We start from the raw sequence: 72,089 nt of genomic DNA, 5'->3' as shown, positions 1-72,089 counted from the left end.
TCAGAAAGATGCAGATGTCTAATTCACAAGGCGAATGGATAGATTAGGAAGTCCTAATATATGAAATTTCTCAATGACTTTTAGGGATGTATGTTAGTGATTTATGGGATTTCCCAATAGATAAGGCACTAATAAACTATAAGATCAGAATGTTGTGTTGTTCATGCTTGGGTTATGCTGAAATCGATCTTTATAGTCAAAATCTTTTTCCCTTTTTTGTTGAAGAGCTGAAAAGTTTTACCCTCACTTAGCTTATCTAGCTCATATGTCATGATTTTAGCTATTTCATGTCTATGTTGTCTACATAAATATTAGAAGATTAAGAGTATTATCTTCTTTGTTAGATTCAAGTGTATACTTTAACACTGGTAGCATATAAGAGAATTTGAGGTGCACCCACCTAGGTTTTACAAAGCTTGAGGTAGAAGTGTATAGCCTTATAGTTGGTCCTGGTGTCTGAATGAATATGTTGTAGATAGGAAGTAGCTACCCCTAGATGTATTATGTTCCCATTGGGGATTTTTAAACATGACATTTAAAACATAAACAAGCCCAAAAATGGTTTACATAGGATTTTGTGCCTTTACAAATAACTATGCCAAAAACTATTTACTCGGCACTTGAAAGCTCTAATTCTCGATATTCACTATATCCTTAATGTTGTAAATCGGCTCATGAATGACTTGACATCCACTATTTTACTCAGCATATGAATCACTTGACATATATGACTTGCTCGACACTTGAGTGACTCAACACATATCACCTACTCAACACATATTATTGCTTGGCACTAACTATGTATATTTCCCGACATGCACTACCTACTTGACACATACTAAGTTCTATTAAGTAATGACTTAAGTATTTTGCCACTGCCATGTAAAAATGAAAATGAAATCAACAATCTGCCCCTTTGACATGAGTGGAAAAAACACTTTGTCATGTATATACAACCTAACTTATGTGCATAACTCAGATAATATGTATATATTACTTGGTTCTCATACAAAATTACAAAATTTGCAAAACTGATGACATAACTATCATACCTTATTGCACAAAAATTTTATAACTCCCCTTGAGTTGATATATCCTTTCTATAACTAAATTTTGTACTCCTGTTGAGTAAGTGTGTGATTTTAGTACTCCCCCTGAGTCAAAATTGTACTCCGCTTTATTGCAAAAACCTAATAATCCCCCTTTTTTGACACTTATGTCATTTGGGTGGTACACTAATAGTGTGTTTATCCAAAAATGTTTTGTGGACCTCCATGAATATTTTCCATGCTACATCCTAGTTATTTCATGCTACCTCTAGAGAGTGGCATTGAACATCTAGCTGGGCAACAAGGTCAATTGGGCCATAATGTGTTGAAAATTGATTCTTTTTCTTCATAAATGTTTCAATGAAGGCTAGTTCCTTATGCAATACTTCCATGTGTGGGGTCAACATGGATTGAATATTAATCAAGGTAGCCCTAATGTTTGCATCTTGTGTTTGTAAAGTGGCTAGCTTACCTTGAGTAGATAGTAGTCTCTAAAAATGAGTCTAGCTTTGACCAAGAGATAGTTTTAGTGTTGTACTTGTGCATTGTAGATATCCTTATAGCCAGTCAATAGCCCTTTGTATGTCTTGTGTGAATAAATTCACATCATAAAGCTTTGTGTATAGAGAAAAGATATTCTCCAACTTCTTTTTCACATCCTCCATTTTGGTTTCTAATTCAACCTGTCTTAGTGCAGTAACACAAGAAATATTTTCAAGAACATTAGAGTGAAATTTTTTTAGATCATTCTAGAAGTTTAACATTGTAATCTAGGTCTTCATCCATGATCTTGTCAACTATGTTGACTAGTTACTCAATGATTGGTTTTTCCTCACTTAGCTCTAGTATACTAAATGCATCAAGAAATATCTCTTTGATGTCATAAAGTGCTTTCTTCTACTCATGCTCTCATCTAAGCAACTCTTGATGTTTCTTCCTTTCAAAAAATTCCTATAAAATGCTCATTTGATCTATGGTTATTGTTGCAAGATCAAAATTTGGTAGTTCAATCACCTCATCTAAGTTTACATCTCAATAAGATATACCTTCAACATACTTAGATGTGCTAGGACTAGGACATGATATTTATAGGAGTGTAGCATTTGTACTCATTCATTGAAGAGTTTGACTAGTAGGAGGTGATACAAAAACTAGTAGGGTAACCAAGGTTTGTATAGAAACTTGTTCCTCTGTCTTAGTAGTCAAAACTAACTCTTCAATCCTATCCTTCTCCTTGAATTTTTTTTCATCTCCACCTTATAATTGTGAGATAGGTGTAGGGATGGTTTCCTAACCTATGTGGACTTGTATCCCATTCTTATCAATAGTTAATAAAGCTTGTATTAAAGGATTTGGAACTAAGGTATTGATATCTAGTGTCACTGCATCATTCACCTAATATACCACAATGGGTAATAAAATTTGTGTATTAGGTATGACACTTGCTTGTGCTTTAACTTCTATAGATTAAGGGGGCACTTTGGAAGTTTCTTGTGATTTCTCCCCTAGAGATGCCAATTCTTCCTTCTCAATTTCATCTATTCTCACCAATATAGGATGGATATAGTGGTGGAGTCAATCAAAAGTTTCTTCATCTTTATCTATCAAGGGATTGATGTTCTAAATAGATTTGTTAGGAACATCCTTAATTTTTATTGAGCCTTGGTGACTCACTTGGTCTACATGTGGGGGACTGGCACTCGATAGTTGTACCTTTGGTACATTCCAATCATCCTACTACTCATCATCAACTGTGGCCTCTATTGTTGTTGTTATTTTAGTACCTCCCACATGACCATCCTTGACTTGGGATTCTTGTTCTTGTTCATCTTTCTTATCTCCAACTTCCTCAAGAACTTGATCACTTGGCTTTTCTATTGTCAACCCATTAATGACCTTCCATATCTACGTGTTCTATTTGACAACCTCTTCAATGTTATTTTACAAAATGTTAAGAGCTCTATATTTGGGGGCAAATCTCCCCCTAAATTTGTTCATTTCTTTTTTCATCAATGACTTATCCAAAGCATGCATAACTCTAGAAAGTGTAGTTCCAATCTATCTTTCTATTGTTACACTATACTCCCACTTCTACTCAACTCAGTCATAAATACTCTTTGGTAGTGAGTTGGAAATCTCTACAGGTGTGGTCTCAAATGTAGCCATCATCACATATATAGCTTCTTCCACCTTGTTCTGATCAATCTTTCCTAACTTATCAAATACAACATGTGCAAAACTAGAAAAATTTGTATTATTCTTGACATTTTCACACAAGTTGTCTATATCTGATGAGGGATTTTGGTTTACTACATAAAATTGACTAATGTCATCTAATTTTCCCTTCTCCTTATTTGACTCAGTTGCTAGAGTGTATTTTCTCTATGCATATGTCTTCTTTGTAGGATGATTCAATAGTCCTCCTTCCTTTTATTTTATCTACCTCCTTTACTTTCTTGGTGGCTACCCATGTGCTAGACCTAGTAGTAGGTGTTGTTGGCTTTTGTTGTGAAAGTTTCACAAGCTTCTTCATGAGTTTCTCCACGTTAGGCTCCTTTTCTTTCCTCTTCTTCTTTTTAGTTTCCTTAGGTGGTTCTTGTTGTGTTTCCACAATGCACGCCCCATTCCCTACTAGGAATGGAGATCCCCTATTTCTATTTTTTGGATCTTGGCCTCCTAATCTGGAATATGGGGAAATTTTTTAGGTCTTACCTAGTATCCTAATTCTTATCTAGGTCTTGACTCAAAAGGGCTTAGCTAAAAAAAGTCAAAGGTTTCGAACAAGTAAGGAAAAATTGCAAATTTAAAGGGTAAATCTATGCACCTAATTAGGGAAGTAGATTCCTATGTTGATGCGTAGCTGTGCAAGTGCACATCTGCCCACCAACATAGCACACAGCCAAGCCAGGGTCTATAAAAACCCCTTCCCCCTCTTCATTTTCTACCTTGGTTTTCTTTTAAGTGCTTCCTTTTGTTGACTTTTCTTTCACACAACTCCCAAACTCTATAGCTCCCAAACTCCACAGCTCCCGAACTTCACAGCTCCTACTAAACTTTGTGCTTCTACACCAGTTGAGGTGCACTAAAAGAAAAACTCTCTAGCTCTAATCTCTTCATGAACAAGAATTGGGTGCGCACTTGTGCACCCTGATTTGGGAACTCAAAAATAAAATAAAATAAAAACTCTTAAAGGGTGTGTAGTAGCACACCTGATTTGGTGTGCTACTGTGCCCCCACAAAAGAACATGCAAAAGTCAAACAATGAGGTGTGCATTGGTGCACCCTCAACACAAAAAGAGTTTAAAAAATTAAAAAGTGAACCCAAACCTGATGTTTGGTGTGCCAGTGCACACCTTACATTAAAAATTTTTTATTTGAGGGAAAAGAGGATAATTGGATGTTTTTGTGCATTTAATTTTTTTAGGATAATACTAAGCATTATTGTAACATTATCATAATTATGATTTTGAACTAATGAACATATTCCTTTTTTCATGCAGATATAATGGCATCTTCATCCAATGAGAAAATGACACCAAAGACTCTTGCATTCAAGTTCTAAGGCATGCAATTGAAGTCAAGGTTCCATGATGACTATGCTGAGATTAAGGATGTAGACTTGAGACACATTGATTTGGGAGAGTTCTTAAGGATTTGCAACAAGCACAAGGAGAGATTGGCTATGGTATCTGCATTAATCTGATTGGGGTTGGTGAACGTAGCTTTGCACCCAACATCAGTACAATTGTCAAAGCTAATCATGACACCTGAACAAAACTTTTTTCCTGAGGAAAGGGTGGTAAAGAGCATGAATAGAAAATTTTTCCTTGATCTTTGATCTAACAAAATTGAGAGGGTATTTCATCTCCCTAGGGATGATCAATTCATTACACTCACCTATGAGGCAACAGAAAGGTGGTATAGAGAACACTAAAGTGAGGCAACTGAGATCATCCAATCCTCTTATCTTATTGAGAAGACTCCTCTAAGGAAGGTAATAGGAAAGGTGGATATGCAAAAGGGGTACATGAAAGAAGATATTGGATACTCTATCATTCTCTTAAGTAGAGTAATGGGTCTACTAGTGGCTGGACACTTGAATGTTTTCATGATAATTTTTTTGAGACTATCAAGATGACAAGGATACCACTTGACTACGCCACCATATTGAGCAAAAACTTATGTGAACAATTGAAGGTAGTTAAGGACAAGAGAAAGTTCTATATGAAATCATATTCAGTGTATCTTCTAGCTTCAAGGACAATGAACTATTCTGGGTTATATAGGAAGGGTAGCATGTAAGATCCCAATTCTTGGCCATATATCTTCTACCCTCAATAAGTGAAGAAGAAGCTCTCAAGACAAAGCAAGGAATATAGAATTGTGAATGATGCATTCATATTTGTTGTCATCTGATTTATAGAGGGAGACTATGCAAAAAGATTATCTGATGATGCAGTGGCTTAGATAACAACACTTGGGGCCTATTTCATTCAGTTTAAAACATTCACATATCTAAGGGTAGCTGGTGTCACTGTCTATCCAAAGAAGCTCCCTAGATATCCTAGTAATAGACTTGTTCTGTTGGAGATTGCATGACAGATTGAATCTGCATATGACAAGGTTAGGAGATAATGAAGACCATGTTGGACATGGCCCCTAGTCATAGAACCATATCAAGATATGCAGAAATAAGATATTCTATCTTTTGAATGGGAGTGGGATTAATATCCCCTTGAGGAGTATAATTCTCCCAGGCTGTGTTTTGACAATATTGGGAAATTCTAGAGTCTAGTAGGAAAGGAATTTTAGCATGAAGAATCTATTGAAGATCATTAGATGAATGCAACAAATGACTATGATATCCATATCAGGGACTATTGTAGGATGACTTTATATTTGGCTAAGAAGGCTCTAAATATAAGCATTCCTAGGAGATATTGCAGCAAGATTTTGAGGAGTTTCTCGAACCTCTATTCAACACAGATAAAATTGGGGAAAGGCCCATAATGAATGCTGACATTGATAGAGAGGAGAATGATGACATTAATCATTGGGCAAGGCATGTCATCAAGATGATACATGATTGGATCAAGAAACCATTTGAATTTGATCCAATACTTGAGACTGTAATTCTTCATATGCAAGCTTGCTTAGTCAAAGGAAGAGGGAAGAAGATCACCATCCCTACCTTTGCAGCTCAGTCACCAATAAGGCCAAAAATAGTATACCTACTTGATCAACCCATTGGATACTATTGACCTCCAGAGAAGAAAGGAAAGGGCAAGAGAAAAAGGTGTTCTCCTCAAAGAACCAAAACTAAAGAGGTTGAAGTCCAGGCACGTCCTTAGCAGTAGGAAGTAAATGTGCAAGGGCAAGAAGATACTAGAGCTTCTCAAGACCAGCTAGACCCTCAATTGCCACCAACTACAACTAGTCAAGTAGTAACATAGGGTGAAACCCAACAAATCTCTCCTTTGCAAGTAGAACCAACATCCCCTTCTACTATCTAAGAAACAGAAAAAGGTTAAGATCCCCATGAAGAAGAGGAAAGGGTGATTAGAAGGATGGTTCCTTTCCCATATGTCCTAGAACCTATTCCTAAGGGAGAAGAAGAAGAGGAAGATGAGGAGGAAGACGTGCCTTTACCAATAAGAACACGACTAGCTAGAGCCATAGAACAAGAAAGGAGGAGAATTTCCATGGTGACACCACCATCGATCCCAAAAGAACCTTCAAAAATAAGTACTTCAGAGGATGAATTACAACAATGGTTGGATGAGCATAATGAAGAGGGTGATGACATATTCAAGATGTAAAATTTTGATTTTATGCCCATAGGGATAGAGCTGATTGGGGATAAGATTAGGGATACCCTGACAGGTGAGCCCCAACAAGAGGACTGGATGCAGATGCCTCTAGAATCATAGGGTCCTAATCTTAATCCTTCATCCCCAGTATAGGTTGCAGTGGTGGATAAAGGTTTTGTTACTCCTCTACCTAGAGGTTCAAAAGAAGAATAGGTTCAAAGGGAGCCTTTACAAGAGGAAGAGCCACAAAAAATGGCCACTAATGAAGTGTCTAAAGAGAGAAAAATGGTCAGAGTATTCTCAGCAAGCCTCCCAAGAAACTAAGGTTCAAACTACAAGATCCACAAAAATTGAGACTACTAAGGGGGAGCCATCACAGAGAGAAAGAACTCTTGAGAGGAGTGATAAGGGGAAAGTAGTGGCTAAGTATACTCCTTCATCCTCGAGAGGCAGGCCTTTAGTTGAATGAGTTCCAAGGTGGATAAGGAAGAAAATGATGAGAAATAAGAAGCCACAATTTCATAAAGAGGAAGAGGATATGATCGAGTTGGCTAAAGTTCTGAGCAAACCTGAGTCCCCATCAGAGGAGGCAAGACCATTCACATTCATCAACAGTACTTGGGATCAAGATTTATTTGTAGAATTGGTTGTCCCTCATTAAGATGTAAATGTAGAAGACTTAAGCCCATATGATTATAGGATTATAGAGGTCATGCTCAGAAAGCCCACATTGGATATCGCCAGATTAATGGTGACAATGGTAATAAAGGAAGTTTTTAGAAACCTAGAGGAAGAAGGGGGCAAACTCAAGACACTTTGTAGGTAAAATGAAATCCTACGAGGATATTTACCCAAAGTTGTTGGTCCTCTAGATCCTGATCACCCCAAGGAGACTCTTCGTGCTGTACTCAGAGAAGGGCAAGGTGTACATCTAGACCCATTTTTGAAAGACTATCAACAATGGTGGGAAAGTTTTGAAGAAAAAGGTGTTTTAATCATCCAAGGAAATATGAAGCTACTGCATGCTATGCAAGAAAATGTAGATAATATGGTAGCAATTTTGAAATAGGATTTTAGTATAATGGATGAAGTACAGGCATGGAGTAAGGATTTATAGGTTTTGCAAGCCATAAAAGGGTAGAGATATAGCATTTTGATAGATGTGTATACAGTAGAAGAGTTAAATTTTATTGATGATTGGATTGAGAAGATATTGGATAGTAATAAGGTAATGGAAACATTACTTGTGGAGATAAACTGGCTCAAGGACCAAGCCTGAGAGTGAATTTTGGAAGCAAAGAAGCACTATAATGACGTAGGTCTTGATATTTTTGAAGATGATGAATAGGAAAAACTAACACTTGTAGAGGTAGTAGTAGAAAATTTTTGAAAGTTTTTTGAGGAAGCTTCTAATGAGGATGAAATTAGGTAGGCATTCAGGATAGAGAAAGCCTTGCTAGAGTTGGATATAAAACTTGGGGATTTTGCTGAGACCTAAACTGAAGTAGACAACTATAGATAGAAGATCAAAGACAAGTATGATTCTATAGATCTTCTAAATGTGGCCAAAATTACTGAGATTATTAAGAGATTCAAGAGCAAACATCATGACATAGCTTTGGGATGAAGGAGAACAAAACCCAAAAGCTCAAATTTCAATTTTTACACTCAATGAAATTTTGCAATTTTGGACCTTTGAGGTACGTATGTGTGCAGGTGCTTAGGTGAGCTGGTGTGCATTTCTAGAGGTGCATTGATAGTTAACTGCTAGTTCCAAAAATAGAGCTTTCCATGCATTGGAAACACATTTAACGACAGTTTAACTCTGATAGACACCTAGTGAAGGATCAACTTCTATTTTTGGCACTTCCAGACACTTCTACTTCAACTGGAGGCTTTCTTATTTTATTTTTTCTCATAAATTCTTTGTCCTATAACATGTAAAGGCTCATGTATCCAATTAATGAATAAAAATGGATGGAGCCCTACTAAGCATTAGTTAGATTGTTAGTTTGTATATAATTAGTTTGTTTTATTAAATTAAAAGCATTTTTATTGCATGAAGATATCTCACTCTCAAAACAAATTGAGGAGATGATTTCTTATAAATAATCCACTGTAATATGTAATTGGGCCCCCCATTATTTTGTAATAAAATTATGTTTTTGGTGTTCACATTTGGAGTGTAGTGACTCTTGCCTAAATGTGTCATTGTTTTGTGAATTTATGTTCATGGAATTGTGATCGAGCCAAAAGTTTATTGCTTTATTTCTAGTTGTGTGATCTCTCTTAGTTTCGGTGTTTGCTATGATTTTAAGGATTTTTTCTAATGTATCTAGCTTGAGAAGAAATCATTGAATTGTGTTTGCATAAATCCTTATCTTGCATGAGTGCACATTTTGTGGCCTTGCAATTTGATGAGGGGAAAAACATCATACAATTATTAAAGTTTCCCATGACGATTGCATCAGTGGATTCTAGGAAGCACTACTATTTTCATTGGTTACCTACCAATTTCTTTGAAAGCTTAACTTGCAGATGTGTTGTTTTCGTAGCTTATGTCCATTAGGATTTTTTACTTTCATGTTATTTTCTTTAAAGTTCTTGTTATTTTCTTTACTAACCACTTGTTAGATTATGAATTCATATTAGTTGCATTGTTAGATTGCATTCTTTGAAAACATAAAAATACAAAAACATAGTTCTTTTTTGCATGTTTTGTTTTGGAGTAGTGTGCAAATCCTATGTCTCATCCAAAATCAAACGAACCAGAAAATTCCTCCTCATGAACAATCACATTTATCTTCAACTGAATGGATTCTAGTAGCTCGCAAGATCACCCAAAACCTTGGAGTTGATTCACAAGACCATCTTTTCAAGAGAGGAGTTCGTAAAAATTCCTATTGTTTAGCATCATGCATAATGATAGCTCAATAGAAGTAGCACTAGAAGGAGGGCTATTATTTTGATTTTTAGAATAGGAGAAAAATTTGCCCAAGTTTCAAAATTCTACATTTTTTGCGAGTTTAGAAACTTTTCTAAGTTTTTCTAAAATTCAGGTCTATAGGTCCGTAGTTGCACAAAATTTTGTGGTTCATTTCATTTTGTGAGGAAGTGTACTTCTGTAGAGGGCACTTTTTTCAAATTTGGTGCAAACTGGAGGGTTTTGATCCATAATCCCCATTTTAGTGAGTGTTAAGATCTTCACCAAGTGCCCACAAGTTTCTTGAGCTTACCCACTTTTGCAAACCACACAGTGATAAAGGAATACCCCAAATTCAACCACTTTCATTCAAACTTTCATCATCTTCTTCAACTCCACATCCACTCCAACCACCTGGTGGACTACCACATTTTCCAATAGTTCCACCTCAACAACCACCTTTAGGTCCACCAAATCCTGTGATAGCCTTCTTTGCAAATGTTGTGAGGTGCACTCCATGACCTCCCAAAAAATCTTGAGAATTTTTTCCTAAGGTTCATTTACGAAGAAACACGAATTCTCAAAGAACACATTAAAGTATTCAAAGAAATTTGCAACCGAAAATAGATTGCAAATGAGGATGTGGTCCTTCATTTATTCCCCTACTCTTTGGGGGAAGTTTCCTACAATTGGTACATCAATTTTCCACCAGGATGTATTGGAGATTGGGACACCTTCGAGAAATTGTTACTAGAACAATTTAAAACTTTTTTCAACCCAACAATGATACATCAACAATTCATATCGATCAAAAGGGATCTAGTTGAGATAATTTCATGCTTCAATCATCGCTTCCATATGGCATATCACGGGTTGAAAAAATAATATACAATATACTAGTTGACGTAGTGATTTAATTTTATTTGAATGTTATGGACCCTCTTATTGCTATCTTTCTAAGAAGGCTTCCTAAAAAAATATCGATACATTGGAAAAGGTCTTCACAGAAGTAATAACCTTTACTTAGCAAGCCAATCCTAATGAAGGAGGATTGATGCTTCCAACCCAAGCTATCATGACAGCGCCAACATACCCTGTTGGAGTACCCACCATTCCTAGTCAATTCATACCTATAAATATAGCTCCATTAAAATAGGCACCTACTCTGTAAAACCCTACTCTAACATATCCAAGGTATGAACCTCTGAAAGCTACCTTCTTTGAGCAAAAGGAAGTAGTCCCGTTGAAGCATACAATAGCTTTCTTTCCAAATTTGGTTAGATGAAAAAGACTATGTCACAAATGAACAACAAATTGACTCATCTTAGGTTGTCACAAGGATAGAATAACAACTTCCAAAGAAACAATGCTGGTCCTTACAACATCAATTATGGCCAAAATTACAATAGGAACTTCAATGGAAACAAAAATAGCACAAGAAACAATAATGGAGGGAACAACTTCAATCCCCTTGATTGAAATAATGGCTTCTAGAGATAGAATTGATAGTGGAACACCCATCCGAATAATGGAAGTATTCCTATAGATAATAATGTTGGTAAACATATTGTTCTTTCCAATATGTTCGTGTAAATACATTCTTTACTATTTACACTTACTTAAGTTTACTTAGGTTAATGCATTATTTAATTATATTGCATTATTTTTATTATTTTTATTTATGAGACACTTAGGAGTTTGTGCAACCTTGTGAGTTGTCATGTTGACAACACAAGAGTATGCAAGTCTATTTGACCACATGGTGTCTACAACACTATTTTGTGTGTCCCACCCTTGTAGGCTTATCCTCTCATCACTGCACTTACTTCTATGCTTAATGGAGGATAATCCATATCTGGTGGACATGTGCTTGGTTGTGTGACACATCATGATGCTAACTTCTATGCTTTCTAGAAGCTCTACTGAGGCCTTTATATTTGGGCACTCCTAGTGTACTCTTAGTATCAAGTTATTGAATACATTGTTATTCTGATCATACTCTCTCTATTTTTGGTCTACAGTTGTGCTTGTGTGTGAGTTCTTAGTTCTTGGGTGAATTTTTGCCTTAGGCAAATTCTTACATAGTATCAAAGCTTGGAGACTTTCTCATCGCAAGCCATTCGAGACCTCTTGCTTCATCACCTCAGCTCAAATTCAGAGTGCTATAGAAATTGGGAGCATCCAGCATCAGATCTAACCTCTCCATTACGTCCGAAATGCTGAACCGATGAAAATTGGCTATACACACACCTACTTTGGGCCATAGTCGATCGTGAAGCAAATTTTTTTGCAAACCAAAACTTGAAAGCCTCTATTTGTGGTATGGGTATGATTATTTTTAGATCTGTATTATATTTTTGGTGGCATTTTAATATTTCACAAGTTTTTGGCTTTGTATTAAATCTGTGGGTTAATATTATACCCCGATCGGCCAAATCCGCACCTACCATCTGTTATTCGGGCACCATAGCCCATAGCCGATGATAGTGCCATTTTTTGATGAATTACCAACTGGCGCAAAGTACTAGCATCCACAAATCGGCATAGGAACCCTAACTCCCAGCAGCTACCTTCCACTAGTGGGCTTTGTTTAACTTATCACTATGGATGGTATGCTTTAAACACCATAGAATCTGCTATTCCCACCGATGTGGGATAATTCCCATGCTATTTCAGCAACAAAAAATGACATTTTGATGACGCATTTACTTTCCTGACAATGCCGATAGCAGAATAATGACTACGCCACATGGCGCTTAGACATTTGCCCACCTCATCTCTGCCAGTCACCTGACACGCAGATTGCCCCTGCCCAGTCATCTGCCGACTAGATCAACACATCTGTAATTTGTACTCTGTCATGACAGCATCCACGTCAATTTGTCTATATGATTCCATATGGTACAGACCCACAGTCAGCTGCCACATCATCTAAGGGAACAAATTTTTTGTTGATGTCATCTTTTGCCTATGTTAAATTTGATGCCCGTTTGGACGTCATTTTAGGCATTTTTGAATTGCTTTGACGATTTTTTGACTATTAAATTTAGACTCACAATTTTTCCTCCAGACCCCTCTCCAATTTGCTTTTCAATTTGGCAGCCTGACTTTGCGAGCTCATAACTTGGATATTTGGACTCCAATTCAGGTGCAATTTTTTTTGAAATTAGGTAAATTTTTTTGAATTTTCTAGTTGTGGTGTTGTTTTCTTGTTTTGGTGCATAGATTTTGTAGAAATTGCATTTTTTGGCAATTGTACCTGCATAATCCTACCTTTTGCAACTTTAGAAGCTCTGTACGGGCACATCTAGTCACTTTTACAGGTTTCGTTTTGTTTGAAAGTGTGTGTTTTTTTTTCTACTTTCCAGATTTGAAGTTAGATTCTAGGGTTGTTTGGACCAACTTCTCACTTTCTGAATTAGGCCTTCTTTGGCATTGTAAAGCTTTGATTCTTTTTAAAATTGTTGTAAAACTAAGCTACAGTGCTTAAGTGATAGATTTAAGCCTTATAAGGCAGCTGTAAAAGCAAAATCAAAAATTCCAATTTGTTCATTTTGACAAGTGGCCCATTGTAAACGCACTACTTATAAAGTGCCAAAGCATCTTTTTTCGGGGGGTCTTTTGATTGAGTGAAAAGGGGGGGTGTGTACTATGTTTTTTGTGTCTCTCTTTTGTGCTCTTTTCATTTCTGCATCATGGGTTTTAAATGTCCTCCTCTAAATTCACGCAACTATTGTACATGGAAAGATATTGCATGGAGTAGAGTAATGGAATTAGGATATAGTTTGTATGTTGATGACACAATCACTAAACCTACTGATGCTAAAGAACTCATTGATTGGACAAATCAAGACCGAAAAGCTTTAGGTGTTATCAGGAGCTGTGTACATGGGGATCTTCTCTTTCACATTAAAAATTGTTCAGAATCTAAGGAAGCTTGGGATAAACTTGAATAGTTGTATGGTAAAGTGGATGAAGAAAAGGGATTTCAAATTGAGGATGATCTTCTTCTCTTAGTTCCTAAAAATTATGACACAATTTAGGATTATATCATCAAAGTCAATGAGTATAGGGCACTTCTAAAAGATTGTGGAAATCCCATGAAGGATGATAGGTTAATACATCACATTCTGAAGCGGCTACCTTCTGAGTAAGCCAACTTTGTTTCAAGTTTTAATACTCACAAGTTGACCATGGGATCTACTTACCAGAAACCTTCCTTTGATGGATTTGCAGACATGTTGATTGTTGAACAATCTCACTTGGTGGATTTTGGTCTTCTCAAGTCATCTAAGACCAAAGCCTTAGTAGCTCATGATGATCACACATCTAGTCAAGGGGGAAAAAGAAACAACAAGAAAAAGCAGTGGAAGCAAAAAACACAATCTGAGACACAACATGACTCCTCTCAACAAGGCAGTTCTTCTTCAAATAAGAAAGGAACTAATGAAAAGAAGGACAAACTCTTTTGTACATATTGCAAAAAACCAAATCATGACGAGCATCATTGCAAAACAAAAAGAATCGATGAGTTAGAAAATCTACTCAAGAAGAACAAGATTCAAGTGCCAGGTACTTCCAAGGATTCTACTCCTAACTCTTCAAAGGGTAAAGTTCAAGCACTTATGGAAAACTCAACTTCTTCCTTGGAATGGATACTTGACTTAAGTGCCTCTTACCACATGGGTTCTTCAAAGCATGATTTTTCTTCATTGAAGCAGTCACAGGTACCACACATCTTCATGGGAGATGATGCTAAGATGGAAGTTGAAGGGAAAGGAAATGTAGAAATGGAAGATGGGGAATTCAAAGGCATTCTCTATGTTCCAAATCTAAGCTCCAATCTCTTATCAGTTTACCAAATCACTCACCTTGGAGATGGTCATAAGGTTGAGTTCCTTTTGAATTTAGTAATGGTGTGAAGTCTCAAAGATGATTCATTGGTAGTAGTTGGGAAAGTCAATGATAATAGGAGGCTTTATTCCTTTTCCCATTTTGTGCCTAAGAGTTCTACTCAAGCCTTTTTAACTCACTCTACTTCAAACAACTTATGGCATGAGTGGTTTGGTCACCTTGACTTCTGCTCTCTTTAGCAACTTTGCTCAAAACACATGGTCAAAGGTCTACCCAACATCAAATTTTCTAAGGGAGATTGTTCATCTTGTTCAATGGATATGCATCTCAAGGAGAAGTATGATAAAGGGAAGTCTTCTCGAGCTCCAGTTGTTCTTCAGCTAGTTTACATGGTATTAGAAAGACCGTTTGCAATGATTTTGGTTAGCCAAGGCTGCTACATACTCGCATTTGTTGATGAATTTTCAAGATTCACTTGGGTCTTTTTCCTTCATCATAAGAATGAAGTAGTTCACAAGCTTCAAGACTTCAAGACTCATGTTGAACACAAGTCAAGGAAATCCATCAAAGTATTAAGAGTGGACAATGAGAATAGATATGTTGATAGAAGACTTAAGAACTTTTGCAAAATTGAGGGGATTGATCTTCAGAATTCACCAGCATTCAGTTCGGACAAGACAGATGTTGCAGCTATGAGGATTAGGACTCTCAAGACCATGGCAAGTTGCATGATAAAGGCCAATTCTCTTGATCCTACACTTGAAGATGAAGCCATTAGCAGTGCTACTCACATAATTAACAGATCTCCTCATCTAGCCTTAGATGGAAAGACTCCTTTTGAGGCATGGTGAGGTAGAAAACTAGTTGTGAGTCACCTTAGAGTCTTTAGTTGTCCTGCATGGGCAAATAGATCTTCCAGGAGTTGCAAGGCACATACATCTCAGCCTTGTACTTTCATTGGTTATGAAGACAATGTGAAGGCTTACAGACTTCTTGATCCAGAGACTGATGAGATTTTTGTGGAGAAGAATTTTCACTTTGAGGAAAGTTCTCCCAGCTTGCCATCTACTCCTTTCCACACATCATACACAGTGGAAACTGATAGTGACACCAACAATAGTGCTTCAATAGGTTCAAACATGTGGGGTTCTATCAACAGTTGCAGTGAGAGGTCACATCAGTCCAGTCCATGTGCTTATATTTCCATAGTGAAAGGTCTATCTCAACATAGTACATCTTGTCTTCCAGCTCCAACTTCACTTGATTTGGGAGACAGACTTGAGGACTTACATCTTCTCATTGATGATGATTCTTCTACAGTTGTTGCGAGGGCTCACTCTAACCCTCATGTCCATTCTCTACATGATCAATCTTCATAGGTTGGCATGATTGTGGATCCTTATGAACAAAAATTAGTAGAGGTCTCTTTGTCATCTAAGGAGATAGATGGTTCAGTGGAACAGATTCAGTAGACATCCTTGCCAGATCTACATTCATTCTTTTCAGCATAGTTGGAAGGGCTGAACTTTAGCATCAGTACTGGGATACTTGAGCAGGTTTCAGGGCCACCATACATCTTCAAGACAGTACCTTGGGCATTGTTTCTTCCTAAGGGGAGGAACACCATTTTGCATTCTTGGACCAGCTTCTTCATTAGAGCAGCTTTCACTTGTTGGCATTCTTCTTTTGGGGGGGGGAGCCTCTTCTATCTCTCTTCCTTCTCTTATTCTCTTTTGTATATAGTAGATGTATGTCATAATGAGGGGGTCTTAATTACTCCATCCATCGATGCATCCTCTTCTATCTCTCTTTTTGGGGGAAGGCTTTTCCCATTAGGTTTTCCCTCTTTCCCCACTTTATGAGATTACATTTCATTATGTACATGGGTACCTTACATGGCCTAGTAGCTAGGACCCATTATGCATCTTCATCCTGGTTTGTAAGCTTAAGGGAATTCCCCTAACTTGCACTTAAGGGGGGGTGTTGATGTAAATACGTACTTTACTATTTACACTTACTTAAGTTTACTTAGGTTAATGCATTATTTAATTATATTGCATTATTTTTATTATTTTTATTTATGAGACACTTAGGAGTTTGTGCAACCTTGTGAGTTTTCATGTTGACAACACAGGAGTATGAAACTCTATTTGAGCACATGGTGTCTACAACACTGTTTTGCATGTCCCACCCTTGTAGGCTTATCCTCTCATCACCGCACTTACTTCAGTGCTTAATAGAGGATAATCCATATCTGGTGGACATGTGCTTGGTTGTGTGACACATCATGATGCTAACTTCTATGCCTTCTAGAAGCTCTATTGAGGCCTTTATATTCAGGCACTCCTAGTGTACTCTTAGTATCAAGTTATTGAATACATTGTTATTCTGATTATACTCTCTCTATTCTTGGTCTACAGTTGTGCTTGTGTATGAGTTCTTAGTTCTTGGGTGAATTTTGCCCTTGGGCAAATTCTTACACAATGTAACTCTTATATGTCTAAACCTGTGAGAAATAATTTGATACCAATACTTGGATAATCTATCATGAGGTTGATAGATTTTCTCTGAATTGAAAGGTACAGCTCCCTTATCAATGATATTCAATGAATTTTTTTGTTCCTAAACTAATTGGGTACATTCTTAACCTGAGAACGGAAGAGGAAAATCAATCCAGCCCTAGAAAGAATAACTCAAGTAGATTTTAGTTCCTAAACGTATCCAATGCCAAGAACCCACAATTCTGATGACTTCTTGATACCGGTAATGCAATATGGATGCAAATTATTTGAATGCAATGAAGAAATGAAGATTTAATATTCAAATTTCTGCAATAGGAAAATATGAAAATACTTTGATCTACAACACATTCATTATTTGACATAAGATGGAAGATGATGTCCAAAACTGAATACATCAATGCTTTGATTGAATATATTCAAAAAAAAAAATCCAAATCCTTTGATTTGAGGAAAAACTCTTCTTTGTTTTGAACACAACAAATACAATGCTCTGATTTTTATTTGCCTGCAACTCTAGTCAAATCTTCTGCAGAAGTCAAAACATAAAACCCCTAAATGCATGAAATAAAATCCATAACATAAACTAATGTCTCCCCTCTACTCCAACAATACCTACTCTTGCAGAAAAGAAGAACCCTTTTCAAATGAAAAGGTTTTGCAATAAATACATTCTACAACAATCGTTTGGTTTCTTTTGGTGACTTCTTAGTTCTATAACTGACACTTGTCTATTTGACTTCTCATCTTTTTCCTTTTGAAAAATGATATTTTTATTAACTTTAAAAGTTAATAATGATATATATTAACATATTTAAATTATATTTTAACAATTTACATTTAAATATGTTAAATCAATATCAAAATCTTTCCTTTGTTGGGCGGACAGGAAAATAAATATTACTACCAGGTAAAAATGGTTCATGTTTCATGGGGCATATATTTTTATTCCACCATTGGATTGAACTCATTCTTGGATATGTTTTTCCAAACTTAGTTTTCTACATTCTGACCAAAGCGATTAGAAAAATAATCACCAAGTCAAAAGATATGAGCTACTGAATTCTGGTCTATATGACTATTGCAAAATCAGAATTGATAAAATAAAGTTTCCAGCCACTCTTCCTTCAATGCTTTGTAACCTAGAGGTCTTCAATTTTCTAGTATGTTCTTCCATGCTTACCATGTTGATTCTCTAATAAATTTTGAAAGTAATCCTCAGGAATGCTTGTGGTGGAAAATCCCAAATGAAGGTCGAAAAGCATACCAAGTTCTTAGTTTTCCACTTCTTTGTTGTAGGTGAAATTTGCACATTCTAGTAATAGCTACACTTTGTAAATAATTAACAAGTAATACTTCTTCTTTTCTATCGTGTCATTGGTTATATAACACTCAATTTCATTCTTGGTAGAAATTTGATTTTTGTCTTCTCCCTTTTGTGGAAAACTCCAAAGGGACTGCAAAAGGCGTAGCAGAAAATGAATTTTCCACTTCATATTTAATATCACATTGATGTCCAAATCTTCAAGCAATAAATCATTGTGAGATTATCATTGTTTTAAAAAAAATCAATTAAGAGCTCTTTTCCATCTCTCTATTGTGGATTTGATGCTTGGTGGAAATTCCATTTTTGAGTGCGGAAAGCGCACCCAATTTTCAATTTTCCACCTCCATGTAGTGGGAACAATTTTGATGAAGATTGATTCATAAATTACTTTTTTGAAGTGATCTTGATACTATACCCCATATATCTTCATTTTGGATTGATATTTTCCTTTTCTCTCCTCATGTGGAAAACTAAACTTTGACTGTGAAAGATGTAGCGGAAAATGAGTTTTTCACTACGCTTTTCCCTTTGGTGGAAAATGAAACATTTGCTTCTCCAATGGAAAATCTGAAAATGACTATGAAAGGCACAACGGAAAATGAGTTTTCCACTATGCTTTTCCCTTTGGTGGAAAATAAAACATTTGCTTCTCCAATGGAAAATTTGAAAATGACTACAGAAGGCATAGTGGAAAATGAGTTTTCCACTATGCTTTTCCCTTTGGTAGAAAATTCTAAGTTGACTACTCCATTGCAAAAAATTCAAGAAGTGCTTCTCCATGGTAGAAAAATAAACTTTGACTTCCATTTTCTTTCACATTTGCATATTTGGACTCAGTAAAAATTCAATCCTTCATAGAGACTTTCTTAGAATCAAGGAATGCATTAGTGGAAATTTATCATGGGTGGCAACTTAAAAGTTTTAAAAATTGGGATACTTTTAGTGCGCTTACAAATAACAATAACAACATTTAGTACATAGATATCAATCAATATGCCAATGGTTAGAATGCACCTAACAATGATGGTTCATACTATAATAGAAATCAAGAGATGGCTCAAAGCTCACAAGTAAATGACAATACTCCTCTTATGCAATTTAATGCTATGCTATTAGAATCCTATGATTCCACATAGAATGCATAGGTAGAATAATTAGTTAATGAAGAGTTCTCATTTCCATTCAGCCAAGAACCTAACCTTCAGCATGAAGAGATGTTCACTTTTTGCAATGATATTCAAAATATGTACAATTTGAGAAGTAGAAAGGAACCTCTGATAGATGGAATTCCCCTAGCACTACAACCAACTCCTCCCAATCCAAGGTCAAGTAACATTCAAATGCTAGTTAAACCACCATTTGGAGGACACCAAAATCATAACCAAGTGAGTGTACCAACAATATTGAAAAATTCTGCTTGGTCTACCAAAAAATACAGTGCAGTGGAGGAAATGAAATGAATAAAGGCCAATATGTTCATTTTTTACATATTGCAAAACTATCCACAACAATACGAGGTGCTCATGAAGACCCTAGATCATACAAAGACTTCCCACAATGTGAATACTACCCCTCAAAAGACAGTGTCACAACAAGTTAATGCTACAGAGGCATTGCCCACTATGTTTAAAGATAAGGTAGAGGTGCCCCTATTTTTGCTCAGCATCCAAATTTACAAGAAGAATCTTCACAATTGCCTTTTTGATTTAGGAGCTTCATGCTGTTAGGATAAACCATGGATAGAAATAAAAACTACATGCAAATATAACAAATAATAGAAAATAATAGATCACACAAAAATGAACACAAGGCACCAAGATTTAACGTGGTTCACCCAATCCCTAGGCTACATCCACAAAATTGCAAGTCTAATATTATTACAATCCAATGATTACAACCTGATTACAATCTGTAATCCCTTACAGCTCAATACTGCTACAAGAAGCAATTTTGCATCACAACATAATGAAAATACCCAACCCTAAACCCTTTTATACAAGTATTAAACTGCTTTAGGGTTATAACATGTCGGCCATAAATTAGCCATAACTTTAGTGGTGAATCTATGAATGGTGAATCTATGAATAGTACCAAATTTTTTTTTTTTGGGGCAATGCCTTGAACCCCACTAATTATGAAGTATGTACAATACTTTCTTGATCAGTCACCACAATCTAACAATCTCCCACTTGGGGACTGATCAGGCTCCACACTAAACAACAATCTCCCAATTGGAGACTAATCTTGTAGCAATACTACTACCACATGGGGCTTCCACTGGATCAAACCAACCTAGACTCTATTATTCTTTTATTCATGTTCAATCTAAAAGACCAACCAAAGCTGAAGAGGAGTTCAGCTTCTCCCTTGTTACAACCTTTGTCAACATATTTGCTAGATTCTCATTGGTATGTATCATCTCTAGCTTTAACTGTCCATCCTCCAATACTAACCAAATGAAATGGTACTGCAACTGTATGTGTTTGGTCTTAGAATGCAGAGCTGAATCCTTTGCGAGATGAATAGCACTCTAACTATTTATGAACAAATAATTATCCTTCTGAGGATGTCCCAATTCTTCCAAGAAGAACTAAAGCCATATCATCTCCTTGGCTACCTCTATAGCAGCAACATACTCTTCCTCTATAGTGGATAGAGCATTAATCTTTTGTAACCTAAAAACCCAGCACACAGCTACCCCACCAACAGTAAAGACATAACCTGTAGTACTCTGTCTAGTATCAATATCCCCTGCCAAATCTGAGTCAACATAGCCCTATAAATTAGTAGTAGATCCCCCAAAGTGTAAACACTTATTAGATGTTCCTCTCAAATATCCGAAAATCCACTTGACAACATTACAATGCTCAAATCCTGGATGACTCATATACTTGCTAATGACTCCCACTACATGTGCAATATTTGGCCTAGTGCATACCATAGCATACATCAAGCTTCCTACAGCTGAAGCATAGGGTACCTTAGACATCTTATCCTCCTCTTCTTGTGTCTTAGGACACATCTCCTTAGTCAATTTCAAATGACTAGGTAAAGGTGTGCTGATAGCTTTAGCATTCTCCATAGAGAAACATTGCAACACCTTCTCAACATAATCAGCTTGAGATAGCATCAATGATCTATTCTTTCTATCTCTGCAAATCTTCATACCAAGGATTTATTTTGCTTCCCCCAAATCCTTCATAGCAAATGCATGTGCTAATTGGCATTTCAACCCCTTAATATGATCCATGTTAGACCCAACTACAAGCATATCATCAACATATAAACATAAAATAATGTAGCTATCATCATCCAACCTCTTAAAATAAACACAATAATCTGAATGACACCTGTTATAGCCATGCTCATGCATAAACCTATGAAATTTCAGATACCATTCTCGAGGTGCTTGCTTCAAGCCATATAAACTTTTCTTCAATTTGCACACTAAGTTCTCCTTACCTTTGACCTCAAATCCCAGTGGCTAAGCCATATATATTTCTTCATCCAAATCACCATGAAGAAAGGTTGTTTTACCATCCAACTGCTCTAAATGCAAATATTCAATAGCCACAAAACTTAAAACAGTATGAATAGAAGTCATTTTAACAACAGGAGAAAATATCTCATCAAAAGAAATTCCATTTTTCTGTGCAAATCCTTTTACAACTAACCTAGCTTTAAATCTTTTCATACCTCCTTCCTCTTCTTTCAACTTGTAAACCCACTTATTCTATAAAGCCTTTTTACTTGTAGGCAACTTGCATAGATCCCATGTCTTATTCTTCAACAACGAGTCCATTTCATCTTTCATTGCAGACTCCCACTGAATCTTAGTATCCACCTGCACAGCTTCATCATAACTTTTAGGTTTACTAGCATTGGTAAGTAAAATAGAATACAAAGAGGGAGAAAATCTTTGTGGAGGTCTAATTTTCCTCGTTCATCGTCTAACATTCACTAGTGTGTGTGGTATTTTGTAATGAACCCGTATTAATATGTTTTTCTCTATTAGAAATATTATATATTAAATTCAAATAATTAAAAATTTAGATAATCCATTTATTTCTATAATGGCATTACTTTGAATTTTTTCCATCAAATAGCATACAAGTTGTAAAAAAATATTAAATCCATAATCTCCAAGTCCCATACAAACATTCACATTATAAATATATTATTATATATTAACTTTCAATATATTAATCTTGTTATTACAAATATAATCTATGTTCAATAAATATAATTTGATTATTATAAACATTCCTTGAAAGAAGACTCTAATCAATTATTTATTATTATTTTGATACTTATGTATGATTACAAAATGCTTACTACATAAATATAATAACGCTATTTGAATAAACATAATTCAAGCATTGAATTATACAAATAAGAAAGTTCAACTATAAATCATATATATAAGTCACGACTTTACATACGTGACTACTAAAAGATATATAAATACCCATAATTAGGGTTAGGTCAGAAAAGGAAAGGACAGGAAACAACGGATACAGTATATATATAAGTCAAGCAATAAAGTAAGGGAAAATGCATTGAACTTAGCATCGCATTTCTAGTGAAGAAGGAAGATTATTAATATTAAAAATTGTGCTCAGTCTGAAGACCTCCTTTCCGGTGACAGATCGCATAACACATGAGAGATAATTGATCTTTGTACTTAAACTAATCAAACAAACTGCATTCACATTCCATAAGGTATGATATCTGAACCACTCACAATAATGTATTTACAAGTTTCACAAAGCATTAATACCATCATTGATGGATTTCATTATTTGTAAAGCTCTAACGGGCCATACATACTGATAGTGGATAACATACTTATTATAATAGCTTTTTCATCTATAAACTTTAGTGTGATAGAAATAATGCATAAGATGAAATCAGTTCTACAAACATATATATATATATATATATATATATATATATATATATATATATATATATATATATATATATATATATATATATATATATATATATATATATATATATATATATATATATATATATGCACACAATGTTAAATATTTCAAATTGTAATAATGTATACAACAATATTGAGATATCGTTACAATTACAACCATCTTAAGAATTACCATTAAAATGTAGTTTCAACTATAGACCAGGAAGCTTTGCTCTCATCTAAGCTATGACATCTTCAGATAGGGAGTGGGTGGAGGGAGAGGTAGAGTAAATTCGAGCACTTGATGATATCCTCGAGGGAGCTGCTTGTAGCTTGTTTCACGCACCAATTTGCACCGTCAATCTACCGTCTCCAGATAGTCATAACCAGAATAGAGAAGATTGCTTGGTGCTATAGGGTGAAACTTCCTAAGTAAATTAAATTAATTAAATTATAATGCTCAATTTCTCAACTTTGAATAATAATATGGATCCAAGGCATGTTTAAATTGAATGACTTCCTAAACCTATACTAAATTTTGATTACCAGGTCAAGAATTAAAAAAGGGGTCATTACAAATGGTATTAGAGCCTGATTCTGCCATCCTAAAAAAATAGTAAATGAAAAGAGGAACAAAAATGAGTGAGCAATTATCTAATGAAATTAGGAATGTTATGGAATAGACAAACCGAACTCTAGTAGAGCATCTTTCTTGCCAACCTATGGAAGTAGTTAATGCAAAAAAACCAAGGAAATGATAGATGGCAAAAGATAATATATAAGAAGAATATATAAAATGCTTCAGTAACCATGTATACATTGAAGCAACAATAATAATAAATAGATAATGTATAGATCTATATTTATCCAGAAGCAAATTTAAATGTTGTTAATATACATTCACATCCATATACTTATCTAGAAACAAGCACATCTTCAACAAAGAGCGAACTAAATTATATACCATAAATCTAACTCACATATATCTTTAGCAACAATATTTTATTTGCATTTATGTCAAATCGGATGTGAAGAATGCATTTCTTAGTGACTTAGGAGGATTTTACAAATTGTAGAAAGGCCTTTATGGTTGAAAATGGGCCCCTCATGTTAATTGTAGATGCAAGTTTATGGATTTTTGAATTAGTAGTAAAACTAGGAGAAAGTAGCATTTTCATAACTATTAAGCATAAAGTAATCATCAAACATGCATGGATTAAACACACTGAAAGAACATTGGACACGAAGCAAACACTAAAATATAGGAAAGAAATGAAAGATTCTGGTAAGATATAAAAAAATTCATGAGAAAGCAATGTTGCTAACCCTGTGATAATCATTATATTATGAGTAGTTAACTTGTAGCTATCGTAACTCTTAAATAAGCTACATAATTATCACTATAATCATAGATATGTAATTAGCTTGTCCTGGAACTCAAATTTGAGTACTTAAGTCAGCCAAGCTAGTATCCAAGGCACAATATAGTATGTATGCAAGGAACATGTCTGTGATTACCAACAAAATCATTCTTCATTATGCGGAAAACTTGCCCTCTCTGCAAGGCTAAGACTGTCAGTAGCTTGGCCTCTTTCATTATAGGGTTCATTTAAGGCATACTTTTATTTGAGGTACATATGTATGATTTACAAGGAATAGAAGTATAGAAAATAGGGGTTGTAGATGGATTACATAAATTAGAGACTATTCCAGATGAATTGTTTCAACATTGCATCGAGCCAGATGTTGAGTGCTAGCTGAGCATGATGTCTAGCCAGTTAGTCTTATTCATAGCTGAGCATGAGTTGCTAGAGACTATGGAGATTGGATCATCAGACATGACTAATAAATCCCTTTTGGTAAAGATAATCTTAATGTGAGTGAGTAGTTGATCATTGACCTAAAAGTAGAGCTTATTCATAAAATTGATAATGAAGAGGAAATCAATTTACCCAAGAAAATGCTTATGAAACATGCACTTAATGAGTAGGAAAAATTGAGGGATTTTGCATTAGAAGCAACAATGAGGAAAATGTCTTTCAGTAAATATGTGTTTGTTGTCCTCCAATTTAAGGATGACACAAGTTTAAGATAGAAGTGATAATAAAACATGCTATCAAAAATGTTGATTGGATACACAATATCGATAACCTAATCTTATTTTCATAGAAGAAAAATGAGGTGCCACCTATCCATCACTCATGAAAAGCAGTCTCTTGATCTCTCAATGGCAATTGGAAATTGGCCCATGAAGAATTATGTACAACCCTTGCTTCCAGATTATATGATGAATGTTCACCAAGCCATCCAATCTCATGGATACTTTGATTTCACCGCATCAAGCTCTAGCATAAAAATCAACATTATCTTGCCAAGATCGTTGTTTCAAATTCATGAAAATTGAGAAGCTGTGAAACACTAAACACTTTATTAATTTTAGGGTTTATGATTTGAAATATAATCACCTAGGGTAGGATAAATGCAAGATTATTGTTCATAGTAGATTAACTAGGTGAGACCTTCCTATTGCCCTCGTAGCTATCACAAGCTTGTTAAAATCACATACCTCTCTATGCAAAAGCCATTATTGTTGTTCCATGTCAAAATTATTTAAAAATAATAATAAGACCTATATTTGAAGCATGCTACATCCTGTAAAGCCAAGGCATAAGAAGTTGTATATATACAAAGGCATATCCACTCACGCAGCCAAGAAGTAATATACAAAATATATATATATACACACACTCATGCACAGGCCAAGAGTATGTACAATCACAAGAAGATGTATCTCATATGAAACCCTAAATTGTAAGTAATGAAATAAAATAGTATCATGATAATATTCTCTCAAAGATTAAGAAACCGGATGGATAATATAATAATAAGACACTATGAAACAAATAATACTCTATCATATTAATTAATTGCAAAACCCTAATGTGATAAGAATGCATAATTATTAAATGAGTAGATTAATATCATTGGTTATAGATTTTGAATATGAAAGGATAAACCTAAATATATATTAAATATATCAAGTTACAACTATTTTTATAAAAGAAGGACTATTTTTCAGAAATTAGATAAACTAAAAGGATGACGAAAATGAGCCATTATGATTGGTCTCAGGGGAGTATTCCTACCAACATAATAAAAATAATCAAATTAATTTCCCTGAATAACAAATAAAAATAATACATTAATACCTAATCTTTTTCATGAATTATCGAAGTAGTTCCAACATCAAAGGTATTTTATCTATATACATAATTAATCAAGGCATGAAGTATCAAAATGGTCAAATGAAAAGAATATACCGTCAAAACAAATTATCCCAGTGGATGTAAGCTTACAGCAATTGAATAACCAATGATCACTCACACATAGCAATTAGAAGGCATAAAATGAAGGCAAATACATAAAATTTCTATTTCAATGCAATTGCCTCTAAGGTCTTCCTTGTAATTTTTATTTGAACTATGTAAGCTTAGCCTTCATGTTATGATTTTTGGGTGTGATTGATAAGAACAAACATAGATTAATTTTAAAAGATGGTACCCAAGGAAACCATGAATGATTGAGAGTTTTGCAGTACAACAAATTGGCCAATTATCATCTATTTAAGTTTTGAGCTTTAGCAAAGAAAGTATCTACAACACTGTGAAGGGATAATCAATTGGGAAATATAAATGAATTTATATTTTCAAATATGACTATGATATTAAGAGGTTTTTAGCCAATGACAAACTCAGCATGATATTCATACGATCCCTGACCAATATATAACTTTTCCATACACCACTTTATTACTCGCCAATGGCTATTATTGTCTTGGTAATTTGTGGATCATTTCAAACAATGGTAACCATTGTTTTTGTAAAGAGATATGCATGATGGTGTTATTAAGCAATCCAGTCATAGGAGAAGAGATACAAACACTTTGTTGCAAAAGCATTCAACTTAATTTATACATCTATACAAGCAGAAAATGAGCATTTCAATTTCAAATTTAAGAGCTGGTTCCATATGTGGATAGCACCATGATTACAAACTCTTTCAGATTTAATGCATAACATCATTTCAAATCAATATAAAGTATTAGTTTGAAGCATTCCAGATCAAAAGTGGGAAGATGCTACATGAGTTGAAGGAGTCCTTTCTCACTTAGCATTGCTTGGGGACAAGCAAATTCAGGAAGGGGGGACTATAATGAACCTGTATTAATATGTTTTTCTCTATTAGAAATATTATGTATTAAGTTCAAATATTTAAAAATTGAGATAATCCATTTATTTCTATAATGGCATTACTTTGAATTGTTTCCATCAAATAGCATACAAGTTGTAAAAAAATATTAAATCCATAATCTCCAAGTCCCATACAAACATTCACATTATAAATATATTATTATATATTAACTTTCAATATATTAATCTTGTTATTACAAATATAATCTATGTTCAATAAATATAATTTGATTATTATAAACATTCCTTGAAAGAAGACTCTAATCAATTAATTATTATTATTTTGATACTTACATATCATTACAAAATGCTTACTACATAAATATAATAATGCTATTCAAATAAACATAATCCAAGCATTGAATTATACAAATAAGAAAGTTCAACTATAAATCATATATATAAGTCACGACTTTACATACGTGACTACTAAAAGATATATAAATACCCATAATTAGGGTTAGGTCAGAAAAGGAAAGGATAGAAAGTGACGGATACAGTATACATATAAGTCAAGCAATAAAGTTAGGGAAAATGCATTGAACTTAGCATCACATTTTTGGTGAAGAAGGAAGATTATTAATATTAAAAACTATGCTCAGTCTGAAGACCTCCTTTCCAATGACAAATCGCATAACACATGAGAGATAATTGATCTCTGTACTTAAACTAATCAAACTACATTCGTATTCCATAAGGTATGATATCTGAACCACTCACAATAATGTATTTACAAGTTTCACAAAGCATTAATACCATCGTTGATGGATTTCATTATTTGTAAAGCTCTAATGGGCCATACATACTGATAGTGGATAACATACTTATTATAATAGCTTTTTCATCTATCAACTTTAGTGTGATAGAAATAATGCATAAGATGAAATCAGTTCAATACATACATACATACATACATACATACATACATACATACATACATACATACATATATATATATATATATATATATATATATATATATATATATATATATATGCACACAATGTTAAATATTTCAAATTGTAATAATGTATACAACAATATTGAGATATCATTACAATTACAACAATCTTAAGAATTACCATTAAAATGTATTTTCAACTATAGACCAAGAAGCTTTGCTCTCATCTAAGCTATGACATCTTCAGATAGGGAGTGGGTGGAGTAAATTTGAGCACCTGACGGTATCCTCTAGGGAGCTGCTTGTAGCTTGTTTCGCGCACCCTTTGCACCATCAATCTACTATCTCCAGATAGTCATAACTAGAAGAGAGAAGATTGCTTGGCACTATAGGGTGAAACTTCCTAAGTAAATTAAATTAATTAAATTATAATGCTCAATTCCTCAACTTTGAATAATAAAAAGGATCCAAGGCATGTTTAATTTGAATGACTTCCTAAACCTATACTAAATTTTGATTACCAAGTCAAGAATTAAAAAAGGGGTCATTACATATTTGTTGTTGCAGTTGTTGCGCATCATGAGAAATGGCTGGAACATCTACTTTTGGAGTATCATCCAGCACTACATAATCATCTTCTTTATTCTCATGTTGCTGCAACAGATCTTTGTACAACACTTTCTCATTGAATATGACATCCCAACTTCTAAAATTTTTATGATTTTCAAAATCCCAAAGCCTATAACCAAATTCATTAATGTCATATCCAACAAAGACACATTTCTTTGATTTAGCTTCTAGCTTGGTTCTATTTTCAGAGTCTATATGAGCAAAAGCTTCACAACCGAAGGTCTTGAGAAAAGAATAACTCACCTTCTTACCAGTCTATGCCTCCTCTAGAATACCATAGCCCAAAGGAGTAGAGGGACCTCTATTAATCAAATGTACTCCAGTATTGATAGCCTCCACCCACATGTGTAAGGGCAACCCAACATGCAACCTCATGCTCCTTGCGTGCTCCATTATAGTCCTGTTCATGCGTTTAGCCACTCCATTTTCTTGTGGAGTCCTTGGAATAGTTTTCTATCTACGAATACCATTAGTGGAGCAATAATCTTCAAATTCATGACTGCAATACTCACCACAATTATTAGATTAGAGACATTTTAATTTCTTACCAATCTCATTTTCAACCAAGCATTTCCATTTCTTAAAAGTTTGAAATACATCAAATTTCTATCTAAGGAAATAAACCCATACTTTTCTAGTTGTGTCATCAATAAATGTAACATAATAATGAGAGCCACCAAGGGAAGATACCTAAGCTAGTCCCCATACATATGTATGCACAAGCTCTAATTTCTCCTTTTTGTTTTCCTTCCCAGTCTTTACAAAACTCACTCTTTTTTTTTCCATACAAAAAACTTTCATAGAAATCCATATTAACACATTTTAGACTTGTTAAAAATTTCTTTGAATGAAGTACTTTCATACCTTTCTCACTCATGTTCCCAAGTCTTTTGTGCCACAGTGTTGTATCAGAATCTACAACAGCTATTTGTTCTCCTTGCTCAACTACAACAATTGTTCCTGAACATTCATTTTTCTCTGAAACAATCAAAGTAGAAGGAAAAATATGACCTGTACAAAGATATAAGGTGCCTACTTTCACACCTTTTGCTGCTACAAGGGAACCTTTTGAAACCTTTCAATTTTTATCATTAAAAGTAACTACACAACCCTCATCACCGAGTTGCCCCACTGAAATTAAATTCCTACTTAGTCTTGGAACATGTCTTACCTCATGTAGTAGCCAATGATTCCCATTTTGCAACTTCATCTTAATTTTCCCTTTCCAAAAATTTGACAGGGTTCATTATCCCCAAAATAAACAAACCCAAAATCCCCTTGGACATAATCAATGAAATAACCTCTATGAGGTGTAGCATGAAATGAAGCACCAGAATCTAAAACCCATGAATCATCAACACTTTCTAAAGATAGAAGCAAAGCATCCTCTTTGGATTTGTTACTTACCACATTTGCCTCCTTGTCTCCATTTGATTTATCTCCTTTATTTTTCTTTCGATTCCAACAATCTTTCTTTTTATGCCCTGGTTTCCCACAGTACCAATAATCATTTGGTCCTCTTGATTGAGACCTCTTCCCCTTTGACTTTCCTCTTGATTTCCCACAATTTCCAGAGTTACTTCCTCTCTCAGTCGTTCTGCCCCTGCTTTGTGCATTCAAAGCACTTCCTGATGTAGATCCACCTGAGGATTTCCTACAAGTTTCCTCACTCAAAATAACACCGATCACATCATCATATTTTAGGGGACTAGATCCAAGAACAGAATTACTCACCACCATTACCAAGCCATTCCATCTTTCAGGAAAAGAACAAAAAATCAAGAGAGCCCTAATTTCTTCATCAACATTGATACCCACAGAAGATAACTAACTAGCAATAGTATTAAACTCATTTAAATGATCTGCAACAAATCCACCTTCTACCATTTTCATATTAAATAAATGCTTCATGAGAAATACCTTGTTTGAAGTGGAGGGCTTTTCATATAGTGTCGCTAGGGTTTTCATCAAATCTTCTATCATCTTTTCTTTTGTAATATTAAATGCCACTAATGGTGCCAAGCATAACCGAATGCTTCTAAGTGCCTTTCTATCCAAAAGATCCCATTCAGCATCTGGCATAGTTCCCTGATTCTTGGCTTTGCCTTCCAACGGCTTCCATAAATCCTTTTGGTATAGATATTCTTCCATTTGCATCTTCCATAACTAGAAGTTCTACCCATTAAACCTGTCAACTCTCATCTTAACCTCATCTACCATCACTCCCACTCAATCGTGAGACTCCCACTTAATCGTGAGACTTTCCTGCAGAGGATAACTAAAAGAAAACTAGGCTCTGATACCACTTGTTAGGATAAACCACGGACAAAAATAAAAACTATATGCAAATATAACTAATAACAAAAAATAATAGATCACACAAAAATGAACACAAGGTACCAGGATTTAACGTGGTTCACCCAATCCCTGGGCTACGTCCACCAAACTACAAGTCCAATATTATTACAATCTAGTGATTACAACCTGATTACAATCCGTAATCCCTTACAGCTCAATACTTCCCCAAGAAGCAATTTTGCATCAAAAAATAATGAAAATACCCAACCCTAAACCCTTTTATACAAGTATTAAACCTCTTTAGGGTTATAACATGTCAGCCATAAACTAGCCATAACTTTAGTGGTGAATCTATGAATGGCGAATCTACGAATAGTACAATTTTTTTTTTTTTGGGTGATGCCCCAAACCCCACTAATTATGAAGTATGTACAGTACTTTCCTGATTAGTCACAACAATCTAACACATGCAATGTCATGCTATAATCCATAGCACAAAAGTTAGGTGTTAGCCCTCAACCTACCAACCAAATAGTGATACAGTTCAAAAAAACAAAGGTGTATTGAAGGATGTGCGGATACAGTTAATAGTTGACCCACGAATTCAAGACATCATTGATATACATGTGGTTGATATCCCAAAGACATATGGATTACTCCTTAGTAGAGAATGGATGAAGTGTCTAAGGGGATGGTTTCACTCAGCTTTGCTTACCATGGAAAGGTTTGAACAATCAAATCAAAATAGATGTGGAGCCAAAGTTAAAGAAGATGATCACAGATTACAATGCTCCTAATGAGGTAGCTTTGTTACAAACAAATTTAGGCTCCTACAAAGTGATGGTTTTTGATACAACTTTGACCAAAACACTAGACAAACAAGATATGAACTCCATGATTTCAATCCCAAAAGATGAGGTTGTAACATAATTCATAGACCATATGATGGCTAATTTACAATGTCTAGGAGAAGAAGCTAACCCCAATATCCTCCTCCTTCTAGGATTTTTTTGATTACACAAAGTTAGCCATTCAGAGTTCAAATGTTCATCATGTCAAGAAGAAATTGCTAAGGTATTAACAAAAATGGTGGGAGTAAAGAAAGTCGATGACCCACAAAATGAACCTATAGAAAACCAAAGTCTTACAAACACATCTAATGTTGTTGAAGAGATTGAAGGGAAAACTAAATATCTAAATGCATCATATAGAAATAGCTCTTAAAATGGTGGAGGTTTGTCTTCTCTTCCACCCAAAATGATCAAAGTATAAAGAAGAAGATGATACATAAAAGGCTAGGGATGGACTTTAGTGGTTATTCATCCTCTACCTAAAGTTGAAGAAATTAAAGAACTGATAGAGGAAATTCAAGAAAAATAAGAAAATCACACACCTCCTCTATCAAGAATTGACAATAGAGAATCATCAAGTCTACCTCGTGGAAAATTACAATGTGTTCCTAAGAAACAATCCTTTAAAGCTCAAGTAAAAGAAAAATTGAGGACAGATAAGCATAAGGTTAGAAAACCCAAGGAAAGCCCAATTTGGATGCTTCGCTTCGATGGTTCCAAATGAAAATTAGGAGTCGATGCAAGTATTGAGTTAATTGGTCCAAAAGGTAAGTATTTCTATGCAGCATATTGATTGCAATTTAGATGTACTAACAATGTTGCAGAATACAAAGCATTGATTTGAGGACTTCTCTTTGCACTGGAGAAAGGAGTTACAACCCTCATCGTCGAAGGAGATTCTCAGTTGGTTATTCGACAAGTGAAATCACTATATTTCTATAATGATAAGATGTTGCTTGCCTATAGGAAAAGGGTATGGGATCTACTAGAATTTCGAAGCTCTGAACATAAAGTCTATTCCAAGAAGGAAAAACATGGTAGCAGATGCCCTTGCTATTTCAACAAGCACATTACAGCCAGTTGAAGGAACAAAGTTGAAATGATTTTTAGTTGAATTAGCTACTACTTCTTCTATTCCTGACAATATCAAAAACTTCAAAGTTTTTCAAGATGATCAACATATTCTAGAATTTATTATGTGAAATGACCACTTTAAGGGACAAGAAATAGATGACACCCTGGATGACACACCTAAAGATATCGCAACTCAAGGTGAAGATGGAATCTTGAACTTGAAAACTAATACTATTCCCAAGGGGATGATTGAGTTGGAGCACATTTTTGATCATGATGAATCTACATTTAATAAAAGAACCATTAAAGAAAAGGGTACCAAGGAATGCAATTCATACAATTTAGGAATAGAGGATGATCCCAAGATGGTAACGATTGGGACAACATGTAGTTTATAGGAAAGGGAAAACATGCTCAAATTTCTCATGGAATATAAGCACGTCATCACCTAGAGTTATGAAGAACTAAAGACATATGATCCTTGAATTGTTATGCATGATATTCGACTCAAACTTGATGCCAAACCTTTCTAACAAAGGTAAAGACCTATCAACCCCATCCTCGAGCCTCTGATAATGAAGTAAGTCAAGAAATTGCTAGATGCAAAAATTATTTTCCCTTTGCATCACTCTACATGGGTGGCTAATTTAGTTCCTATATGAAACAAGACCAGAGAGATTCAACTTTGCATAGATTTTTACAATTTGAACTTGGCATCTCAGAAGGACAATTACCCATTGCCCTTGCTAGATTAAGTCTTACAAATTGTGAATGGTTCAAAAATGATGTCTTTCTTAGATAGATATATAGGCTATAATTAGGTGATGGTAGAAGAAGAAGATAGACTAAAGACTACCTTTATGACCAAATGGGGAACCTTCAACTATAGGAGAATTCCATTTGGATTGATTAATGCAGGGGCTACATTTCAGTGGGCCATGGATGAAGCTTTTAAGGGATTGATTAATATATGTATAGTTATCTATATGGATGACTTGGTTGTCTTTTCAAAAGATTAAACTACTCACATTGCCGATCTAAGATAGGTGTTCAATAGGTGTTGTAAATATGGCATATCTATCAAGCCCAAGAAGTGTTCATTTGGGGTCACTAAGGGAAAACTCCTTGGTCATGTCATTTCTGAAGCTAACATCTCCATTGATCTTGATAAAATTGAAGCCATTTTGAACTTATCACATCCCAAAAGTCAAAAGGAACTCAAATCTTTCTTTGGGAAGATAAGTTTTGTGCAAAAATTCATAAGTGGATTTTCGGAGATTGTGCATCCTATTAATGATTTACTAAAAAAGGGAGCTAAAATAGAATGGGTTCCTAAGGTAAAGAAATTGTTCGAGGATATTAAAGTAGCCATTTACATGGCTCCAATATTGGTAAGCCCTGATTACAACCTTCCCTTTAAGATATTTTCCTTTGCTTCAGAGCATTTGTGAACAGGGATCTTAACCTAGAAGAAGGAGAAGGAAGATGAAAGACCTATTGCTTTTATGAGCTACCCGCTGAGAAATGCTGAGTTGAATTATTCTAACCATGATGAATAGTCTTTTGCCTTGGTTAAGGTGGTAAAGAAGTTCTACCATTACATACTAAGGAGTAAGTTGTATGCTATTATACTTGACCTAGTAGTAAAGACATTGTTGATGCAAAATGAACTTAGCAAAAGGCGAGGAAAGTGGATGGTGATACTTCAAGAGTTTGACCTAGAAATCAAACCTATGAAATTAGCCAAAGGTCAAGGATTGTCAAGAATGATAGATGATAACCAAATTAGTAATGAAAAGAAATTTAAACTTGAGAAAGAAATAGATACAAAGGATCAGAAGAAAATGATAGTATCCCAAGTTGACATTGGCCAAGGTGTAGTACTGGATGTCTGGTACTAGAATATTGTTTACTATCTCCTATAGAATTGGTGCCCTAGTTGGATGAATAGTTCACAACATTGAGGACTCAAAATGAAGTGCAAGTCCTATATGTTACAAGACAACAAGTTGTACAAAAGGAACTATGAAGGGATCTACTTAAAATGATTTGGACATGTAGAAGCAAAGGAAGTCCTAGAACAATTTCATGACAAGTATGGTACAAGGCATGGTTCGACAATAGTGATAGCTCATATAATTTTAAGATCGGGTTATTTTTGTCCCATAATGTTCAAGGACACTTTTGAGCATGTTTTCTCTTGTCACATTTTCCAAACTAGTGCTAACAAAGAAACACACCCAATAATGTTACTATAGCCCATATATGAGGTATTCCCTTTTGCAAAGTGGGGGTTGGATTTCATTGGTCTAGTCAATCCACCATCATCTACTGGACACACCTACATTCTTACAACCATTGATCATTGTATGAGATGGATAGAAGTAGAAACTTTCAGAAGTTACACTACCAAGGTGGTGACAAATTTCTTGGAGGAACACATTATTACTAGATTTGGGATGCCATTCGCTCTAATGTGTGATAATGGATTAGCTTTTGCATTGGTATTCTTGACTCAATGGGCATTTGAGAATTAGGTTATTATCAAGTTCTTTTTGAATTATTACCCACAAGGAAATGGGGTATCAAAATCTACAAACAAGAACTTGATCACATTAATAAGATGGTTATTGAGGGAGAATCCTAAAGATTGGCATAGGCAACTCAAATATGCCTTATGGAAAGATCGAGTAAGGGTCAAGAACACTTTGGGGACTTCTCCATATTTGCTTGTCTATGGACAAGAACCTGTATTATTGCTCAACCTCAAGATTCCTATTTTGAAATTCATGAGTGGATATGCTGAAGATGCTGACAAAGTACAAATCAGATTGATGAATCTTTTAGAGATGGATGAGAAATGGATAGTTGCATTTGAGTACATGGCTAAACATCAAGTTGTTGTCAAGAGATGGTACGACAAGAGGGCCACAATAAAATCATTCAAAATTTCTAACCTTGTTCTACTATGGGATAAGACAAAAGAAAAGCTATGTAGCGACACCAAGTTTCAACATTTGTGGATTGGTCCTTCTCAGATTGTAGAAATTCTCGGAGAAAACACTTTTAGGCTTAGTTCCTTACAGGGGAAATTTCTTCCATTTCCAGTCAATGGGCAATTTGTAAAACATAATTTTGAAGCCTAAAAGAACCCAAAACTAAATAAATAAATAAATAAAATAACATTAGTTAGATTTTATTTCTGCAAGTGTGTTTTCTTTTAAATGTGTGTTTTCTTTTAGTAGCATGTGTGTTTCTAAAGTTGTGTCAGTCCTGGGGGATAAGGTGTGTATATGAGCAATGTTAGTATGCTAATAGAAACCAAATTTAAATAAAGCTTCTACAAACTAATAAAAATTCATAAACTTCAAGATAGACTAAGATGAACTCTCAATTGAGAATATGAGCCATTAATGGACTCTCTCAATGAGAAGCTCTCTTGTTGACTGGCTTTGTCTAAATAGATAGGATGTATGCTCAAGCTTATGCTTCAAATAGAGTTGGAATTTGGGTGTGAGTGTATGGTTTTGATGTAAAATGGCTTCTTAAAATGGCATTATGACTTTACTTCATGGATTGTATTATTTTGCAAAGGGGAAGGATCCAATTTATAGGCAAGAGGCTTGAGGGATTGAGGGCTAAGATGCAAGGATGGGAAAAAGATCATGGAGGGCTCAGATTGCATGAGAAGAGAGCACATGGATTGTGCTTCCTTACAGCTAATCAGGGAGTGACACATGTCATAGGGTGAGAGGATGGAGGAAAGGGGAATGATGAGTCAACAAAGGAGGCTCAAGGGATAAAATCTTCATAAAGACCCTCATAATGGCTTGTAAGAGCAATAAAAGGGCTTGGAAGAGTCATTTATGACCTTGTGGGCTTCATAAAGTTTTATGGTTGAGATATTTTGAGGGAGATGAGAGCAATTTCAACTTGGGCTTGATCAGGAGGGTTTTAAGCTTGCTTAGGATTGTGCAAATTATTAGAGGATGGATTAGGATGGTTTAGGATTAGCTTAGGGATAGGCAAGTGGATGGCATTTAATGAGGGTGGGTGAAGGAGGAGATATTTGTTAACTTTGGCTTGGGTTAGTAAGTCTTAACCCATGTTTAGAGAATGTGACAAGGTTAGGAGGGGATTAGGATTAGGTTTAAAGACATCTTCTAGAAGAGTCTAGACTTTGGATGAGGATAAAGACTTTCTGGAATAGTCTAGAACTTCTTAGGATGAGGATGAAGACTTTCTAGAAGAGTCTAGAACTTCTTAGGATGAGGATAAATTAGATTTTTAGGAAATAAATAAAGTTTTATTTATTTCAAGGGTTTGGGTTGAGGAGATATTTATTAAAACTTTTTTAATAAACATGAGGATTAATATTTAATCTTAATTAAATATTTTGAGTTGGGATTAGGGGTAGGAAATGATGGGATTAGCCTTTAATCAAAATTAAAGAAGGATTAGAAGATTTTGGAAGAGGTTAGTGGTCTTAAGGAAATTGGCCAAGTTTTGGGCAAAAAATAAATTTTTAATTTATTTTGGGTTTTTTGGTCAATTTATTAATTAAGTAATTAATAAATAAGGAAATATTGCTTAAATAAGATTTAAAATTTTTTGGGAGGGATTCCTTAATTAAATATTTTTAATTAAGATAAAGGGATTTAATGGCATAAAAATAAATAAATAAATTAAATAATTAATTAATTAATAAATGATGATGTCATTAGGGACTTTTCAGAAAATAAAAATACTTTATTTTCTAAAGGTTTTTAGGTGTCTACATTTTGCCCCTCTTTGATGTGATGCCGCAAGTGGCATGGCATCAAAGATAAGAAAATAAGATGCCCAAGGCTAAAGCAGAAGAGGAGAGAATGGACTGCAAGATGCCCCCTCAAGAAGGGGGCAGGGAGAGAAAGTGAGGCTCAATGACTTCTTGAAAAGTACAAGAATCCGAGATGAGCAAGAAGACTCAGATTGGCTTAAGAGAAGAGGTTTAGCCAGCTCAAACTCTCACTACAGGAGAATGATAAAGGGAGAATCAAAGGAATAAGAGGAAGCAAGCTTAAGATCTTAGGGATTGCAGAGGATGAAGGAGCGAAGTGCTATAAAAGGAATCCAGGATGGGGAGATGGATAAGGGGATTAAAAAGCTGATGCAACAGGATTTCAAAGAGTCAGATTAGTGGAAGATGGGTTTCGGAGATCCCTAGGACTAGGATTGTGGATCTCGAAAGATGAGGCTTGGTGGATTGATTGGATTGGTGGATCCCTAAGACTAGGATTATGGATCCCTAAAGCTAAAAGTGTAGATTGATTCAAAGAGATACTGATGCATAAGCTGGGGTAGGAGAGACAGATGTTGGATATGGATGGGGGATAATGGAGATGAAGGAAAACCATTGAAGCTTTTTGAGCAAGGGGATACTTCAAAGAGAAGTACCACTAGGTAGTTGAGCACTAGATTTGCTATAGGATTCTTGGTTAATTGCCAAGGCTACCAAGAACATCAAGGCCGTGTCACCAACCATCCAAAGGACTGACAGACTGACTCGAAACAAACACACAAGGATTGTCCCAGCATCACACATGAAACTTAGAGGAAACAGTGTGGAACCGACACTGGGTAACCCACAAGCAAAAAAGGAACAAATGAAAGACTTAATCAAAACGTACGCTCAGAGTGCCCCATTCGTAGCATACCATGATATGGAAGATCATGGCAACCTTGAGGAGGGAATAAAAAGATTGCTTGGAAAAGATACTTCAAGACCCAAAAGGGAAGATTCCAAATCAAAAGAAAGTGAAAATCCAAAAGAGAACCGTTTGCCAATGAGATGAGTAGTATGAGGTACTAACAGACCAAGATCAGACATGAGGAAAGCTATATCCTACAAGGATCTATCGGAGAGCACCTAAGCCGATGCATCTGGCAAGCTGAACAAAGAAGGATAAAACTTTGGTGACAAGAGATCTAGCTAAAGGATGCATTGGAATAGCTAACCAAGATGTGCAATGTGTGCAAGATGCTGATCAAGGAGGAACTTATACAAAAGATGGATAGATACAATGGTACTAAGCCAAAGAGGATGTACAAGCTGATAGACCAAGATATTTACAAGTTGAAACTAACCAAGATAGTTACAAGTAGGCAAAAGCTTAGATGGTTCGATGTTGTGCAAGATGCGAAAGCTAAGGGTGGGGTGATAGTGAAGGATATGGATTTGGCAGGATGCATCCAATGATGATGAGAGATTTTGTGACCAAGGATAGCTAGAGGAGCAGGATGAGATGGCTGGATAGGATGGTAGATAGCTAGGATTATGATGGATATAAAGAGATGACATTGGGTTTGCATGAGGATAGCCTAGAGCTAGATACAAATGACAAGGGAGGATGGACAAGACAAGATCTCCAAGGAATATAGTGCCCCCAATCAGAAGATAACATGTGGAAGGAGGTCTTATGATGGATGTGATAGGATTGAAGCTAGGATGGAAAAAGTTAAAGGGGCTAGGGAGATGGATGATAGCTGGGATGGTTGGCTGAAGCTGCAGGAGATAAGTGGATGGTGTGAGATGGAAGATGGAGGGTGGAGGATAGGTGGATAGATTGGAAGATGGAGTTGGATGTCAAGAGATGAACAAAAGCATGAGGGTGATAGGCTAAGCTGGGGATGGTGAGATTACGCATGACGCTTGTTTGCCAAGTTTTCATCATGGTACTTGTCCAAGGTGCTTGAAGTGCCAAGTTTTCACTAGTGGATGCTTTATTTTTCTTTATTTTTTTTGACTTTTTGACTTTGGAATTAGCTGGAATGATTTTGGCTTTCTTCAGCTATTTTGGCTTTTTTTTTTGGAATTTTTCACTAGCTGTTGGAATGTACAATTTTGTTGCTAGCTGTTGGTACACCGGATGTGTGATTTATGCAATAGATTGGATTAGATGGGATTTATGGTAGGAGATGGAGGGATGAAAAGGTTGGAGGCGCATGAGATGGGGATGCTTGCAAGAGTAACGTTGGCACATGTTGGGACGGGTGTGAAAAGAGCATATGGGGGATAGATGGTAGATGCGAGCGTGATGGAGGATTTGTGGAAGCGTGCTTGGGGATATAGGCACCCAAGATGGAGTTAGGAGATGGGGGACATGAGTCACTGGATGGAGGATTAGCAATGGTGGATGCCATTATGAATTGGGTTTCAACTTTTTTCTTTGGGATCCACATGGTTTTGGATTTTCTTTTCATAGGCTTTTGCATTATTTTGCATTCTTTGATTGGATTTTTCCTTTTTGGAGTATGTCTTTTAGAATAGACATATGATTTCCTAGGATGTGGATTTTTAGCTTTATGCATTTTGAAGTTGGCATTTAAATTGTTGTGGTAAGCTTTGGGAAGATGGTTAGGAGAAGCTTTGTGAGATGGAGAGGATATGGGAGAGCATGTAGGGGGATGATGATGGATGATGTGCCTCGATATGTGCCTTTTCTGATCTTGCATAGGAATGGAGGGAATAGGATTTGAATGATGGCTGATAGGAGGATGGAGGATGGTAGATTTTGGGACATAGGGACCCAAAATGGATTTAGCGGATGAAGGGAGGATATGGTAGGTTGTTTTAGGTTGCAAAGATGGTGGAGGGGGGATGACATAAAATTTCTTCAAGGAGTGATGGGAGACTGGCATGGGGGGTTTGGAGATAGGCTTGGTTTGGGGGTGTGGTGTACCAACACCTTTAGATGGTGAGCCTTTGTATACATATCCAAGACCATGAAATCCTAGATTTTTTGTGCAATAATAGGCTTTCTGATTCCTTGCTCTTGTGGTCCTAAACCTTGACCTTGATAATGCCATCAATTGAGCATTTGAACTAGTTGAGGATACTTTTTGCTTGCAGAAAATGGTGAAAGTGCTTTATCAGATGTACTACAATAGGGAGATACTATTCTTAATTCTTCTGCTGAGAGGAGGCCACTATAGATGAATGTAAGTGAACCAAGAGGGTATATTATAGATGGTGAAATAGCTTGGATAGGTGGTAAGATGGAAGCATGGAGTGGAGGAGATGGTAGGATAGGATCTTGATTTAGCTTATGGGATGAAAAGATATCCTGTAGTAGAGGAGGTATGGCTTGAGGTTTTGGAGATGGAGGGGATAGTGACTACACTATGGATGGAAGACATGGTATGATGATATCTTCATTTATGCTTTGGGGGATGTCAACATGCTTTTGGGAAAGATCTTGATAGGATTGGTTTGGAGTGGATGGTGCGATAGGAGGTGAAGGGATGGACTCTTCAAAGGAAGTGGATGGATAGATGGGAGATTCAATAGTGGAGATGGGTGAGTAGAAGATGGATGCATAAGGGTCATTATAGGAGATTTGGGAAATGCTTGGAGGTGATGTGGATAGGATTTGGAGGGTTTTGACAGATGGCGGGATTTTGATGCTTGCAAGAAGTGGAAGGTGTTGAGTGATGCGATGCGCTCCCCTGCCCACAGGTGGTTAATTATGTGGTGTTCCATGTTCACTAACAGTCATGGCTTTTGGTGCAACGGAAAATGGGCCCAACAATTGGTATCAAAGCTTGGTTTTGGCCTGGTCATGGGTTCAAATATCTCTGGTGCCTTCCCGACCCGTGTAAGCACCTGGTATGCACGTCGAGGGGGAGATTGTTGGGTGATGCGACGCGCTCCCCTGCCCACAGGTGGTTAATTATGTGGTGTTCCATGTTCACTAACAGTCATGGATTTTGGTGCAATGAAAAATGGGCCCAACAGAAGGATTTTAAGAAATTTGATGGATGGTATGGGGATGATAGCTATGGGAGATGGAGGTGATATTATAGATGGGGAAGCTTCATTACTAACTACTTCACATGGTTGGATTAGATGACATGGCTTATTGACTACTGGAGGCAACTTTTCTTGTATTTCATTTAGGAGATTCCTTGGAGACTCATGTGTCGGAGGTGGAGGTGGATTGATAGGAATAGATAGTGTGATGGGGGTGGAAGATTGGAAGCTTGGTTGATTGGGTGATGGAGGAGAAGCTGGGATATTAGATGGCATGACTAGATAGTTTGGAAGAATGCATGGATTTTGTGGGATGCTTGGGGGAATGTTTCTAAGGCTTTCAATATACCCGTCATAGTCAACAAGATTTTCATCATCATTGGAATAGGAGGTGGCGGGAGCAAGGACAATACGATCAAACACATCATGATAGGTTTGGGATTTCATGTTTTGATGATGAGTCAGATGGGGATGGGGTCTTGCATATGGATGAACATGGAAGCTCATGGTTGGATTTGGATTAAGCACAAATTTTGGATTGGCTGATGAAGGATTTCCTAGGGAGAGTCAAAGTTGTATGACAAACCTAAGGAGGATTGGTTGGAGATTTTTGGCTTTCCTGTGGATGGAAGACTTCAAGGGAATGCTATCAAAAAGTGAGTTTTGCTTTCCTATGCGTTGGATTGGTGGAGATTGTGTCAACTTAAGGATAGACTAATGATCCTATGGTCATGACATGAGATTGACCACTTGTGGATCCCAACCTTTAGCTCAAGGTGATGAGGGATAACAAGTGACAAAGCTAGATTACCGTAGAAAAAGCTCTGTTAAAGGGATAACCTTGGTGAGGCTGGTGGATTGATCGGATTGAAGGATAGAAAATTCTAGCAGATTGAAAACAACTCTCTAAAGGCTTGGGTGTGATTTTGGATCGGGTTACTAGCTAGCTGGGGGGGATGATTTGGAGAGACTTTTGATTTTGGATTGTTCTAAAGCAAGGAACTAGATAGATTTGGTTTTGGATTGTTCTAAAGCAAGGAACGCTAAGTATGCCTTGAGCTGGGAGATTTCTACTTTTTTGGGATTTTGACCAAAGTTGGCAAAAATTCATTCAAAAGCTATGAACAAACAAGCAAACAAAATTTTGGAGCAAGCACGTCAAACACACCAACATTCTAGGAAGCTTTCTACAAGGATGAAATTTGTTATAGCTAGGGAGTCCTTGATATATGCAAGGTACGTGAGGCCCAAATTCGTAGATGAAACCAAAAAGATGTCACACAGCCGAGAGGAGTGGTAACCCACTTCTCCTCTTTCACTTCTCAAGGGTATACAGTTCCTTGAGGCTTAGCTCGAGTGACAAAATCTTGATTCCAAGAGAGGTGTCTTTGGATTCACCTCTTGATTTTTATACTATGTTAGAACGCTTGAGTTGAGAGCATCCTAAGGGGTGATGAAATCCCCAAGCAGGCCTCCTAAAAAGTGTAAAACAAGACCACATACATGATCTTGGGCTTTAAAAGACACGTTTATTCCAATTGATGATTTAGATTTTGTAAGCTATGATTGAAGACACTTGTGATTATGGCATACAATGTTCATTCCAATTTGACAGCATCATCAGCATAATGAAAGTCGAGAGATCATCAACATAAGAAATGCAAGTGCCATTGAAAATGTGTCCAAACCATGCAATGTTCATTGATTTTTAGGCATTCAAGATTGAGTGTGAGTTTGTTTTAAGCCCAAAACAAAGATGTGTGAAACTCGATTGCCAAGCGTGTGCCCAAAGGCCCTCCACGTCAAGATTTGTCCAATTTTAATGTCCAAATGAATTGTTAGCGAGCCTAATGTGCATTCAAAGAATTTTCTAAGTTAGAAAAACTAATAAAAACACAAGTAAGTGAAGTTTGATCTTTGTGGAGCACTTAACACCCTCTTAGGTGGATCCATCCCCATAGATGGCACTGAGATTGCAACCAATGGTTAAATTGATGGGTGATTAAAGAGGGTGAGTCCAACTACAAACTCACTTAAAGTGTCTTTATTTGGTTTTTATAATTTAGGAAGTTCCTAGAATGTAGATTCTTTTTATGCCCCAAAAGATGAAGTGTGAGATATTGTAATAATTAATTGACCTTTTGCATTCAAGATTGGATTTGTTGTTTTAATCATGCATTCATAAAAAACAAACAAACTTGATTTTAATCCATGGCAATCAAGAGTGATTTTAGCAACATGCATTCAAAAACAAGTGATTAAACATTCAAGTTTTTTCCTTTGAGCATTCAAGATTGAGATTTTGTGTGTTGTTTTAAGAACTTTGAAATGCTTTGTTTTAACCTTAGATCATTCAAGATTGTTTTGGACTCAAAAGTGAAAATGAATCTTTGGGCTTTTCTTTTCATTCAAGATTCTATGTTCTAGTTTGCATGTTTTAAGCCCAAAAATGATATTCCTAGATTGTTTTGATGCATGAAAAACCTAAGAAACATTCAAGATTTTGCAACAAGACATTTGTTTGGAACAAATAACAAAGCTTTTAGGAAAATTTTTGGCAACCATTTAGGACTCTTAGTTTTCATGAGATTTTTAAAAGAACTTTAAAATATTTGCAAATGAGGTTCATTTTATCCTTGATTGATGCTTTGAGTTTGATTTAGATTTTAGTGCGCACTTAGTGTTGATTTTGAACCTTTTGAAATGGAAACTTGAAGTTCTTTTTAAATTATCAAAAAATGAAGTGTTCCTAACTTTGCACGAATGCATCTAAAACCTTGATGTTGCAAGGATGCAAATGATTGGATTGGTTTAGTTTCACTTGTTAAAAGATTTTTATTTTTTATTTGGCAAATTTTTAGTTTTTAATGGATTTAAGTATGATTTGGGGGTTCATTTTAAGCACTAAAAAGAAGTGTGTATGATTTTGCTTCCTTAAAAAAAATGGACAAGATCCCCCACAAGAAGAAGAAGAAGAAGTAGATGGAATAAGAATAATATAGACAAGAAGAGGAAGAAGAATTCCAAGTGCTTTGTCCACCTATAAGATTGAAAAATCTGCAAACACTATGAGATAGACTATGAGTTCCTTTGTCTTCTTCATGCTCATGTGGACCTACAAAACCAATTTATACAATCCTACCAATCACAAAAACAAGTAAAATTAGCCAAAATTAGCAAATGACATACAAAACTTGACTTAAAAAGCTAATGAAGATGACCCATGCGGGGTCCCACTGGGCGTGCCAAAATGTATATGAGCAATGTTAGTATGCTAATAGAAACCAAATTTAAATAAAGCTTCTAAAAACTAAACAAAATTCATAAATTTCAAGATAGACTAAGATGAACTCTCAATTGAGAATATGAGCCATTAATGGACTCTCTCAATGAGAAGCTCTCTTGTTGACTGGCTTTGTCTAAATAGATAGGATGTATGCTCAAGCTTATGCTTCAAAAAGGGCTTCAAATGGAGTTGGAATTTGGGTGTGAGTGTATGGTTTTGATGTAAAATGGCTTCTTAAAATGGCATTATGACTTTACTTCATGGATTGTGTTATTTTGCAAAGGGGAAAGATCCAATTTATAGGCAAGAGGCTTGAGGGATTGAGGGCTAAGATGCAAGGATGGGATAAACCTCATGGAGGGCTCAGATTGCATGAGAAGAGAGCACATGGATTGTGATTCCTTACAGCCAATTAGGGAGTGACAATGTCACAGGGTGAGAGGATGGAGGAAAGGGGAAGGATGAGTCAACAAAGGAGGCTCAAGGGATAAAATCTTCATAAAGACCCTCATAATGGCTTGTAAGAGCAATAAAAGGGCTTGGAAGAGTCATTTATGACTTTGTGGGCTTCATAAAGTTTTATGGTTGAGATATTTTGAGGGAGATGAGAGCAATTTCAACTTGGGCTTGATTAGGAGGGTTTTAAGCTTGCTAACGATTGTGCAAATGATTAGAGGATGGATTATGATGGTTTAGGATTAGCTTAGGGATAGGCAAGTGGATGGCATTTAATGAGGGTGGGTGAAGGAGGAGATATTTGTTAACTTTGGCTTGGGTTAGTAAGTCTTAACCCATGTTTAGAGAATGTGACAAGGTTAGGAGGGGATTAGAATTAGGTTTAAAGACATCTTCTAGAAGAGTCTAGACTTTGGATGAGGATAAAGACTTTCTAGAATAGTCTAAAACTTCCTAGGATGAGGATGAAGACTTTCTAGAAGAGTCTAGAACTTCTTAGGATGAGGATAAATTAGATTTTTAGGAAATAAATAAAGTTTTATTTATTTCAAGGGTTTGGGTTTAGGAGATATTTATTAAAACTTTTTTAATAAAAATGAGGATTAATATTTAATCTTAATTAAATATTTTGAGTTGGGATTAGGGGTAGGAAATGATGGGATTAGCCTTTAATCAAAATTAAAGAAGGATTAGAAGATTTTGGAAGAGGTTAGTGGTCTTAAAGAAATTGGCCAAGTTTTGGGCAAAAATTAAATTTTTTATTTATTTTGGGTTTTTTGGTCAATTTATTAATTAAATAAATAATAAATAAAGAAATAATGTTTAAATAAGATTTAAACATTTTTGCAAGGGATTCCTTAATTAAATATTTTTAATTAAGATAAAGGGATTTAATGGCATAAAAATAAATAAATAAATTAATTAATAAATGATGATGTCATCAGGGACTTTTCAGAAAATAAAAATACTTTATTTTCTAAAGGTTTTTAGGTGTCTACAAAGTGCACTTGAGATTTTATCTTGAGATATCTTAATAATCACTCTTTTGGTTCCGATTTTAGGAAGAGGTATTTCTTCATCAAAACATTTGGATGATTGTGTGTCTTATACCAACTGAATAACAAATGTTACTTGCAAAATTAGGGGGTCTTTAAATCTTGAGTTCAGGATTCTAAACCAACAACTTTTCAACAATTTTCAAACTTTAAAAATTGATTATCTTAGGTGTTGTAGCATTAAGGTTGAAGGTAGCAAGGAATGATTCAAACCCAACTGGTTCAAACTGAAGGGGTCTTCTCAAAGGATTGCTAAGATTATTGTTTGGCATGAGAGTTTCTAAAAATTTCTTAAAGAGGAACGCAAGGGATGTTCACAAAAATATTGAATTCAAAAAATGACACCAATTTCTTGGCTACACAGTCTAAGCATAGTCATGATATAGAATATGAATATATATATATATATATATACATATATATATATATATACATATATATATATATATATATATATATATGTATATATATATGTATATGTGTATATATATATGTATATATATATGTATATGTGTATATATATATGTATATGTATATATATACATGTATATATATATATATACATGTATATATATATATACATATACATGTATATATATATATACATATATATATATATACATATATATATATACATGTATATATATACATATACATATATATATACACATATACATGTATATATATACATATACATATATATATACACATATACATATATATATATACATATACATATATATATACACATATACATATATATATATACATATACATATATATATATATATATATATATATATATATATATATATATATATATATATATATATATATATATATATATATATATATATATATATATATATATATATATAAGAAGGAAAGAGAAAAGAAAAAAGAAAAAAGATGTTAAGATTGAAGGATTCTCAGAGATCTAAAATGGAAAAAGGGATACACTTTCAAAATGAAGTTTCTTGTACCAAAAAATTGCTTCATCAAATAGTGACATTATCAACTACATGGAGCAATTACTCAAAATTTTGCAAAAACTCTAAAAGAATAGTGACAGCCCACTAAGAGCCCTCAAACTGATCCTCTCATCTGGTCAGAAAAATGATCAATAAACAACGTTCATGGAGATTCTTGACAAATGAGTTAAAAAAGGGTGGAAGATTGTTTCTAAGTTATCGAAAAACTTTGATAGACTACATCCTGAGATGTTGAAGGGAAAGAATACACAAATCACACACTGAGTTTTAAGGTTTTGGATCCTGAAGTTTTAATTATGAAGTCACTCAAAATTTGGTTGGAATGTTTGGGATTTAGTTGATGTTTGACACATGTTGAAAGAATGTTTACTGGTGAAGAAATACCTTTGTCATTTCTTCCCTTTCTTGGGGCTATTTGTTGTGTTTCCACAATGCACGCCCCATTCCCTGCTAGGAATGGGGACCCCCTATTTTTATTTTTTTGATCTTGGGCTCCTAATCTAGAATGTAGTGAAAATCTTCAAGTCTTACCTAGTTTCCTAATTCTCATCTAGGTCCTGACTCAAAAAGACTTAGCTAATGAAGGTCAAATGTTTCAAATGAGTAAGCAAAAATTACAAATCTAAAGGGCAAATTTATGCACCTAATTGGGGAAGCAGATTCTTGCATCGATGTGTAGCTACATAGGTGTACATCTACCCACCTACACAACACACAACCAAGCCAGGGTCTATAAAAACCCCTTCCCCCTCTTCATTTGCTACCTTGGTTTTCTTTTGAGCACTTCCCTTTGCTGACATTACTTTCACGTAGCTCCTGAACTTCATAGTTTCTGAACTCCACAATTGTCATCAAACTTCACACTTCTACACTAGTCAAGGTGTGTTAAAACAATAACCCCTCCCACTTTGATCTCTTCATCAACAAGAATTGGGTGTGCACTTGTGCACCAGTTTAGGTGTGCTAGTTCACACTCCAATTTGGGAACTCAAAACAAAAAACAAAAAAATGCAAACTCTTAAAGGGTGCAATGTAGCACACCTAATTTGGTGTGTTACTACACACCCACCAAAGAAAACACAAAACTTGAAAGATTAGGTGTGCACTGGTGCACCCAAATAGGTGTGCAAGTGCACACCTTGACACAAAAAGAGTTTAAAAAATTAAAAATTGAATGCAAACCTAATGTTTGGTATGCACTTGTGCACCCAATTCGGTGCACTAGTGCACACCTTACATTTAAAATTTTTGATTTGAGGGAAAAGAGGATAATTGGATTTTTTGCGCATTTAATTTTTGTAGGATAATACTAAACATTATCGTAATGATATCATAATTTTGATTTTGAACTAATGAAAATCTTCCTTTTGTTGTGTAGATATAATGACATCTTCATCTGGTGAGAAAATGACACCAAAGCTTGTTGTGTTCAAGTTCCAAGGCATGCCATCGGAGTCAAGGTTCCAAGATGACTACATCCAGATTAAGGACATGGACTTGGGACACATTGATTTGTGAGAGTTCTTAAGGATTTGCAACAAGCCCAAGGAGAGATTGGCTATGATATCTGCATTGATCCGATCAGGGTTGGTAAATGCAGCTTCACACCTAACATTAGTACAATCCTTAGAGCTAATCATGACACTTGCACAACACTTTGTTCGCAAGGAAAGGGTGGTAAAGAGAATGATTGGAGAAGTTTTCCTTGATCTTTGACATGACAACATTGAGAGGGTATTTCATCTCCCTAGGGTGGATCAATTCATCAGACCCACCTATGAGGCAATAGAAAGGTGGTATAGAGAACACCTAAGTGAGCCAATTGAGATCATCTAGTCCTCTTATCTTATTGAGAAGACTCCTCTAGGGAAGGTAACAAAAAAGGTGGATATGACAAGGAGGTACATGGAAGAAGATATTGGATACTCTATCATTATTTTAAGTAGAGTAATGGGTCTACCAGTGACTAGAGACTTGAATGTTTTCATGATAAATTTTATTGGGACTATCAAGATGGCAAAGATGCCACTTGACTGGGCCACCACATTGAGAAAAAAATTATGTGAACAATTGAAGGTAGTCAAGGACAAAAGAAAGTTCTATATGACATCGTGTTTGGTGTATCTTCTAGCTATAAGGGCAACAAACTAGCCCAGGTTGTATAGGAAGGGAAACATGCAAGAACCCAATGCTTGGTCATATATCATCTACCCTCAATTAGTGAAGAAGAAGCTCTTAGGAAATAGCAAGGAATATAGAATTATGAATGATGCATTCATATTTGTTGTCATCCAATTTATAGAGGGAGACTATCCAAAAAGTTTGTTTGATGATGTAGTGGCTTAGATAATGACACTTGGGCCTATTTCATTCAGTTTAAAACATTCACATATCTAAGGGTAGCTAGTGCCACTGTTAATCTAAAGAAGCTCCCTAAATATCTTTGTGATAAAGTTGTTCTATTGGAGATTGCATGATAGATTGAATCTACATATGATAGGGTTAGGAGACAATAAAGACCATATTGGACATGGCCCCTAGTCATAGGACCATATCAAGTTAAGCAAAAATAGCATATTTCATCTTTTAATGGGAGTGGGATCAATATCCCCTTGAGGAGTACAATTCTCCCAAGTTGTGTTTCAACAATATTGGGAAAGTCCAAAGTCTGCCAGGTAGGGAGTTTCAACACAAAGAAGCTATTAAAGATCATTGGATGAATGCAACAAATGACTACAATGTCTTTATTAGGGACTATTGTAGGATGACTTTGTATTTGGCTAAGAAGGCTCTAAATATAAGCATTCCTGAGGAGATATTGCAACAAGATTCTAGGGAGCTGTTCGACCCTCTGTTCAACATGAATAAAATCGAGGAAAGGCCCATAATGAACACCAAGGTTGACAGAGAGGACAATGATGACATTAATCTTTGGGTAAGGCATGTCATCAAGATGACACAAGATTGGATCAAGAAACCATTTCAACTTGATCCAATACCTGAGACTAATTTTTCATGTGCAAGCTCGCCCAGTCAAAGGAAGAGGGAAGAAGATCACCATCCCTACATTTGCACCTTAGTCACCAATAAGGCTAGAAATAGTATAACAACTTGATCAGCCCATTGGATACTATCGCCCTTTAGAGAAGAAAGGAAAGGGCAAGAGAAAGATGAGTTCTCCTCAAAGAATCAAAACTAAAGAGGGTGAAGTCTAGGCACCTCTTCAATAGTAGGAATTAAATGTGCAAGTGCTAGAAGATACTAGAGCTTCTCAAGACTAGCCAGACCCTCAATTGCCACTAGCCACACCTAGCCAACCAGTAATAGAGGGTGAAACCCAACAAATCTCTCCTCCTTTGTAGGCAAAACTAGCATCCCCTTTTGACTCTAAGAAATAAAAAAAAGGTTAAGATCCCCATGAAGAAGAGACAAAGGATGATTAGAAGGATGGTTCCTTTCCCCTCTATCCTAGAACCTATTCCTAAGGGAGAAGAAGAAGAAGAGGAAGATGAGGAGGAAGATGTGCCGTTACCAAGAAGAACACAGCTAGCTAGAGCCACAAAACAAGAAAGGAGGAGAAGTTCCAGGGTGACACCACCATCTGTCTTAGAAGAACCTTTGGAAATAAGTACTTTGGAGGATGAAGTACAAAAATGGGTGGATGAGAAGAATGAAGAGGGTGATGAAATATTCAAGATGTCAGGTTTTGATTTTATGCCTATAGGGATGAAACTGATTGGGGATACGATCAGGGATACCCTGACAGTTGAGCCCCAATAGGAGGACTGGATGCAGATGCTTCCAAAATCATAGGGTCCTAATCTTACTCCTTCATCCCTAGTATAAGTTGGAGTTGTAGATAAAGGTTCTATTATTCCTGCATCTCTAAGTTTAGAAGAAGAAGAGGTTCAAAGGGAGCCTTTACAAGAGGAAGAACCAAAAAAAATGGCAACTAATGAAGTGTCTAAAGAGGGATGAATGGTAAATTATTCACAGCAAGCCTCCCAAGACACTGTGGTTCAAACTATAGGCTCCACAAAAACTAAGACCACTAAGGGGTATCCATCATAGAGAGAAATAACTCTTGAGAGGAGTGATAAGGGGAAAGCAGTGGCTGAGCATACTCCTTCATCCTTGAGAGGTGGGCCTTTTAGTTGAGTGAGTTCCAATGTGGCTAAGGAAGGAAATTAATGAGAAATAGGAAGCCACAATTCCATGTAGATGAAGAGGATATGATCGAGTTGGTTGAAGTTCTAAGAAAACCTGAGTCCCCATTAGAGGAGGCAAGACCATTGGCATTCATCAATAGTACTTAGGATCAAGATTTATTTGCACAAGTGATTGTCCCTCCTTAGGATGCAGATGTGGAAGACTTAAGCCCACAGGGTTATCAGATCAAAGAGGTCATGCTCAAAAAGCCCACATTGGATATTGCCAGATTAATGGTGACAATAGGAATAAAGGAAGTTTTTAGAAACCTAGAGGAAGAAGGGGCCAAACTCAAGACACTTTGTAGGAAAAATGAAATCCTAAGAGGATATTTAGCATAAATTGTTGGTCCTCTAGATCCTAATCACCTTGAGGAGACTCTTAGCACTATACTCAAAGAAGGGGGAGGTCTACATCTATACCCATTTTTGAAATCCTATCATCAATAGTGGGAAAGTTTTGAAAAAAAAGGTGTTTTAATCATTTGAGGAAATTTGAAGTTACTGCATGCTACACTGGAAAATGTAGATAAGATGGTAGCAGTTTTGAAATAGGATTTTAGTATAATGGATGAAGTACAGGCATGGAGTAAGGATTTATAGGTTTTGCAAGCCATAAAAGGGCAGAGATATAGGATTTTGTTAGATGTGTATACAAAAAGAGTTAGATTTGAATGATGATTGGATTGAGAAGATATCAGATAGTAATAAGGTAATGGAAACATTACATACAGAGATCCATCAGCTCAAGGACCAAGCCCGAGAGTGAATTTTGGAAGTAGAGAAGCACTATACTGATGCAGGTCTTGATATTTTTGAAGATGATGAATGGGAGAAACTAATACCCATAGAGGTAGTAGTAGAGAAGTTCCTAAAGATTTTTGAGGAAGCTTCTAATGAGGATACCATCAGGTAGGCATTCAGGATAGAGGAAGCCTTGTTAGAGTTGGATACAAAACTCGAGGATTTTGTTGAGACCTAAATTGATGTAGACAACTATAGATAGAATGTCAAAGACAAGTATAATTCTCTAGCTCTTCTAGATGTGGCCAAAATTACTAAGATTATTGATAAATTCAAGAGAAAACATCCCAACATAGCTTTGGGATGAAGGAGAACAAAACCCAAAAGCTATAATTTGAATTTTGACACTTAGTGAAATTTTGCAATTTCAAACCTTTGAGGTACGTAGGTGCGTAGGTGCAAAGATGAGCTAGTGCACATTTCTAGAGGTGTGCCAACAGTTAACTTACAGTTTCAAAAATAGAGCTTTCCATGCATTGAAAATGCATTCTAATGGCAATTTACTTTGACAAATGCCCAATGAAGGATCAACTTCTATTTTTGGCACTTTCAAACACTTCTATACTTTGACTAGAGGCTTTCTTATTCTTTCTCCTCTCATAAATTCTTTGTCCTATGACATGTAAAGGCTTATGCATCCAATTAATGAATAAAAATGGATGGAGTCCTACTAAGCATCAGTTAGGTTGTTAGTTTGTATATAATTAGTTTGTTTTATTAAATTAAAAGCATTTTTATTGCATGAAGATATCTCTCACTCTCAACACAAATTGAGGAGACAATTTCTTATAAATACTCCATTGTAATATGTAACTATGGCTACTATTATTTTGCAATAAAATTATGCTTTTGGTGCTCACATTCGGAGTGTAGTGACTCTTGCTTAAATGTGTCATTGTTTTATGAATTTATGTTCATGGAATTGTGATTGAGCCAAAAGTTTATTGCTTTGTTTCTAGTTGTTTGATCTCTCTTAGTTCTAGTGTTAGCTATAGTTTTAAAGAATTTTGTTGACATATCCAGCTCAAGAAGAAATCATCAAATTATGTTTGCATAACTCCTTCTCTCACATGAGTTCACTTTCTATGGCCTTGCAATTTGATGAAGGGAAAAATATCATATGCTTATTAAAGTTTCCCATTGATGATTGCATCAGTGGAATCTAGGAAGCATTGCTCCTATTTTCATTAGTTACCCACCGATTTCTTTGAAAGCTTAACTCATAGATGTGTTGTTTTTGTAGCTTATATCCATTAGGATTTTTACTTTCATGTTATTTTCTTTAAATTTCTTTTTATTTTCTTTACTAACCCCTTGTTAGATTATGAATGCATATTAGTTGTATTGTTAGATTGCATTCATTGAAAACATAAAATACAAAAACATAGTTCTTTTCTACATTTTTTTTTTTGAAGTAGTGTGTAGATTCTATGTCTCATCTAAAATCAAACAAACTAGAAAAGGCCTCCTCATGAACAATCAAATTTATCTTCAACTGAATACATTCTAGAAGGTCATGAGATCACTCAAAATCTTGGAGTTGATTCAAAGGAATGAATTTTCAAGAGAGGAGTTCGTAAGAATTCCCACCATTTAGCATCGTGCATAATGACATCTCAATAGTTCCTTGACATATTCTTCCTCAACACCTTCTACATTCTCTTCTTGATCTTGTCTTTGGCTTAGAATGAGTGACAATGTGGCTTTAGCTTGATGTTCTTCTTCATCATTTTCATCATCATCTTCTTCTTCCTCTCCCCCTTCACCAAATCTCTCCTTAAGATTCTTCACAAGCTTTTTTTTTTCCTAATCACAATAGTTGTATTGAAATTAATAGTGATTCTTGATTTGGCTTCCTCATAGTTTCCAAATGAGGTGGCAATCTTATCAACTTCCTCTACTAGTAAAGATGTAATAGTTGCAGATGCTGTTGGAAATACAATAGGAAAGTAAACTTTGAGAGGGGGGGGGAGGTGGGGGGTGAATCGACACTTAAATATTTCAACCTCTAGAACTATTCACCACCCATCCATCTCACAATCTATGCATTTAAACTAAAATACCAAATTAAGCATATACATCCATAACATGAAAGTAAAATATTCAACACATGTATGAAAAAAGATATTTGGTTACCCAAAAAAAATTGGGGTGGGGATGACACCTAAAAATCCTCACTACTGCAGTAATAAAGTGTATCCAATGAAGGTTACAATGTTTGATCATGAAACATGATCTACTCTATGAAAGGTCTACTCTTTTAAAGGCTTATAGGATTTTTAGATCTTACCCTATTAAAGGAATTAAACACCCTATTAAAGGACTTAAAAACCCTGTTAAAAGTGTGCCTGGTAAAAGGACTTTAACTTACAATGAAGTAAGCACCCTGTTAAAGGATTTTTAATAGATTTTCAAGACTACTCTATTAAGAGATTTAACTAATTCACCTATTAGAATGTCTCAGCAATGATCCTTTGGTTAACACCCTATTTCTTGATGTTAGATCACCTCTATCATGATGTATACTTGATACTTTTTGATTAGATGTATCTCTACTATCCTTTGATTCCTTTCCTCTATTCTTGTTTAATTGATTCTACAATGTAACTCAACTCATAACACCTTAGTTACTATGAATGCTCATTTGCACATGTAAGTTCTCCAATACTCCTTAAGCATTCCTATAAAGTTTAGGGTTTGTCTTCCTTAAGAAGACCTAGGTGACTTAGGGTTAGGTATGAATCAATGGTAGTGATTCACCCATATTTCTACTTAAACCTTCCCTTTTTTTGATTGGATGCATGTAATGCATAGAGATTCACAATTAAGATTATTCCTTATCATCAAAGATCATAAGAAAATCCTTAAGTCAACCCTAAAATGGTTTACATACAAGTTTGTCTCATTACAAACATCTATGTCAAAATTGTGTAACTCGGCACTTAAAGTCCTTGATGCTCAACATAAACTACAACCTCAATGCTATAACTTGACCTCTAAATGACTCAACATCCAGTAATCAATCAACATCTAAATAGCTCAACACATACCACCTACTTGACATTTGAGTGACTCAAAACTTACTAGTTGCTTGGCTCACACTAAATATCTATCGCTTGACATAGACTATCTGAAAACTTTATGCTTGACATGTATTACTTATTTAGCATGAACTAAGTAAATGACTTAAGTATATTGTCACTCATATGTCAAAACGAATTTGAGATTAACAATCTTCCTCTTTGACACGAGTAGAAAGATACTTGATCATGTATAAATAACCTTTAGCCTTTCAAGCATAAATCAGATAATATCCATGTACATACAAAATTTTAAAAACTTAAAATTTTTGCAAAAGCTTATGACTCATCAATAATACAATGAAATTTAACAAATCTCCCTCATTTGATTGTGTTATTCTATATCTGAACTTCAAATTTATTCCTCCTACTGAGTAGATTTGCATTCTCAAAATATGATCTCCCCCATACTTATTTCTCCCATACTTCTTACTTCTCCCCCATTTTGACACTAATGTCAAAGGATTATAAACTTCTAGTGTGTTTGTCCAAAAATGATTTGTGGACCTCAAGCATGATTTTCAATGTTACATCCTAGTTATCAAAAGCTATCTCCAATTACTTGATCTAGATGGCCAGCTGAGTAGCAAGGTGAACAAAGCCTTCATGAGTAGAAAGATGCAGATCTTTCTTTATGAGTGTTTTAGAAAAGGCTAGTTCCTTGTGAAATATCTCCATATGTGGAGTCAAATTGGATTGGGTGCTTATTAGTTTAGCCTTGATTTTTTCTTCATCTATGTGTAACACTACTAACTGACTTTGGGAGTTGAGGAGAGTCCTAAAAATTTTCACTCTAAGTTGGAGACTTTGGTAGAGTTATACTAGATGACTATATATGACTCTCCAAACTTAGAATGTTCTCTAGTACCTTCTTCACACTATCTATTTTGGTTGCTAACTCAACTTGTGATAGTAAAATAACACTTGATATCTTTTCATCAATCTTATGTTGAAACTTCCTTTCAGACCATTCAAGTAGTTTTACATTAGAATCTAGGTTTGTGTCATTTAGCTTCTCCACTAAGCTGGTTAGTTTCTCTAAGATTAGTTGTGTTTCTTTTAGTGTTGGTAGGCTAAATGCATCAATAAAAATATCCTTGATATCTATCAATGCTTGCTTCTACCTATGCTCATGTGTGAGAAGTTCTTGATTCTTCTTCTTTGCAAGAGCTTCCTATAGTATGCCCACTTGCTCAATAGTGATAGTTATATAATCAAACTTGGGCAACTCAATCACTTCATCCAAGTTCACATTAATAAATGATGTGACTTCATCTACCTTAGATGTGCTTGGACTTGATCATGATGATTGTAGGGGTATAGCTTCTATACACGGCCTATGAAGAGATTGATTATGAGGAGTAGTAGTTTTTGGTAAAGTTACCAATGTTTGTATTGATAAATTTCTCCTTAGGGTTGGTAGTCATACTTAGCTCTTTAGTCTTTTCCTTTTCCTTCTCTACATTAAAAAATGTACCTTGCTCTTGTGCTATAGGTGTAGGAGTATCTACCTAACCTATTTGAACTTGTGTTGCTTCAATCTTTTTGTCTCATCTTTTTGCTCTCCAACTATTTCACCCATGTCATGTTCACTTTCCTTTATAGTGACTGAGACTGGAGTACTTTTTGCTAATGTACTAATGGTAGAAGTATTTTTCTCTTTCTTTTGATATACCACAAGGGGTAATGTAGGTTGTATCATGGAAAATTGAGAAGGGGTTGTAGGTGTAACTTATTTCTATACTTACCCCCTTGCAGATACCTTGTCTACCTTCTCAACACTCACCAATATAGGATTGGCAAAAAGTTTGGCTTGGGAGTGGATTCTACCAGTATCTTCCTCAAGTCATCCTCTATAAGGGGATTGATATTCTGAGTGAAAATATTAGAAACATCCTTAATCTTTACTATATCATTTTATGTTTTCACCTCATGTAGAGGACTAGCACTCAACACTAGTGTATCTAGTACACTTTGTTCTATCTATTGCTCATCCTCAATTGATGCCTATGTAACTTTATTTGTTTTAGAAGCTTCCTCTTGTGTAACTATCTCAGTGTCAATTGTGATTACCTTAGTTACCCGTTATTTCTCTTGTTTTTCCTCACCTACCTCAATAGGTTTTTGCATTATTGCCTTGGGTGTTGTCAAGCCATATAGTGATTTCCAAATCAAAATGGTCTTTTGTAAAACATCCTCAACCTTGTTCTACAATATGTTGAATGCCCTATATTTTGGTGTAAATTTTATAGTATGTTTCTTCAATTCCTTGGCCATTGTTTCTCTATCTAGTTCTAGCATCACTCTAACAAGTGTAGTCTCTTTAATCTATCTTTCTATGTTTAGAATATATTTCCGCTTTTTCTCAACTCTATTAGATAATTCCTTTGGTAGAGAGTTGGAAATCTCAATTGGAGTTTGTTTAAATGTTTCTATCATGACATAAATTGACTCCTCTACTTGGTTCATCTCAACTTTCCCAAGTGTATCAAATTTAATATGTGAGAGACTAGATAAATAAACATCATCCCTTATATTCTCACATATATTGTCTAAATTTGAAGAAGGATGATGAATTACCACTTGAAATTGGCTATTGTCATCATATTCAATCTCCTCTTCATCAAATTCAGTTGGAGCTATGTATTTTCTCCTTGTTTTCTTTTCAAGCTCCTCTTCATTGCTAGCTAGTCTAGCTTTCTTCTCTTTTGGCTTGACTACTTCTTGAGCCTTCTTTATAGTATCCCTTGTGCTTGCTCTTGTAGAGGGAACCATAGGCTTAGGTTTTGCAACCTTCCTTGGTTTTCTAGTAGCTGGTGTCTTAGCTTTCCTTTCCTTTTACTCAGGACCTTCACTAGATTCTTCTCCCTCGACACCTTCTTCAATTTCCATTTCTTCTTTTTTAGTCTTCTCCTTGACCTTGAGTCAAGGCTAGTGGTGCTTGAACAAGTATGTCTTCTTCTTCTTCATCATCTTCCACTTATTCTTCTTTTTCATCTACTCCTTTGCCAAATTTCTACTTTAGCTTCTTCACAATTTTGTTCTTCTTCCTAATGACTAACCCAATCTCAAATCCATAGTTATCTTTGATTTGGCCACATCATAGTTTCCAAAGGCATTAGCCTTAGCATCTACATCTTTTGCAAGTAGTGTTATTATTGTTGCAGGGGCTTCATCAACATTGATTTCAAAGCCTAGTGGCCTTAGCCACCTTACCCTTGGAACAATAACTTAAACATAAGTATAATTAGTGTCAACTAAAAAGAAAACATCATTGAAATGTTTCTTAACTAGTAAAACTAGTATCCTCAATCTCTTCTTCATTGATTGTTTGAAGTCCTCAAAATAGCTAGTCATAACTGACTCAAAATTGTTCCTAAGTTGCCCAATAAACTCATCTATTTGCACTACAATAGATTTTTTTTTCTTCTAGGACACTTTACCAAATGTGGGGAATGTATTTTGTACATAAAAGAACATACATGCAAGAATTGAGCCAAATTTACATTGTGCACTTTTGGTCTTCCTTATAGCTCCCAATTTTTCTAATAATTATTGTATCTGCAACTTGACAAGGTCATAGGCATGATCCTTCTTGACTATCTTATAGCCCATGTTAATAGAAATACATGGTACACTATTTAGCTTTCTAGATTGATATAATTTATGTGCTATTATCATTACTATAAATGCAATTAGAGGATTTGAAATAGTGTTATTGTCATGCCTTGTTTATTCCACATTGCCCCTATATTCTTTTCAATGACTTCTTTAGATTCAATTCTCATAGTTTTAGGTCGGTCAAGTGTTGGATACCTTGTTACCCTATTTATAATTTTCTTTGTGATCTTCATCAGTCCATTATCCAACCATATATAATTATCATGAATTATACTTAAAACTATCTTAATCCATTTAGTCTTGAAAACATTGGAAAAGTCTAGGGCACAAGTCAACCCTTTTCTCACTACAATTTTGAATTCATCCTTCAATGCTCCATTTTCACATAATTTCCCATAGGTTTCTCTAATATCCATGTGTCCTATGCTACCCACCTTGAATGTGTAGCAACATCTTATATGTGGAATCATCAAAAATCAAGGTTGTATCATTGACAACACATTGGATGGATCTTGCTTATAAGCAATATTAGGTGTGGCTCTAAAGTTTGGTTAATTTTTTTGTGAGGCATTATATAAAATAGTTCACATGCCTTGTGTATGATTTGACATTTTGCATGCATCCTGCACTCTCTCATCTGGCTGATGATGGATTACAGAGAGTGATCTGAAATGATGATGCTAAAAGACACACACAATCAAATCCAAAATGAACTTGCATTACAAATGGATTGTGGAAATCTGATATTGTTAATTTTGCATGCATGTCTACCAGGAAAATCACAACTTAAACATATATACAAAATATATGTATATCATATTTCCACAATCCATTTGTAATGCAAGTTCATTTTAGATTTGATTGTGTGTGTCTTTTAGCATCATCATTTTAGATAACTCTATAATCCATCATCAGCCAGATGAGAGAGTGCAGGATGCATGCAAAATGTCAAATCATAGGTAAGGCATGTGAACTATTTTATAGAATGCCTCAAAGAAGCTAAGAATATTGAAATACTTACAAGGGTGTGAGGCACTTCATATTTGTTGATTGCACAATATGGTTTAAGAAATCCTCCTCACTAATTAATTTGCACCACATACGAACAATCTTCATCTTTGTTGTGGGCTCCTATCCCCTATGTGAGTGCTGAGGTAGAAGCTAAAGTGGAAAAAATAAGTGAAAGTGTGTTGAATAAGGTTTCTAATCTCAACTTGGTCAACATTGTTTATTTAAGGGCTATGGACTAGGAAAATTTTCAATGTCCAACAATTAGGGGTAGCATTGCATGATTTATTAAAGAAAATCAATGTTGAAGAAAGTTCAACAATGGATTAGAGACACAAATTAATGCTTTTAAAATAAGTCAACCACTGGATTTGACAAAAGATATGAAATACATTGCACTTTAGAACCAAAATTATATTAAAGATGCATCATTTCTTTGATTCTAGTCATTTTGTTATTAGGATATATTCTTGAACTATCTTGATTAGTAATTTCACAATGCTTTATAAATGAGTAGGAGTTTCAGTGATATATTTGCAATACAAACTATAAAATAGATGATCAAATCAATTATATAGCAAAAATCATTATGTATCAATAAAATTTTCATTTATAGAAAATAGATTTATAGAAAACATCAGAAGATGATCATGGAAATGATTCAATTACATAGAAATACTTATCCAAGGTCTTTTGAAGAAGCTACAGACAAATATGCATATAATCTGTACTAACTTTCTTTAAGAAATGTCTGTCTACATGCAATTTTATAATTTGTAATCACACATTGTGAATTTTAAGCCTCTCCTCTAGATTTATTTCTAAGCTCCTATTGGATCCAATAAAAATGGCTAGATTTCAAATATTAAATATAGGCAGATCCTGAAGCTCCTAGAAATCAGTACTTTAGTTAGATCATTGTGGTCTGTTGATTTTTCTTTAAGGATGTGTATACTTGTCGAATCATTTCTTCAATCTTCTGTCGTGCATCAATATCAAAAGGATCAACATTAAGAAGTGTCTGCCACATACAAAGCCCTTATAGAATTAGAAAAGAAAAAAGAGGCAGTACCTTAAACAAGCAAAACTCTGTATATCTCAAAATGAAGGTTAGAATTAATATAAGTACTGATTACAAATTTCTACACATTCTAAGTTAATATCAAAATCAAAAGAGGAATTTTCATGATAAAACAAATTCTTCAACAAATAGAGAAACAAACAATTAGTATCCTATTTAAGCAACAACATCACTTATTTAATTCATCTACAACAATACATGAAAAATTGAAATGAATTAATTAAGCACAATAAGCACTACGATGGAAAATCTAAATGCCAAAGCAAGTAAAGAATAAATTTTTCCACTAGGAAAACCTTCATTCAGACAAGCATAGCCTAGAAGTTCAAAACCATAAGTAGAATGTGTAAGGTCAATAAAGAATAAAAAATTCACTTACTAATTCTTCTTGTTGTATACGTTCTTGCTACAACCTTTCTTGATGGTGTCTTCTAAGAATGTTTTGAAAATCATCTAAGTTATCCCCAAGAATAGTCTATGTGAATTCTAGATCTTTCTACAAGATTTTAAAGTTAAAATGGGAACTAAAAAGATAAAATTTCTTTCGAAATGTAGTGCAAGGAAGGCTCTAGGACTTAACTTCCCACTTCATATCTACTTCCAACTATAAATTACAGATCAATAATATTTTCCTTAACAAAATACCGTACACAAACCAAAGAATAAAAAATCTCTATGTAGCTCATGCAGTATGTGCATAGCCTCTTGGGATTTAACTTTCAAGTGGTAAGATTTTAGAAATGGCATTATAGGCTGAATGAAAATGCCTCCAAACTGACCCAAATGAGAACACTTATCTCAATTTTTTATGATAATTCCAACACTAGAAACAACATTTAAAAAGTGTTGAATTCAACAAGAAGAAGACACCAAGTGTAGCTTTACATTATTCAAAGACCTTACAAAAATTGATTTGAAATAATTTTAAGCCTCTTGATCAAATAAACATAGACTAATTTATTTATGGAAGGAAATTTTATCTTGAAATAAATTTTAATTAGACAAATCCATGAAAGGAAAAAAAATGATTACCAAATGTGGGGCAATAAATTAGCCAGAAAATACTAAGTTCAACACTGCATGGGAAAATTGTGAAAATAATAATTAAGATTGATTCATATCTACAATCATGAAATTATATTCAAAATAAATATAGTATGAGCATAATAGCTACTAGCTATAATAGAGAAAAACTATAAGGCATCAATTATAGATAGGCTAGACTACAACATACACAACCTATTTAGAAGACCTCAAACCACAAAAGGAATCCAATGCTGACCCAACTTCAACTACCCTCATCCTCCATATTAATTGAGAAGAAATATTGCCCAACTTTTCTTAAAATTTTAATATATCCTTGGCTTCTTCTCATGAATAGTCATCCACAGTGGAAAGGATGGAGGACTACAATTGCTAGTTTAAAGTACAAATTTTTGCATTCATGAGGAAGGGATAAATTGCACTTAAATTCATCAAAGATTGTTAATTCATGGGCATGGACTACTAATTGCCACATTATCTATTGATCCAATCTAATTTAAGCCATGTGCACTACACAAGGGAAGTCTTCTTCAGTTAGAGATCACCTTGGTTAGATGAAACTACCAAGTTTGTTGCTTATTCAGATTGTTTTACTTCTACAAAAGATGGTGAAGTTACAGTATTCCTATATAGCATTGCTACATATGCACCTATTGTTGGGTCATCTAAAATCATTAGGTAACTTCATTGTCTTATGCTTCACCCTTAATTAGTAAGCATGTAATCTTGATGAATTTTTGCTACCTAACATGTGGCTCTTGGTCCTAGCTTTAAGAATAATACAGATAATTCTGGGTGTTCCTAGCAATCGAACATCAATGATGTTAATAGCCTCAATGGAAGAAAGGTGTTGTCAACCCAAAATCTAATAAAGAGAACAAATAAAGCGCATGATTATTTCTCAGCTCATTTGTATCAAACTCCTCTTACATTGACTTCTAATGTAGACAATGAGTATATTGATACAAGGTTGCACTACAGGCTTTTGTTTCTCACCTTGTAGAAATTGATTCAGGTATTACTGTTGTTGGGAAGCAAGTGTTTGACATTATTTTCAATGGCATCAAGTGTTGGGAAGCAAGTGTTTGAGTAGGAAGCTTCACTACATCTCATTGGTAGTAGACTGCTCACAACTTTACCAAACCAACAATGAGCATAATGTTAGCACCTCTTACTAGAACTCCAATAGTCAATGGTCTTGAGAACTATGCATTGATTCCAATGGATTTCATAGCTAAAACATCAAAAGTTTTAACTATGAAAGCATTGAAAGAATATTTTCAAAATCTTGATTGAATGTGATGTAATGGAGATCCATTTGCTCCTTCTACATGGAATGTATGGCACTAATAAAGATAGCTCTGCTCTTGTTATAATGTGCTTTGATCTTGGGAGTCAAGCTTTAAAGATTTAGATTTTCATTAGTGAGAAAATCACCACTTTCTAAACCTTGATAAGCCTAAACTTGAGCTCTTAAAATTTGAAAGGTAGTATTTTTTTGGACCTTGGATAGGTATCTCTTAGAAAAGGAGATTTTTTCAATAAACATAGGCATGATTCTAAATAGTCTAGGCTTTTGACAACTTCAGCTGATATTACTTAATGGCAATGAGATGGAAGGATGAGTCCCTAAGGCTTTGTAGGTCATTTAATGATGGATCCATCATCTCACAACACACTGGACCAATAAATCTTAAAACATTGCATGATTTGTGTTTTAGTAGTTCTAGGCATATCAATGCATGAATCACTGGAAGTGGTTGTATTAAAAGGCATTTCAAACAACTATATATTCACTCTATGTAATTGGGTGTGAAAAGCTAGAAATGATGATTATAGAGGTGCACTCCACAATGAGTAGGGTTTGTGTCATGGTAAGTGGTTAGTCATTGTAGTCAAATTTATTATAGTGCACCTTAGGAATGTCCCCCTTGGTCAACTAGCACTAGAAGAGGAGGTCCTACCCTCCTCAATAATTGGTCCTAAAGGGCACTACTTGGTCACAATGTGGTAGGTTTTGGCCCTAAGTTTGACATCCCTAGCACTCAAGAAGAGACCTACCAAGGAAGCACCAAGCCAAGCCAAGCCAAAGAAAAGAAAGAAAAATGATCAGCTTCTAGCTCAGCCCAAACCAAAGAAAGTTGCTATGCCATCACCCCAAAAGCCAACAACTAGAGCTGCAACAAGGGCCTCAACTCAAAAAGCCAAATAGAAAGAAATAAAGAAGAAACCAATCAAGAAGACATAGGATGAGACTAGGAAAAGAAGAAGATATGTAGCTCAACCTGATACTGATGAAGAAGATCAATCTGAAAAGGTAAGTCATTCTTCAGTTGATATAATATGTAAAAAGATTGGAAATGGAGATTTAAGCAATATAAATAAACTTGATTTTAATAAGTTCACTACAGAAGAATAGAATATAATAGAGGAATCAATTTATGGAATGATGGCACAGTTCAAATAAACCCCTCTTGAACTAGATGGACAATTGCCAGATGAACTGTCAAAAATTGTAGAAGACAGATGGCATTTCTGTTTAAGAATGGAAAAGGAGATGAGAGAATCAACCCTAGCAAGCATACTACCTGATTTGACTAAGGAGCAAGTAGAAAAAGTAGTCAAAAGGCACAATGCTAGGTTTACACCTAAATACAGGGCATTCTTCATTCTCCAAAACAAAATGGAAGATATTGTACAAAGAACAACCAAATCATGGAAGAACTTGTACAAAAAGATTGAAATTTTTTTGAAGAAGAATACAAGGAAGAAGCTTCTGCTCCACTAGAAGAAAGAAGAAAAAGGAGAGAAGAGAGGATAGAAGTAGATCAAGGTAGAGAAGAGAAGAAGGAAGAAGACAAGAGAGAAATGGAAGAGGAGACACAAAAGAAAGATATAATGGCAACAATTGAGTAAGAGAAGCAATAAGATCAGAGTGTGCAAGACACATAAATGCTGCCTTCTAGCCCTCCTCATGTACACATCACACCTGCAGAAACAACAACTATACAGGATGTTCTTAACACTTCTGCTCAGAACATCAATCCATTAACTGCAAAGGATCTCAAAAGAATCCTTGACCAATCCACACAACAAGCAAGATTATGTATAGATCTAATATTGGTCAGTGTGGATGAATTGCAAAAACTAGTAGAAAACACTATTAGAGATAAGGTGAATCCACAAGAACCACCTTCCAACATCTCTACAACTACTAGTGGTCAACTTCAAATGCCAACAGTCATTTCAACAAGCATATTTGACACCACAGTACAGAAGCCAAGTGTAGCAAGAGAAAAAGCAGTAGAACAAATAGGATAGACTATTACATCTGATCCTATAGCTCAAACACAAGGTGGACTTCCTAAAATTACAATAATTGACCAAGGTAGACAACAGGAGGAGAAAATAGAGGAAACCCCTAAAGAGCAAGAGGCAATACAAACATTGATAAATTTTCCTACCTCGAGAACTCCTTCACAACAGCCATTGCAAATATCAACACCAGGATCAAGTTCTACCAAAGTTGCAAGGGCACTTCACTATGGACACCCTTAACTAGATGAGGAGATAGTCATACCAATCTATGACTCAAAAACAATAAACATTTATCAAATCAATGAGGTACAAGAAGCATTACATAGAAGGAAGAGGCAAGAAATACTCAAGAAGGAGTATAAATAAAAGCAAACATTGCATGAGATAAAAGACATCTTTATGGATGCCTTCAGTATTCAGTCACCAGATGAGTCAAAGCATATTATGGAGCAATTATCAGATATTGTTGAACAAGTGACAAATGCAGACCTAGAAACAAATGCAAAACTCATGGAATAGTCTAAAAGAAAATTTCAAGGAAAAGTTAATGAGAAAATATCTAGTGAAATAACACTTTCTTAGATAGAATTGGCAAAGGTCATAGACAAAGTCAAAAAGGTACTTGAGGATATATTCCCATTATACAAAAAGTTGTGTGACTTTTCATATTTCACACAAGAGACCAGCCAAAAGATAAAGAGCCTAGAAAGAAATTTGAATATTTCTAGCATGTAGCTACCTAGAGATCTAGCTCAAAGTGAGAAGCATTTTGCTGAAACGCTTCACACTTAGAAAGAAATAGTTGTATTAACAATAGAAGAGGCCACCATCAAGGCCAAACTATTATAGCTCCAATCTTCTATAACCCCACATTTGGAAATCCTCCATAAAGAACAAGTCTATGCTGAAACTGTTCTCAAGAAAGATCCTAATCTTTCTACTTCAGAAGGACTTATTCATCTTGCTGCAGAGACTACTGTCCAACATAAATCATTGGAAATTTCTTTCCATAATTGGGATGCAGCTCTTAGGATGATTATGGAAGCAAACAACACATTTTTTGCGAAATATGGTCTTAACCCTTAAAACCCTCTGACATAAGTGTCAAAAAGGGGGAGATAATAAAAAAGAGGGGGAAGGGGGAGATAATAAAAATAGGGGGAGACAAGATAATGGGGGAAATAAGACAACAAAAGCAGAGCATGATATACAACATCAAATTTTGGTTACCAAGACAACATTGATAATGGTACAATCAACTCAGGGGGAGTTACAATACTTTTGAGGTATCTATATTGTACATTACAAATTTTGACTATATATACCAAGTAGATTAGTGCATGTACTCATAAGGTTAGCTAAGTGTTTTTTTCACTCATGTCAAAGGGGGAGATTGTTAGTCGTAGAATGGTTTTTGACACTTGGGTGCCAACACACTTAATCACTTTCTACATTGGAGCCGAGTACACTACATATGTCGAGCCACAACATGAGCAGAGTCAGGAAATCCAATAGGTGTCGAGTGATCTTTAGGTGCCAAGCAGCCTTCAGGTGTCGAGTGAAGATTAGGTGCCAAGTGAAGATTAAGTGCCGAATGACTTTAGGTGTCGAGCATGATACAAGTGTCGAGTGACATTTGAGTGCCGAGTCATAGATGATGCCGAGCAATACAGAAATGCAACAAGTGCCGAGTAAGCTAGTTTAATATAAGTGTCGAGCATCAGAGATCAGTAAGTGCCAAGCAAAAAATAATGCACATATGAGTTTGTAACATTACAAATTTAGATGTAAACCATTTTTATGGCTGACATATGATGAATCTTGAAGGATTAAAAGATAAGATCGAATATTTTGTTTTTCCCATGCAATCAACATGCAACCAATAAGAAAAATGGAGAAGGCATGTAATGAATAAGAGAAGTGCAAGGAATGAGTGGGAAATAGAGATTCAATATGGATCGTAGATCCATACCTAACCCTAAGTCTTTGAATGTCTTTATAAGAAAGAAAAAATTACATTGAACCCTATGATGGATGGATGAGGGTGTTCAAGGGAAAACTATTCTCAGAGTGAAGAGTATCAGATCACAAAGGATCAAGATCAGGGAAAGTAGAACAAGTGCATGTATTCAAAAATTGAAGGATTGTAATCTATTAGGTTTATTATACCTAATATTCTCTAGCAATTGTATTAGGAAGAAAACCCTATGGTGATAGGTTAGCTCAACAACTATTTTTTAGAATCCTTTAAATAGGTGATTAAATCCTTTAACAGTGTAACACTTCATGTAAAGTGTTTGAAATCCTTTAACCAAGTCACTATTGATACAGTGTAAAGCATTTAACAAGGCAGGCCTTTAATAGGGTAGACCATCAGAAGTGGTTAAACTTTATTACTGCAGTGATTTTGTGGGTATCATCCCTACCCCAGTTTTATCTTCTTATTTCTGGAGGGTTTCTAGGTTACCAAAATCTCAAGTGTTATGTGGTGATGATTATATTTTTTCATAATTGTTTGATATGTTTATATGTATGCAATCTTCAGTTAAAAGAAATTTAATGCTAAAAGTACAATACTTCTGATTCACCCCCCCCCCCCCCCCCTCTCAAAAGCATTATTCCTATTTGAATATTCCAACAATTGGTATCATAGTGACAAGGTTCTCACAAGAAGAAGTCTAACAACTTGGAGAAAAAGATCTAAAGATGGAAGTCTTCAAACTTGGGAAGATTATTGACAATCAAGTGATTGATGTGCAACTAGCTCTACACAAAGTAGAGGAAGCAAGGGAAGAATTGAGAAAATCCTTGAAAGGAAAGAAGGATATAGCCATAGCTGAAAATGATATAAACTACAAGGAGATTGATACCACAAAACTGTGTACCAATGGAGACACTAAAGAGTTTGATGCAGCAATAGCAAAACTGATGGAGAAAAACAAAGTTCAAGTAGATGAAATAAGATCTCTCAAAATGGAACATGAATCTTAGGCAATAATGTTATGTGAAATTGCTAAAAAAAAGAAAATAGCAGTTGAGGACAAAGTCATGATGGAAAATGACAAAAGAAATCTTGCAAACAGACTTGAAGAAAAATGTACTGAATTATCAAGGATCTCAAACATGCAGATGGATACACTTGCCCAAATAATGAATCTTCATCATGAACTCAACATAAAAGATATTGAGATCTCCACTTTGAAGATGCAAAATGAACGACTGCAGAATGAATTGAATAGAGAAAAAGAGGTAGCAGAGAATCTCAACAAATCAAGTGAAGCCATCAAGTACTTTGAACAATTGATGAAATTTCCAAGATCAACCCATGATATGTCAGGACTTGGATACAATAGCACTGAAATTGGAGAATCATCAAAGAGCGTTGAACAAAGAAGTGACAAAGGTAAGGATTCAAAACCTACTTTTCATTAATGTAATAAAAGGGGGCATACTGCTAATGTTTGCAGGAGTAGAAGAATCAATCAAACAAACACACCCAAAAACAAAAGTTACTGTCACAAGTGCAACATGCAAGGACATATGACACAAGATTGTAGATCTAGAGTTACAAGGACAGAAAGATTTGATGGACATTGTTATAATTGTAAGAAGTATGGACACAGAGCATTTGAATGTAGATCAAAGCCTATGTGGACATCAAATTATCAAACTAAAACAAAAGGAAATGGAAGTCAGTACCATTGGGATTACAACACTAGGCATAGCTGTCATTATTGTCAGGAATATGGACATATACTCCAAAATTGCATAAGAACACATTTTAGAAGGAATTATAGCAAGTGGCTAAGCCAAACTACATGTTTCAGTTGCCTAAAAACTAGTCACATCAGCATAAACTATCCTACAAGGTCAAAAGCACCAAAAATTGAATCAAACAAGGGAAAAGAAAAGATTGATGAGGAATACATTAGAACAAACATGAAGAAGACATGGCAGAAAAAGAATGAATCAAGTACATCCAATGAAAGTGTCACTTCACCCACAAGGTCAAGTGATCATTTCTCATCCAATTAATCTCAAAGATGAGTCTATGGGGTTGATACATACAAAGAAGTATCATACATCAGCCCTAAATCATGAAGAAGCAATGCAAAGTACAAATCTACATGAAACAAGATGCCAAGACAAAATGATGCTGAGATAGTCTTTGGATGTCGAGTAAAATCCTAGTGGAAGCCGAGTTCCTAACAGTGACCAAGTTGATGATTGATGCCGAGTTAAGAAACTCCTATGGAAGCTAAGTAAAATAAGAATGTAGTGCAAGCTGAGTAGTGTCTAAAATCCTTCATAAGCCAAGTTTGTAGTTGAGCATTTAATGTGATAGAAATAGGGTATATTATTGTGATTTCAATCATTTTTCCTCATCGTGATCAAGAAGCAAAGGAGATAAAGAGCATAGAGCGACTTCACAATAGAGAATCCAGTATTCCAAGCAAATTGAAACCTCCTACAATGAGTTTTCATCGATCTTAAGGTATTTTCATTTGTGCCGAGCTACACAGTTTTGTATTTCTGTAAAAAAAACCCTAGTTTACATAAATGGCTTTGAGTTCCAAGAAAACCTTAGAAAAAGAGTCGTTTGAAGTACAACTAGAGTCTAATGAAGTTAGGCAGCCTAATTTTCACCCTATTCCTGAAGTGGCATACAAAAATGACCCAGCTGGAGCCCTTTCTTGCATACCCCCAAACGTTGTCATGGTTTAGGATGTAAGAAGATGTTACAATTGCAAGATAGGAGCCCTAGGAGACATGGAAATTAGAGAAGCCTTTGCAAAGCTGTGTGTCAATGGAGTATTAAAAGATGAATACAAAATTGTTGAAAGGAAGGGTTTGACACAAGTTTTAATTTTTCTCACCATATTCAAGATAGAGTGGATCATACTTGTATTGAGCAAAATTCATGATGGTAGTCTGTGGTTAGAAGATATCCCTGTCAAACTAACAAAAAGAATAATTCATAGGGTAACTGGATATCCTACCCTAGATCAGGACAAGACCTTGAGAAGTGAATCCAAGGAGGTCATTGAAAAGAATATAGGTGCTCAGTGGAACAAGAGAGGAATGACTATTCATACCATTCAGGATCCTCTAGTTGAGTTTGTTGTTAGAGTTATTGCCCACAAATTCTACCAATCTAGTAGGCTCAACAATGTTCTATGCATAGCAGTAGATGTAGGTTATAAACTGATGAAAAAGGATCATACTTATGATATTGCTAAACTAAAACTACAACAAATAAGGGAAAACCTAATTGCAATAAGAAGGACAAAGAGTGCTCAATGTAAATTTGGATCATTTTTGGTTTGTATATTCTTTTATGTTCAGAATGAATTTCCTTCTTTCGGCAAAGTGACATGGATGTGTGATAAGACTATCATATCCCAAATAAATGAGTATATAGAACAAATGGGAGAAAATTTTGATACTCTAATGACAAGCTATTTTGAGGATTTCAAGAAATCCATGAAGCAAAGGGTGAGAATACCAGTTTCTTTAGTAGAAAAACATATTAATGATATATGTTTCTTAGTTGATATTGACTTCACCTACATTCAAGCTACAATTCCAAGGGTGAGATGGCTAAGGCCATTTGGTTATGAAATCAAATGGACTTATTCATCTTGCTGTAGAGATTGCCATCCAGCATAAGTCACTAGAAATTTCTTTAAACAATTGGGATGTAGCTCTCAAGATGATTATGGAGGTAAACAACACATTTTTGGCTAAATATGGTCTTAACCCTTAAACGTTCTTTGACATAAGTGTCAAAAAAATGGGAGATATAGATATTATAAGGGGAGATACAGATATTATAGGGGGAGATACAGATATTATGAAGATGAATTAATGGGGGAGAAAAGATAAAAGTAGGAGCATGATATATAGATAATGGCACATTCAACTC

At 35.2% G+C, this 72,089-nt stretch overlaps 1 pseudogene; it reads left to right on the top strand.

Moving 5' to 3' along the window:
• Window positions 1–50,763: 50,763 nt before the first annotated feature.
• On the top strand, window positions 50,764–64,488 carry LOC149580054 (receptor-like protein 4; annotated as a pseudogene).
• Window positions 64,489–72,089: the final 7,601 nt, after the last annotated feature.

The sequence above is a fragment of the Cupressus sempervirens genome, chromosome 1, assembly GCF_028749045.1.
Source record: "Cupressus sempervirens isolate cs-2001-9-10 chromosome 1, ASM2874904v1, whole genome shotgun sequence".
NCBI lineage: Eukaryota > Viridiplantae > Streptophyta > Pinopsida > Cupressales > Cupressaceae > Cupressus > Cupressus sempervirens.
The sequence above is the reverse complement of the archived record's forward strand: the minus strand, read 5'-3'. Positions and strand labels throughout refer to the sequence as shown.